Genomic DNA, 72089 nt, shown 5'->3' with positions numbered 1-72089 from the left:
ATTTGCATACTGTACAATTAACTTTCTGAGAGTACAGTTCATTGAGTTTCAACACATACATCAATTCAACTATGACCACCATTAGCATCCAGACCAGTCCCCTCGCTTCCAAAATCCTCTCCTGCTACTCCTTTGTAGTCAAACCCTCCCCCAGTCGTGAGTCCGTTCAGCCACTGATCTCCATCCTTGTAGCTCTGTCCTTTCCAGAATGTAATAGAAAGGGAGCAATATAACATGTAGCCCCGAGCCCGACTTCTTTTACTCAGCACGATGCATTTGTGATTCATCTGCATAGCTGGTATCTTTTTATGGTGAATAGTAATCCGCTGTTTGGATCACCTGTTTTATGAATCCATTCACCACCGAAGGACACTGAGGTTGTTGCCTGCCTGGAGTGATTATGAAGAAAGCTTCCGTAAACATTCATTGACAGGCTTTTGTGAGAACCTGTGTTTTCATTTATCTAGGTTAAGTACTTTGGAGCGGGATTGCTGGGTCAGACTATAAGGGTACGTTTTGTTGTTTAAAAAACCATCAAACCCTTTCCTGAAATGATTGGCCATTTCCCACCAGCAATGCCTGGAAGTTTTAGTTGCTTTGCTTCCTAACCATCACTTGGAATTGCAAGCTTTATATATTTATTTTTGTTTTAGTCATTTTTGTAGACATGTCGTGGTAGCCCATCAGGGCTTCAATTTGCCTTTCCTTGAGGAGTAATGGGGCTGAACATCTTTTCATGCACTTGGTTGATATGACTACACTTTAGAGAAGTATCTAGTCAGATGCCATCTTTAAACTGGGTTATTTGTGGGGCTCCTGGGTGGTACAGTTGGTTGAGTGACCCACCCTTGGTTTTAGCTCAGGTCGTGATCTCAGGATCGTGAGATCAAGCTCCACATTGGGGCTCAGTGCTCCATGCAGAGTCTCCTGAAGACTCTCTCTCCCTCTGCCCCCCTTTTCTAAAATAAATAAAAATAAATCTCAATAAAAAATAAAATAAATTGGGTTATTTGTTAAGCTTTGAGTGTTCTTAATAAATCTTGGATCCACGTCCTTTGATGAATATGAGATTTGAAGATATTTGACCTGGTTTGATGGTTTGTGTTTTCATTCTCTTGCCATTGTCCTTCAGAGAGAAAAATGTTTTCATTTTTAAATCTTGATAGTTTCCGCATGATCTTTTCACTTTTATGGATTATGTTTTCTGTTGTTATATCAAAGAACTCTGCCTGACTAAGATTTTACATAAAAACTTTTCCTTTGTTTTCTTCTAAAAGCTTATAATTAAAAAAATAGTCTTAAATATAAAGTCTAAGTGAAATTTTGTATAAGATGTGAGGTTTAGAGATGACCAATTGCTTTAGGGCCATTTGTTAAGAAGACTATCCTTTCTCTGTTGAATTATCTTTGTACCTCTGTCAAAAATAAGTTGACCATATGTGTGTGGGTCTATTTCTGAATTGCATTTTCTATTTCATTGAACTATACGTACATCCTTATGTAAAAATCACACTACCTTGATAACTATATGTCATAAAATCTGATAATGTGTGTTCTTTTGTTCTTCTACAAAATAGTTTTGGCAATTGTCGTTCCTTTGATGTTTCATGCAAATTTTAGGTTAAGTTTGCCTGTTTCCACACACACACGCAAATCTGCTAGGATTTTTTTTTTTTTATTGGAATCACATTGAGTGTATAGATCAATTGATGATTATTGGCATCTTGACTCTATTGAATTTTCCAGTACATTAACAAAGTAAGGCCATTTATTTGGAAATATTTCCCTTCTGGACCTGTGATTGATCCCTTAATGTAGGGAGCTAGGGGTGGGGTGGGGGAGGTGATGGCAGGGCAGTCTTATTTGACTGAGCCCTTAACCTGTGGAGTCTGACAGTAGCTCCTGGTAGACAGTGTCAGAATCGAGTTGAGTTGTTGTACACCCAGCTGGTATCCAAGAATTTCCTGGTGGTGCGGGGAACACCCCCAGTCTCCCCCCTCCAAACACACACCCACATGCTGGAAATAGTACTACCATTGTTTTAATTAGCTATAGTCTTTGGACACTTGGAACAAAGTAGTCTTCCTAGGTAAAATGTACTGCCTTATGATCCCAGATAGGACTGGTCTTGTTTGGATGTAGTTCGCAATTGGGATCAATTATGTCCATATGAAGTGCTGGACATTTTGTCTGCCCCATTACATCTCTCACCAGACTGACTCAGTGTCTAGAATCTCCCCCATGACCCTGCCAAGAATAACTAAGGTAGCAAGGATATAGCTGGGACTGGAATCCAAATCGTTCTCACTCTGATGACAAAACCTTCAGCATTCTGCTCTACCCAGTGTTTCCACATAGTTGTAGGCACACATCAGAACTGTAGTATCTGGACAGGGCATGTCTTTCCAGCCTATCTTGGAGAAAAACCACACATTTGTTCCAAGTACTTTGCCTTCGGTTCCTGTTACCGATCTTAACAGTCAGTTCTAGTGGTGCTTGACTTTGCAACAACATGTACGCTCTTAGCGTGAGCTATATTAAACCTGTAGGAATCAATCCCACAGATTCCAGCAAGCTTCTGCCTGTGTTTCCACTTTTGCCTTCATCCTATCCTGCTGCTTTGCTCCAACACAAAGAGCCCTCTTGAACATTTTCTTTGCCAGGTTGGCTGGACTACAAAGAATGTTACCCAGCATTCCGTCGCCAGGCAGCATTGTTTGGTGCTATGGTCTAGTGTTTACTTAGAACAAAGGTGGGGACGTAAAAGGTCACTGACCATGGGAAAAAGGTGTTTGGAGGCTACGTAAGTAAAAAACAGATAACTATAGAATTAAGGCTCAGCCACTTTGCATGTAAAAAATTGTTAACAGGAAAACAAGTTAGAAGAAAACAGATAAAAATGATTAAGTCTTGGGGCACCTGGCTGGCTCAGTTGGTAGAGCCTGCAACTCTTGGTCCCCGGGTCATGAGTTCCAGCCCCGTGTTGGGTGTGGAGCCTACTAGGGAAAAAAACTGATTAAGTCTCACATTGTGGCTCTATTTAAAGGAGAGATTAGGAGACAAGTGGAAGAAAGAAAGAAAATAGTTGAAAATTTTTAAAAAAGAGGTGATGCATGGAGTAAAAACCAAAGACTTAAGGAGAGCAACTGAATATATATACACACACACACATAAATGCATATACATATAGAGGTATACACATGCATATATATAAACATATGTATACAATTGAATAATGTGGTATTAATATTTTTTCTATTATGTGCTGCTTCTAAGAAACATTCAAGGCATGAGGATCCAGACATACTGAAAGGATTGGAGGCTTTAATATCGAAAAAAAATTCGGTAGAATTATTGACTGTGTTGGTCTCTACGGTGTATAAGAAATTGCTGGAAACTAAAAGGCTTAAAGAATTTCAAGATTTCTTTGGGTCGGGAGTCCAGGAAGAGCTGGAGGGGTCCACTAAGGCTGCATTCAAGATGTTGGTCAGGGCTGCCATCTGGAGGCTTGACTGGGGAAGGACCTGCTTCCAAGCTGCTTAAGTGGTCGGCAGAATATATTTCCTTGTGACTGTTGGGTTCATGGCAGCTTCCTTCTTCAAGAGCCAGCAAAACAGAGAGACAGATAGACAGACACAGACAGACTAGAACGAGTCTGCTAGGAACATGGAATCATATAATGGAACAAAACCACAGGACTGACATCACATGTGAGGGTTAATTTTCTGTATCAACCTGACCAGGCTAAGGGACATCCAGATAGCTGATAAACCATTATTTCTGGGGGTGTCTGGGAAGGTGTCTCCAGAAGACATCAGCATGTGTATCAGTGGACTGATCGAAGAAGATCATCCTTACCAGAGCAGGTGGGTATCATCCCGTCAGTTGAGATTAGAACAAAAGATGGAGGAAGGATGAATTTGCTCTCTCTGCTCGAGCTGAGACATCCATCATCTCCTGCCCTTGGACACCAGCATCGCCGGTTCTTGGGCCTTCAGACTCAGACAGGAACTCGCACCATTGTCCCCCCCGAAACTGTCAGGCTTTCAGACTCGGACTGAATGCCACTACTGGCTTTCCTGGATCTCCAGTCTGCAGATGGCAGATTGTGGGAGTTTGGACCTTCACCACTGCATGAGCCAATTCCTATAAAAAAAAAGTCTCTCTCTCTCTCTCTTTCTGTCTCTCTCTCTATATATACACGGTTCTGTTGTTTCTGTTCCCTGGAGAACCCTGACTAATATAAGTACACATATTCGATTGTATATATTCCATACCTATATTCAAATATATACTCAATTGACTGTGATAGTCAATATTATATACATACTATATATTCACATATGTACCTGCATATGGTTGTGTATATATAGATATGTGGGGGTTGGGGGAGGTGTCAGAGTGGCCACACATATTCCTCCGGCCCACTTGCTTTCTCTGTGTCTCCCCTCTCCAGGTCTTTCAGCTCTCTACAGACTTATAGGCTCCTTTTGGCCCAGTTCCTGAGCCAGTAGTGAAAGGGCAGACAGGACACCCACAACCTCTGTGCTGTGAGCTAGTGGAGCTTGGAAGTGAATCTCAGGGCTCAGACATGGGCTCCAGTTGCGTAACTTCATCTGCTTGGCAACCCTAGAGGCTCAGCAAGTCTGACACCCCAGGAAAGGCTGGGAGGGGGGGAGGCACAAGTTCTGGGTCTCTGTGGCACACCTGAGTTGAGGTTCTCTTCTCCACCCAGTTATTGTGAGACTATTATTTGACCAAGGCCAGAGTATGTTCCTCTGGGTGGTGTGGTGTGGGTTTTCTCCTACAAGAACCACACTAGGTAGAGTTAATCATGTAGGAGGAAAAGTGGACTCAGAGGCAGGTCTTAAATTGGAGTGAGGGAAAGTGCCCTCCTCTCTGGGGCCTGGAGTGGTTTGGGCTTGAACTCTGAGACCTGGAGCAGGCTGGAGTTCTTTTTGTAAGGACCTGCACAGGCACCTGGGGGGATGGCTCAGCACTTGGGCTGTGTTGGTAAATTTCTGTCTGAATTCTGCTTCCCATACATTATTTCCGAACTTCCAACAAACTATGATTAGGGCAAAGGCAGGTGTCTGCCCTGTGGTGGACAATTAAGAGAAAGGACCTATTCCAAGGTGGGGACAAGACTGACAAGGGAAAGCAAGGTGTTCTCCCTTGGGGACCAAGTGGCCCAAGATTATCGATAACAGCAGAGGGGAGATGGCCCACATGGTAAGCTTTCTCTGGGGAAGCACAGGGAGCAGAAGCAGTTCAGAATGTCAAGAGGAGGATGCTGGGGGGATAAGAATTGAGGGCACTCCACTTACTCACTGGTGAACATTTTGGAAGGGATGATATAAATAATACAATGTATAATGTCAACACAGTTGGGTTACCATGATAACATCAACCACTGTTTATTGTGTCCACAACGATTTCCATAAACTATACCCCTTCATCATCCAACGACCCTAGAAATTTAGTATCTTTATTGCTGTGTTGCTGATAAGGAAGGCTTCACCAAAGCCCAGGGACAGCAAAGGGCCCTGGAGACTTTGAACCTGGTCTGCAGTTCTAAAGCCAGTGCACTTTCCCACCTCACCCTACTCCCTCTTCACTTGGCCATTTGGGAAGTCTTGTGAGGACAGGGACAGTATTGCATTAGGTAAATACAAAGTTGCAAAGTGTATGAGCTGGGCTCAAGCCCCATTCTCTATCTCGTGGCTTTTAAAGAAGTTGCTGACGGTCACGATGGTCAGTGATGGTCAATCACTTATGATTCTTTTGTTCTGGGGTAACCGTAGGGTAAGTGGAAATAAAGCCTCTGGCTGTTTGTCTGGTGCTTAGGACAGAATTTAAGTTGAAGAATGGATTTGGCTTCAAGTCCACGTTCCCCTATCTGGTCCAAAATCATTTCCTCTCTTAATTCCATTTATAGACACTTGGCCTCAGCATAACCTGAGCAAGCAGTGTGTTCTGCTCTATTTTATCCCTTTGCTTGCTGCCTTCCAGATCGTTATCACAGCCCTGCCACAGTCTCTGCTCCAAGTAAAGATCAGTGACTAAAGGAAATTAATATGCCACGGAGGCCTCCTTCGACAACAGAGAATGTATTCTGGTCACCAAGCAGCACAAGGAGGCCTGTAATTCAGATACACGATATCTCGACCGTCTTTAAAGGTGGACCTTGAAGAGCTTTTTTCTTCGAGAAGATACCGTAACACAAAAAGATAGGTTTTAAAGTATACAACTAAGGTTCAATATAGACCATTCTTTTCCTTGGTTTTACATTTATTTCTGAGCCATTTGTGTCATTTTGATTTGCAATGATTTCATGAGATTCTAGCAGAAGGATACATTTACAGCACTTACGGCAGCAGCAAGGGTAAGGGGATTTAACAGCAATAAATTGGGACAATATTTTACATGGATTAAGCAGCTTTAGAACAAGAAGAAAAGCACTCCAATAGCCTGTATTGTAGCCCTATTCTCTGCACACGATTCAGGGTATAATCTGGCCATTTGTCCGTGTGCAGTGGGTTTTCTGAGGTTTAAGTTCATATAGTATTTGTGTGGCTATCACCTCTCATAGGTCTCGACTGCTTATGTAATGATCCTCTCACACTTAAATGAAAAAAAAGAATCAAATCAAATTAAAATCAGCCAGGCCCTCAATATGAGAACACGTCTTCCCTCTTCATCTGGTTGCTCATGGGAGTGAGCCCACGCTCAGGAGAGGTGATGGGGTTGTGGACTAACATAAAAAATGGACTTTTTGCCACAGGAACAAACTTAAAAATAGTCTGCTAAACTGGCGTATAGGAATTTTCCTCCCGAAATTATATTCCCATGGTGAAGGTCTCCCCGGTTACAGTTTTTATCGGTTGGCTTGTTTTTATCCTCCCTGTCCTAGGAAGAACTTCGGACAGCAGGACGCTGGGGTCAGCCTGATAGGCCATCCCATGTATTATTAATAAAAATCTTTCCAGTGCCCACTCTGATGGTTAGAGGATGGGGACGGGGCACGCATTTTGGAGTTTTCTTAGCATACCATTAAGACATCAGCAAAACCTCATTCTGACCCTAGCTGTCGCATCTAATATTTTAACCCATGACATATGGATCTTGAAATATACATGCTACTGTTTTTATTACTTCGGTGGCCAGGAGGTTTTTGACATTTGCAAGTAATGCAAAGCAAGATGAAAAAGCCTGGTAGTCACCTGAAAATGGATAAATATTGACGGAGGCATTCTAGGTAATTTTGTCCCTTGGGTTGACTCACCCCGGGAGCCTGAGTAAGCCTAGAAATAAAGGAACCTTATTTACCCAATTAACCAAGGCCAGAAAGTGGTGACTTATATTGCATGTACTTTTGAGATAAAAGTAGCAGCTTCTGGGATGCCTGGATGGCTCAGTTGGTTAAGCATCTGACTCTTTTTTTTTTTTTTAAAGATTTTATTTATTTATTTGACAGAGAGAGATCACAAGTAGACAGAGAGGCAGGCAGAGAGAGAGAGAGAGAGAGGGAAGCAGACTCCCTGCCGAGCAGCGAGCCCGATGCGGGACTCGATCCCAGGACCCTGAGATCATGACCTGAGCCGAAGGCAGCGGCTTAACCCACTGAGCCACCCAGGCGCCCCAGCATCTGACTCTTGATGTCAGGGTCGTGAGTTAAAGCCCTGCATTGGGCTCCACCCTGGCCATAGAGCCTACTTTAAAAAAAAAAAAAAAAAAAAGGCAGCTCCCATTGATTCATTACATACTGCATACCAGGCACAGTAATAGGCAGTGTCTGCCCATACATTTGCCCTTTATGGTGATCTCCAACTTAGCGAAGCTGAGGGCCCCGTTCAAGCTGGTTCAGCAATGTCAGGCTTCAAAACCAGGTCAGCATGGCTCCAGAACTTTCCTTTCACCAGACAATTCCACTTCCCATCTGATGTTACCGGTAACTCACAGCTGGCATTGCAAAGTCCCTGTAGCTTTGTCACCCTCACACCCACCCATAGCTGATTAGACCTCCACTTGGGGATACATCTGGAGGAACTGCAACCTTCTACACTCCCCTAGTTTCCACTGGAATTGTCAAATAGTTCAAGCTTCCTTAGATGAAGTGACGGGATCACAGGTCTTATGGTGCAGGACGTAGTTGATAAATACTTCCCTCGTAGTTCTCACACATGAACAGAATTAGCAGGATTAAGATCGAAAGAGTTGGCACTTGGAATATTTGGTAGAGAAGAGATTTCACAAAAAGGACCAGAACAAAAGCAACAAAAGCTTCTGCCTTATGCTACAGCCCACCCCTTTGGCTAACCAATATTTCTGTACACCTGCAGTACACATTCATCCCATCTCCATGAAGGTGACCCCCAAAAAGGAGGCGGTGATGGTATGGGCTCTGGATTGGTTGTTTAGTATATCCAAGCCACATTCCACAAGATGTTTACTGTCCCTAGGAACTAGCTCACTTTTGGAGGCCCAGTCCCTCTCAGGTCAGCGAGGCCCCGGATGTCAGAATATCAAGAATACAGAAAATAAAAGAACATAGTCCATACATATTCCAATGGATATAGTTATTTCCAAATTTTGAGTTTTAAAGGGGACATGAAAACTTTATGTATAAAAAAAGAATGATTTCTATTGCACTATTTAAAGGAAGTAGAAGAGATTATTTTGTTTTATCCAAAATTATCTGTTCGTTTTTCCTTAAATCCTTTCATATAGATAGCCATATGTTCTGCCTATGCTTGAACCTTTGGCAAACCAAAGAAAATCAAACATACAATGGCTTCACCAAAAGTCATCTTCTGTCTTTTTAGATCAGCTATCACAAAAGTAGGAGTCAAAAGCCCGAAGGGCAGCTCCACGGTGATACCTTTCTTCTCAGATGTCCTTAAAATGTGACTTCCGGCCTCATGCTCACTGCTCCATGGTCACGCGAGGCTGGCTCATCTCCTACATAGCGTTTGCGTTCCAGCCCAAAAGAAAGGAAGAGGTATCTGTGTTGCGAGTCTTTCTCCATTTAGATTAACAGATTAACTTCATAAAACCTAGATTTTTGTATTTTTAGAAAAACAGCTACCACATAGATAAGATCCTTATGAATATGAGGGGCACAGATTGGATTTGTCCTGCAAAAATAGCATTTTACATGTGATTCTAATGGCTGAGAAAATATCAGTGATATAGCAGAGAAATGATTCCCCCTTTCCCCAGGCCAATTTCGTCTCCTTCTTTCCTAGTGTTGGTCTCAGCTACTTTAAGATGCAGAGCCAAATTATTTAATAATAACAACGATAATTATAACAATGATAGAAACTAGCCTATGCCGATCACACATGATGGGTCGGGCAACGTTCTAACCACTTTCGTGTATTAACTCATTTATTCCTTACAGCAGTCTCAAGACAGAGGGATACTATTTTTAATTTTGTTATGTCATCCTCAAGTCTTGGTAAATTGAACTGGGCTCAGAACCCCCTTTGTCAAAGATTTGTTTTGGGAGAAGGAGATGAAGTGATGTTAGCTATAGAAACTGAGGAGGTTTGGAGAGAGGTAAGGACCGGTAGAATAATTACAGTTGATGGGGAAGACACACACCTGTGCTTCCCAGCTCCCCTCCCTCCCTCGGGCCCCTAGTTTGTTACTTCTAGTCTACATAATTAATTATAAATATCACTAACATTTGTGATGCCTGAACTCAAAGCTATAAAAACCTGAGTGTGGGAGTCGATAGCTTGCTTAAGTAGTAAGATGGAGAGTCGCTGTGAAATGTGTGGCAAGATGGCAGAAAGCCTCTGCTCTCCTCTTCCAGGGGATTTCTTGTGAAAAGTGGACTTAGACTTAGGAAGAGAAATTATTTATTAGAAAACGTTTGAATGTAGTGATGAGAAGGGGCACCGGCACCCCCATGTTTATAGCAGCAATGTCCACAATAGCCAAACTATGGAAAGAGCCTAGATGTCCATCAGCAGATGAATGGATAAAGAAGATGTGGTGTATATATACAATGGAATACTATGCAGCCATCAAAAATTAAATCTTGCCATTTGCCATGATGTGGATGAAACTAGAGGATATTATGCTAAGTAAAATAAGTCAACCAGAGAAAGACAATTATCATATGATCTCAATGATATGAGGAATTTGAGAAACGAGACAGAGGATCATAGGGGAAGGGAGGGAAAAATGAAACCAGAGAGGGAGACAAACCGTAAGAGACTCTTAACCTCAGGAAACAAACTGAGGGTTGCTGGAGTGGAGGAGGGTAGGAGGAATGGGGTGGCTGGGTAATGGACACTGGGGAGGGTATGTGCCATGGTGAGTGCTGTGAATTGTGTACTGATGAATCACAGACCTGTACCCTTGAAATAAATAATATGTTATATGTTAATAAAAGAAATCTGGAAAATATCCTGGCAGGGATTTCCAGGTCACATTTGACGCAAGAAGAATGAGAAAAGAGAGTCTTAAAATGACAACAGATGCACAAAATTCTATCAGTAATTCTACCTATGTAATATGCATATATATAATATGATATGTATTGACAAAATGGAGGGGAGGGATAAAATATCATATTATATGTGATTAAAAAATAGCCATCATCAATAATCCTCCTATAAGGTAGCTGGAGAAAATGAAAAACTAATTAGCATAAAATGTAACTGATTCAATAGCTGGTCATAAGACCCAGGTTGATATTCATAGGTTCTTTCTTCCACATCCGTAGCACATTTCCCTAACCCTCTATCAGCATACCAGACGTTAGAGTTAGAGTTTCTTATGTGCTGGGATGACTCACACCTTTACTCCTGTAGGGTTGGAGTCCTTGGTGGTCCTGTCTTTACTTGGTTGCTTCAGCTTTCCACTGAGCGGGACTAGGAGACAATGAAACACTAAGGGGCATCCCAGCAAACCTCCTGGGTTCTAGATAGTCTTCCCCACCCATTTTATATAGCAACAATCCAATCTCCCTTTAGGAATCAATATTGACAATTCTAGAAAATACAGTTCTCCCTTCTGTATCTGTTATTTTGGTGACCCACTGAGCCCCAAATGGTCAGGGAACAATTTCAGCATCCAGTTTAATGGAAACATTACTCTGTTCCCTGGAGGAAGGATTTTTCCATTGGGTATCAGGAGACTCCTGAGCAAACCCACTGAGCCCAAGATTGTAGGGATGGGAAATCAAAAGAATTAATCACCAGCACAGCTATGCTACAAGAAATATTAAAAGAAGTACATCAAGGAGAAGGAAAATGGTACCAGATGGGAATATGGATCTACACAAAGGGATGTAGAAAACCAGAAATGGCAGGTAAATGCATCAATAGGAAACAATTTTTCTTATGTTCAATCTCTTAGAAAGATCATTGTTTAAAGAAAAAGTAATAATGATGCACAAAATGCTTGACAACAGTAGTACAAAGGCCAAGAGGAAGGAAATGGGAGGGATGACTATCAGGTTCTTCTGCTATACACGAAGGTATAATATTGCTTAATATCAACTACGATAATTTAAAGATGTAAAATATCAACCCTACAGTAACCACTAAAACACACACACAGATACACACACATAGACATGTACAGTATAGCAGTTAACTAGTGAAGAAAATAGAATAATAAAAAGCAGAGCAGTAAATCTGAAAGAAAACAGAAATGAAGAATAAGCCCAATTCTTATGGGCTTCAAATGACAAGCCCAATAGAAATATGATAGATCAAAGCCTATCCATATCAATAACCCCTCTTAGTCTGTTTGGACCGCTATAACAAAATGCCATGAACAACAGAAATTTCATTCTCATACTTCTGGGGACTGGGAGTCTAAGACCAAACCACCAGCATTTGGGTGAAACTCTTCTTCCTGGTCCATAACAGGGGACTTCTAACTGTGTTCTCATATGGTGGGAGGGGGCCAGAGAGCTCTCTCAGGCAGAATTAAGGAAATATTCAGGGTGCCTGGTTGGTTCAGTCAGTTAAGCATCTGACTCTCAATTTCTGCTCAGGTCCTGATCTTAGGGTTGTGAGATCAAGCCGAATGTCGGGCTCCGAACTGGGTGTTGAGTCTGCTTGGGATTCTCTCTCTCCCTCCCCTGCTAGTTCTCTCTTTCTGTCTCATAATTAATTAATTAATTAATTAATTAATTAAATCTTCTTAAGAAAGAATTAGGAGGAGGTACCTGGATGACTCAGTCAGTTAAGTGTCCGCTTTCTGCTTGGGTCATGATCTCAGAGTTCTGGGATCAAGGCCCACATTGGGCTCCCTGCTCGGTGGGGAGCCTGCTTCTCCCTCCCACTCCTCCTGCCTGTGCTCTCTCTCTCTCTTTCTGTCAAATAAAGAAATGGAATCTTTAAAAAGAATAATAAATTTAATTTGTTAAATTTAAAAAGAATTAGGAAATACCAGAATAGACTCTAAACAGGTGAATTTTATAGTATATTAATTTTATTTCAATGAAACTGTTTCTAAAGTATAAATAATTCCTGAAATATTTATGAATAAATAATATGCTATCAGGAATCTGTCACAAGATAATTCAGAAGCAGTGAGAAGAAGGAGTGGGTCAAGGTGAGATAAGGTTAGACATAAACTAATAATTGTTCTTGAAGCTAAATGATAAGGCCATGACTTCCTCAACTTTCATTTATGTTTGAAATTTCTCGTAATAAAAAGTTAAAAAATATATATATTTAAGAAGTCTCAAGGCGTACACAAAAACCTGCACACAAATGTTCACAATTCCCCAAAAATGGAGACAATCCGAACATCCATCAACTGATGGAACAGGAAAATAAAACGTGGCAGAGTCATGTAATAGAACAGTATTCAACCAGAAAGAGAAATGGAATTTTAATAAATCCCACCAACATGGATGGCTCTTGACGATATTATGCCAAGTGAAAGAAGCCAGACTCAAGGGAAAAGGCAAATCCATGGAGACAAAAAGTAGACCAGCAGTTCCCAGGGTCTGGAGCAAGAGGAAATGGGGAGTCACTGACTATGCAAACAGGGTTTCCTTCAGGATGATGTAAATGTCCCAGAACCAGGTAGTGGTTCACATGCTAAAAACCATTGAATTGCACACTTTAGAAGGGAAAACTTTATGGCATGAGAATGACATCTTGATAAGCAGTTATTAATAGGAAAGGATTACAGCAGAAAAGTAAGTCTGACTAGATCTTTTAAGAGGCTTGACATGAATATGGATCGGATAGTGATCAAAAAAGAAACAACAAAAACAAAAACAAAAGCATGGGAAGTAGACTATAAATACAGAAGAAATAGTCCAATTCTGGACCCAGCAGGATAATGCTTGATACAGGGTTTTTGCCTGCTTCTCCTTCAGATTTGCCGTGGGATGTAATCTCTACTCCATACTCAGCACATTAGTAATCCAGCCTCTACACTCCCTAAATTGCTACTTGACTGTTGGAAGCTTAAATGTGGTTTTTCATTCACTCATTAAATATTTGAGGATCGAGTTCAGGAGTTCCTAAACTATGCTGAGGAACTCTGCTTCCTCTGATAAATTCTGGGGGGCTCCCTGGAGGAGTAGGGTAGGGACAGTGGTCGCTGCAGCAGCAAAGAGGCAGGACTTCCTGAATGAGGCAGGAGTAGGATGTGGATGACTAAACAACCCCAGGAAGCCTTCCACATGTCTACCATCCAGAAGGAGAAAGTCTAGAATCGCTTGAGATTGCAGGAGGCATACGTTGGTTACAAAGGGAGCTGATACTAAGTCAAGGTCAGGAACGGTGTAACTGCATTAACACGTTCAGAGCATACTGAGGAAGTGGACACAGGGCATGTTGAGGCGATTACAATTCCTCCCTTTGACACAAATGTAAACTCTTGGTCTGTCTCAGGTATGGTGTTAAGGGTTGGAAATATGTTAATCCTTTTCATCCTCCCCATGACCCTGTAAGGGAAATATTATTACATTTTCACAGAGGAGGCAAATGAAGTTTAAAGGGGGGGATGAAGCATTTGTTCAAAGGCATATAGGAGTAGAGCCATGATCTGAATCCAGGGTCAAACACCTGAAATTTCATTCTTGCCCCCTTCATTCCGTGACCTCAGGGCAAAGTGAAGACCAGAGGTTGTTAAATATAGAAATATCTGTTCTAAAAATGTGACATTCATATGGGAAGGGAAAGTTGAAGTGAGAGTCAACAAGGCAAAATGAGTTATGAAAAAGGGAAGTTGAACGTGAATATATAATAGGCTTAAGTTCACTGTGACCTAGGTGAGAAAGGAAATTTACCAAGAAATTTGACTTCCATCACAAAACAAGCCCAAGCCGCCATCGGATGTAGTAAAGGCAAAGAATCACTGTAATGAGCCAAGTAAACAGTACACTGCATGAGAATACAGACTTTTATGAATCATTGGTGGGCATGAGAAGATAAGGGCTCCTGTTGCCGGGCAAATCAGAAGTTAGGAAAGAGAATATGCTAAGCATTGCTTGCAGGCATGTCCATTTCCCACTGCACTGAAAACTCATTGGGTTGACCTAATAATTTTGGAATATAATGGTGCAAACTTTTTTTTTAAGATTTAGTTTCACTTTTATTGAGCCAAGGTGATCTAGAGCCATAAGGCATTTTTTTTTAGCATGGATCACTAAAAATTTCTTAGAAGGAAAAAGCAGGGGTGCCTGAGTGTCTCAGTGGGTTGAGCCACTGCCTTTGGCTCAGGTCATGATCCCGGAGTCATGGGATCGAGTCCTGCATCCGGCTTCCAGCTCTGCAGGAAGTCTGGTTCTCCCTCTGATCTTCTCCCCCTCATGCGCTCTCTCTCTCTCTCTCGCTCTCTCTCTCTAAAAAAAAGAAAGAAAAGAAAAAGAAGGAAAAAGCAGATTTCCATTGGCCACAGGCTGGCATTATGAGGACCAGGAGTAAAGGACAGACCTGCCTGATCTGCGGGGAGTTGTGTATGTCTTGCTGGGATCACTATTAACTTCCATGCTGAAACTTACCAGCACCCAGATAGGTTGAAGTCAAGTATGTTCAGTTGATAACACAACCAAGGAAAAGCCACCTCCCTACAGACACACAGGCACTCCCATTATCCTGGAGATGGGCAGGCAACACTTGTCCTGTCTTACAGTGAAAGGGATAATTGCCAAGATCCTCGAAATGAAGGTGTCAGGATGCAGAGATACTTGAAGGAAGGTTGTCATCATCTTTTTGTAAAAAAAAGATTTTATTTATGTATTTATTTGAGAGGGGGGGGAGAGGAGCATAGAAGGAGGGAGAGAGACGGGGGAATGAATCCAAGCAGACTGGGCTGAGTGCAGAGCCTGATATGGGACTTGATCTCTCGACCCTGAGATCAGGACTGGAGTGGAAACCAAGAGTCTGACGCTTAACGGACTGCACCACCCAGCACCCCCAGGATGTCATCATCTTAACCAAATAGAAAAGGCAAGAAAGTCAGGGATAGACATCAAAACCCACACAACTGCATCCTTGAACATAACCTGTAACCAATGGCACAATATCGAATGTTTCCTGTGTAATGTTTCTCTAGCATTGTCTTGGCTGGAATTTAGCATGTGTATCTCTTTTCACACATTTCTTATTATTTGGCAAACTTTGGAGTCTCCAACAAGAGCAAGTCTTAAAGTGCCAGGGACTATTTCAAGAGCGTCAGAGACATCCATACACTCAATCCTCTGGAAACAGTTCTATGTGATAAGTGCTATTGTTACCACCCTGTGTTACTGATAAAGAACCAGAAGCACAGAGAAAAAGCTTGCCCACAGAGAAATAACACAGCCAGTGAATGAAAGCTGTGCATTTGAGTCAACATCCCATGCCCTTAATGTCTTAAGTTTTAAGGCAATCCCCCAGCACACCCTTATGAGGCTTTGAAACTGGTCAGTGTGGCCAAAGGAAGAGCCAATAGAAAATTCTCCTAGACAGAAGTGCTGCGAGAGATAGTGGACAGAGGGAGTTCACAGATTGCAATGTCCCTGGTGATGCAGGGAGGGTAAAGAGGTCACCTTTACCAACCACCTATGCCTATCAGTGATTCAAAACACAGCCAGCTCGGAGGCCACGGCTGGAGAGGGCCGGGCAAAAGAGAAACAGAGGACAATGGTGGGAGGAGGAATGTGGCCGTGGGACAGCAGGAATGGATGCAAAGTGAGCTAAGAGCCTGGAAAGGGTTGGAATGCTCATTGTGTTTCGCTGCAATAAAATTTCCTGGCAACAGATTATCTCAGTACCTCTTTTGTCTGTGTTGAAATGTTAGTGAGTGCAATGAGTATGATTTTAAAATGGCGGGGCCACAGCAGCACGAACTGGGAAACGTTGGTTTATCTAAACGTCAATGACAATGAGATTTGCCCAGAGTGAGTTTGTGATCCTTGGCACCTTCACAAAGGTATGGGTGGTCCGGGTATCTTTCTTCTACAGTCTTTATCCACTTGGTAGATACTAATACTGTAAATACTTTGGGGGCACCTGAGTGGTTCAGTTGGTTGAGCGGCTGACTCTTGGTTTTGGCTGGGGTGGTGACCTCAGGGTTCGGGGATCCAGCCCCACATCCCACCCTGAGCCAGGCTCAATGCAGTCTCCCCCCCTGCCCGGACCTCCCCCTCTGCCCCCCCCTTCCTCACTCTCTCTCTCATTCAAATAAATCAATGAAATCTTTAAAAAAATATATTGTAAAAAATATTGCAAGAAGAACTGGGAGTCTGCCAGATGGAAGGGGACAAAGAAGGTCAGTCCTGGGCAGAAGGCAGAGCTGGGCAGAAGTGTGGAAGGCTGAGAGAGCGTAATGAATTCGTGCTCTCATAAGAGGATATTCTCCCTCTCCCAGCTGTTGTCTTTGTTGTTTCCAGCTTAAACCCACATCTGTAATCTTGTGGTTTTGGTTTTCTATGCCATGAGCCTGGGCATCATTTAACTGGATTCTCTGTGTTGGGGTCTCTGACAGGACTGCAGCCAAGGTGGGTCTAATTTAAGGATTGAGATGGAGAAGGATCCACTTCTAGGCTCATAGGTTAAATGTGGAAGGAGCTTGCATCATCTTGCTGGATTGCACTGGTTAGAGATCGATTACTAAACCAGCCCACACTCAAGGAGAGATTACACCAAGACATTTATACTAGAAGGTGGGGATTTGGGGGTGGGAATTCTTAGAGTCTACCTGCCATGGAAAGACAGCTCTGTGTAGGGTCTAAGATGACCTTTGGCTGATCTTATTCCTTATATTCCCCTATTTTCCTTATATTCCCCCCTTGGGGATGGTCAGTAGTACGTCAGTTGTAAGTGGTGGGGAAGGCAGGAGATAGGTAATTTGGGGCCCAATGCCCTGCCTTGTAAAATACGCTCTCACTTGAAAAATCACCACGGAAAATTCTGGCCATATCTACAACATTCTCCTAATTTGCTTTTCTCCCTGCATCTTCTCAGTCATTGCAAGGAATGGGTGCACCCCTCTAGTATCCATGAAACTGAGCCCCTTCCTGGGATGACAACGGCACCAGATCCCTGTCTCTCCTTTCCTGTCCATGGAGAATCTCTCCCTAATCTGATTACTCCTATATTATTAGACTCCATTATCATATTATCCTTTTTAGTATATAGATAGAATTTTTAGTTTCCCTAAATACTTAAAAAAATGTTACCCCTTTAAATGCTATTTAAATGCTTTTTCAATGCCTGTTACTCAATATTGGTGAGATTTATTCACCTCTGGCTCTTTTCAAAGGGCATAGCATTAAGGAGATAACAGGTTTTGACAAGTTATTAAGGAAGGGTTAAGTCTACAGATTCCATTGTAATTCCCGGCACAGAATTTGAGGTGATATATTTATTTTGCAACAAGGGCTTTATCATAGAATCCCCCACCAGGCACCACCACCCAAGGACCTTACTGCGTGAGAGCTGCAGTGACAAAGCATGGCCTGTGAGTTGCCTGAAAGAGATCGAAGGGTATCTTAGGAACAAAGTAGAATTTGTGTGTCTCTCTCTCTCTCTCTCTCTCTCTCTCTGATCACGATAACCAGAAATGGAAAAGAACACTGAACCAAAAATAGTTGCACCATTTACTCTGACAGAATAGGAAACGAGCAGCTTCTGCTTGTGAGTTTCAGGATCTCGAGCAAGCAACACCTCTGTGACTCCTTTTCCTCATCTGTCAAACAGCAAGGATGATAGAGATGCAAATGTATTTCCCTAAACAGAGGCCCAAATTAGTACAATGTTGAGCCCAATTTGTACAGCTCTGAATTCTACCCAAAGAAAGGCCCAAAATAGCCAAGGAGTCCACCAGCCAAGTGACAGGCAGAGATTGCCATGGGTTTTACTAAAATTCCATTGACAGCCGGAATTCTGGAGACACATTTACAATTGTCTGTTAGGTAAAAAAGATACAAGATTATTGTATGCATCATTTAGAATGCAATTCAACAGAACATTCTAACAGAGAAATGAACAATCTTGAAGAATAATCTTTAGATGCTATGTGGGAAGGTAGAAAAATCCCATGCTTTTGAGTCCAAGAATATGGTTCCTAATCTCCACTTGGTTTCTGTATGACTCCCAAACCCACTAAAGCCTAAGTCATTAGTAGTCAAACCTCTCGCCCAGGTACCCTTGCCTGCAAAAGGGAGCAAAGAAGTCACTTACCCAGGATTTGAGGAAGAGCCACCTCTTGTAATCATAACATCTCATTTAAAATATTCTGATTCACTGTAAAAATCTATTTGAACTTTGTGTTCTAATCATTTTTAATGTGTTCTTGGATTTTAAATAAAATGTTCTAAATTAATTATTATCATATAAAATTTACCTTCCAGAAATGGTGCCATGCTTATCCCTTGGCCTTGAGTGACCATTGGCACATCACCATTTATCTCAGCATGGGGCGAGGAGGAACAGATTCCCTGATTTTAGTACTGGCCAAAGTGATTATATATGAGAGAATTGATATCACTATAAACTCATGATTCTCATCTTCATGAGGACATCCAACATGGCCCCACTGGACAATGACAGATCCATCCTGGCCCCATTGTCAAGGTCTGACCCTTCCTCTATAACCATCCTTCTGAGCAAATGATCCTTTCTCACTCAAAAAAAGGGAAGTGAGTCCATCAGACAGGAACTTTCTCATGTTCCCTCCATACAGCTCACCCAGCTACCTGTATCTATCTCAGTCTCTCCTTTCTCCTCCTTGTTATCACGTACAAAGTGTCTGTCCTCTTATTAAAATGGTGTGGACCCGACTTCCTCTTGCCTTCTCAGGGACTATACTCTGGCTTATTATCTCCCTAATCTTCTGCATCTTTGACCTTCCCATCTTGAACACATTCTTCCCACTGGTACTGCAGGGAAGGAAAAACTCTTCCTCTACCCTTCAAAGTCTTCCAGTTGAACTAAGAATTCGATTTACCAGAGACAAGTTAACAGTATAAAAATCATATTTGGGGGGGGAGGGCCTCCTGGGTGGCTCAGTGGGTTAAGCCTCTGCCTTCGGCTCAGGTCATGATCTCAGGGTCCTGGGATCGAGCCCTGCATCGGGCTCTCTGCTCAGTGGGGATCCTGCTTCCCTCTCTCTCTCTGCCTACTTGTGATCTCTGTCTGTCAAATAAATAAAATAAAAATATTTTTTAAAACATCAAATTTTTACTACATATGTATGGAGGCCCGGAAATTGAGACCTAAAGAAATGGCAAAGGCAAGCAGTTGTTGTTATACATTTTAGACAAAGAAGATACATTTGTGAGGAATTGACAGGATAAAGAAAACAAATGTTTAGGAGCTTTAGTATGGGATTCTAAGCAGAATTTGAGTTGAGGTAGTAGATTAGGAAAAAAGCAACGAGGCTTCTTTCTACAGCTTTCTCTGCTTTAAAGTTCCTAACTCGGGTGGTAAGGATATCTTTTTACTTCTTAGTACAGGGAGGGTATCATATGGGAGATTCATTTCCTGTTTTCAAGGGGACAGAGAAGGGTCTGAGTGTCCATTTTCCTTCGTTATGTCTTAAGTAACTTATATTTGAAATAATAAATATGCCAAAGTGACACATTTGGGGGTGGCCTGCCCTTGGCCCCTACAATATCAAATATATTTCATCTAAAAAAAGCAGTCAAAATAAACAACCCCTCTTTGATCCCATCTCCTGTGTCAGCCAACTATTCTTTCTATATCTCCCTTCAGATCCAAAGTTGTTCAGAGCTGTCCCTCATAGAGACCCCATTTCCTCACCTCTCCTTTACTTTTAAAATTACTTTTGGGGTACCTGAGTGGCTCAGTAGGTTAAGCATCTGACTTTGGCTCAGGTCATGATCTCAAGGTCCTGGGATCAAGTCCCCCCACTGGCGGGGGGGTCCCTGCCCAGCGGAGAGTCTGCTTATCCCTCTTCCTCTGTCCCACCCCCAACCCGTGCTTTCTCCCTCTCTCTCTCTCAGCTAAATAATTACCTAAAAAAGAATACTTTTACATTCTTAATTAAAATAATACATGTACATAGTTCTAAAAATGCAAATATTAGCAAGTATATTGAAAACATAATCTTCTGCACTATTCTCTATACTCAAGTATGCTGAGAAAAGGCAAATATTTTCCATTCTTTTTGCTTTTTCTTTGGATACTGAGCTTCATATTTCTAAATAATATTCTTAAACTTTGTCTAACTGGACCCAACACAGAATCTTCTGCACACTGAATGTTTGGCTCAATGTTACATGTGTGAGAGAGACCCATGTAGTTCAACGACTTTCATTCTAGCTGTGATGTGTGACATCCTGTTCAATAAATATACTACAAGTTTATATACCATTTCTTTTGAGAAATGGTATATAAACAGTCATCTGTTTATGGTATAAACAGTCATCTGAACTGTTTCTGGGTTTGTACTCTTACGGACAATGTTACCATGCACATTCTTACACACATCTCTGGGTGTGTGGGCAAGATTTTCTTCACATTCCTAAATATGGAACAGGAGGATCGTGGGATTTGCAAGTTGATTTTTTTTTACATTCTTTATGAAGCAGAGTTCTTAATATTCAATGAACATTAAAGTAGTCAAATGTATAAGTTGTACCTTTTATGATTTGTGCTTTTTTGTGTGTATCATTTGAGAAATTGTTTCTTATTCTAAAATCATGAAAATGTTCTCCCACATTCTCTTCTCAAAGTTTTTAGTTACCTTTTTCACACTGAAGTCCCTCAACCATCTGTGATTTATTTTGGAGTACTATGTGCCCATTTTCTTGTCCAATACTCTGATCTGGCTTCCATTTCCCTCACTTAACTGACAACTGCTCTAGGGAAGGCAACCAATGTCTTCCATATTGCTTAATCCAATTCTCCTCCACAGGTCTTACCTTACTTAGTAATCACTCAGTAACATTTGACCCAGTGGATTTCTCCCTCCTTGAAAGATCCTGTCTTGGTTCCCATGATACCACATTCTCCTCATTTTTCTGGAACATATCAGCTCCCTCATAGTCACTTTTGCATGCATTCATTTCCTTCCTGACGTCTAAATGTTGGCATCCTCCCGGGACCAGTTTCTGGCCCTTCTCTCTTTCTTTCTTTCTTTCTTTTTTTTTTTTTTTTTTTTTTTTTGAGAGAATCTGTATTTCTGTAAGACTCTAGGACAAAAATATGAAGTATTCTTAATGGAAGAAGTAACAATAAGATGGGAAAGCAGAAGGGGTCTTTAGATCCTGCAGCAACACAAATGACAATGTCTTGTCATTTGATAGCCCAAGAGAAGAGAAAGAAAAACGACTTCTAAGAGTGCTCACAGTATTTCTTAAGGAGTCCTAGGAAAAAGATGGAGTGTTATTCATTGGAATTTTCCCCATTGTTCTCTCTCATTAAAACAGTCCTGTTTTGTCTCCCTCTGAGACTGTTTGAATGATAGATTCTGATCTCCTTTGAACTTTGTTCTTTGATAAACGTTGGGCAAAAAACACATGCCACACACAACTGTGGACCTGAGATGTGGGACAGATGATAGTTCTGGAGAGACCTACCTGCTTGTTGCTGAAAAAGGAAGACAACTGTTCAAACTGATCAGGAGGCAAAAAATTTCCATGGTTAGTCATTAGTATTTACTAAGAGGCATCAATGAACTACAAGCTTCTTAGATTCAAGGAATATTTTGAAAGATCTGTTTCCCATTCCCATCAGGCTGACAGGGTCAAAGGACATGGCTCCCGGGATTGATCTCCATCAGGACAGTTCACCAATTTGGTTTCTGGAAAGAAGGCAGTTTTTCTCTGTTTGTCCTTAAGTGATAGGGCTTTTGACTGGGTTAAAAGTAATCATATGACAAATTAGAGAGAATATGGTGGAGTTTCATTTTCTTCACTCTATATTTCCCTCTATGACTTTTTTCTTCCTTCTTGCAAATGTCAAACTATAAATCTAGGCATTTATGATTCAGAGTTCTCTTTGATTTGAACACGTTCATAAAGGGGAGAGTTTTTTTAAATTTAAATTCAATTAATTAACATTTAATGTATTGTTAGTTTCATAGGCCAGTGATTCATCAGTCTTATATAACACCCAGTACTTATTACATCACATGCCCTCCTTAATGTCCATCACCCAGTTACCCCATCCCCCACCCCTCCCCTCTAGCAACCCTCAGTTTGTTTCTTAGGATTAAGAGTCTCTTAGGGTTTGCCTCCCTCTCTGATTTTGTCTTGTTTTATTTTTTCCTCTCTTCCCTTATTATCCTCTGTCTTGTTTCTTAAATTCCACATATCAGTGAGATCATAGGATAATTGTCTTTCTCTGATTGACTTATTTCACTTAGCATAATACCCTCTATTACATCCGTGTCATTGCAAATGGTAAGATTTCATTTTTGATGTCTGCATAATATTCCATTGTGTATATATACCACATCTTCTTTATCCATTCATCTGTTGATGGACATCTAGGTTCTTTCCATGGTTTGGCTATTATGGACATTGCTTCTATAAACACTGGGGTGCGTGTGCCCCTTCAGATCACTACATTTGTATCCTTGGGGTAAATACCCAGTAGTGCAATTGCTGGGTCATAGGGTAGTTCTATTTTTAACTTTTTGAGGAACCTCCATACTGTTTCCCAAAGTGGCTGCACCAGCTTGCATTCCCACCAACAGTGTAGGAGGGCTCCCCTTTCTCTGCATCCTTCCTAACATCTGTCATTTCCTGACTTGTTAATTATAGCCATTCTGACTGGTATGAGGTGGTATCTCATTGTGGTTTTGATTAGTATTTCCCTGATGCCGAGTGATGTTGAGCACTTTTTCATGCATCTGTTGGCCATTTTGTTGTCTTCTTTGGAGAAATATTTGTTCATGTCTTCTGCCCATTTCTTGACTGGATTATTTGTTCTTTGTGTGTTGAGCTTGATAAGTTCTTTATAGATTTTGGCTACTAGCCCTTTATCTGATAAGACATTTGCAAATATGTTCTTCCATTCTGTAGGTTTTCTTTTGGTCTTGTTGACTGTTTCCTTTGCTGTGCAAAATTTTTTATCTTGATGAAATCCCAGTAGTTCATCTTTGTCTTTGTTTCCCTTGCCTTTGTCTCTTTCTATCCTGTTTTTCTTTGCGGTCTCATCTACTCCCAGGGCTTTATGCTAATGATCCCTAAAATTGAATCTCTAGTCTACATCTTCCTCCTGAACTCCAGCCTTATATCCCCATTTGAATGCCTCCCTGATGTTTCAAATTATCATGTCTAAAACTGAACATTTGGTCTTCTGTTCCTTATCCTGCCTTCCCCAATTCAATAAATGTCACCTGTCATATATTCTTTCATATGCCCATGCTCTGGGGGGTCATTCTCAATCCCTCCTTCTCCTTTAACCCTAACAGTTAAGACAACAGCAGCTTTTGCCAAATCTCACTCAGAATACATCTGGAATCTATTTAGTTCTCTCCATCATCACTATTAAGCATCCATTGTTTGTCATCTCATGACTATAATGGCTCCCTAATAATTACCTACTCTCTCATTCGTTTAGTTTTTTCCAAATGGAAGGTAGACTGGTCTTACAAAATTTAATTGGATCCATGTCAATCCTCTATACAAAACCCTTCAACACTTATTGCCTTTAGGATGAAATCCCAGACCCTGGACATGGCCTACAGGGTACTTGGCATGAAATGGTCCCAGCCTATTTCTTAGAGTATACCTTAGAGTCAGCCTGGAATACTCTTTTCCAGGCTTTTTGTTTGCTTCTTCCCTTGAGCCTCAAGTTAAATGTCAATTTTGGACATCTCTTCCCATTGTATGATCTCCCACTAACTTATACTTTCCTTTATATCATCTAAATACAGTTTGTGATTAGAGGTTTATTTGAGCATCAACCCATTATCTATGTCCCCAATAGATCCTGAGTTCCTGGGAGCAGGGACCATTTATGTATTATTGTTGTTGGTGTTAATTATTCTCCCCAGGACAGCCCAGGCTAATCCAATGCTTTTCCCATAGTAGGAACCAAATAAGTCCATGTTAAATGCTGAGGAACATGGAGGAGATCATCATCCTCCTAGAAATAGGATTAGAAACCAGAGATCCTGAGTCACATCTACAGGGAACCTCACTGAGAAGGCTGCATAGTCTTGTGGGGTTCCCAGTAGATGTGACTCAGGACCTCTGGGCTCTGATCCTGTTTCTAGGAGGATGATGGGGGAGTCATGCCTCATGTCTCTGGGACTCATTTTCATTTTCTGGAAGCTTCCCTGCTTTTGTCCATTACAACACCCCTCCCCACCCCATGACTCCCATCAGAATCCCTTTTAAGGCTATAATTTCCTTCTAAGGGGAAAGGTAACAGAGGGGAATAAAAGCTTTCCCCACAAAGCCTGCCCAACTATACAGGCTGTAAAGGTAGATTATTGTTATTCTTACTTTAAAGCAAAAATGTAGGGGCACCTGGGTGGCTCAGTGGGTTAAAGCCTCTGCCTACGGCTCAGGTCATGATTCCAGGGTCCTGGGATCAAGCCCCACATTGGGCTCTCTGCTCAGCGGGGAGCCTGCTTTCTCCTCTCTCTCTGTCTGTCAAATAAATAAATAAAATCTTAAAAATAAATAAATAAATAAATAAAGCAAAAATGTAATTAGTATATCAGTACTTAATTGTATCAAAGACCACGAGTAACACATAATCCATTCACCTAAGATTATTCTTATAGTTGATCTGAAGACAGTAAAGGCAAGCTTATTACTATCCCAGCAAGGCTGTGGTGTTATTGCCCCCTGGTGGTGATGTTAATTACACCGCCCTGTATGTTGAAGACGCTATTGTCTAAGAGGGGTCCACAGATTCTCCTCAAGATTGCGGCATTGACTTCTCTCCAAGTTACACTAGAGACAAAAGCATGAGAGTATGTTCTTGATAAAAAATTCTGTGACTCCATCTGCATTTCTTCCTTACGGGTTACCAATCTACCCGTTTGGCTCCCCTTTGCCTAGAAGACATTTTGTCCCCTCTTAGGGAGACCGCTGCCAGAGCCATGAAGCCATTTGGTCTCCAAGAACAACTGGCTGGGACCCCCATTTTAGAGAACATCTGTGCAATATTCAGTCTGATAGGAGCTAGCATTTCTATGGGACTCAGAGTCTCAGGAACAAAAATTTTTCAAATGTTTAAAATATTAGCTCTGCCAATCATCAGATATGAAGTTACACGTATTAATTGCATTTACTAATTACATGCTAAGGCAGTGTCACCTGTGGAGTTTTCATGTCTTTATGCATTTTCACTCTTCAAATTAGAAACTTACTCATGAAACACAATTCAATGGCTCACAACCATACAGCCTTGTTCTAACCTTTAAGACAAAGTAGGGGAGAGGTACTTATGGGGAACAATGTTTCTACCTAGAAAATGCTTTGGCAGAGTTGGAATGTGTATGTGTGTGTGTGTGTGTGTGTGTGTGTGTGTTTACACACTGGTCTTTGTTATATGTTCTTTCCAACAGAGAGAGCATTTCCCAAAAGCTGAAGATGGCTGCATTCATCTTTAATGGAAACAATTCAATAAGAAATGACAAGCTGTTCAAAAACCAGAACTAGTAGTGGAAACACAGATTTTCCTGATATCTGCCTTCCCATTTTTTTCTCCACGGCACTAGATTTAGAATCAGACAGTTCTGGGTCTGAATCTTGACTCCAAATCTCGACTCCTCCCTTACTCGTCGTGTTACTTTTGGCAAGTTACTTGATTTCTAAACTTTAGGATCTCCTCTTTAGCTATGGGATGGGTAAAATAATACCTACCTCATATGCTTGTTGTGAAGATCTGATGTGATATTATATGTAAGATACTGTGCCAAATATCGGGCTTAAGTATCCATGAAATGGTAGCTTTTATTGTTACTACAATTATTCTTAAGGTTATTCAAAACCTTCTGAATGGTCTCGAGGAAGAAAAATAATATAAAGCCGATCAAAGCTAATTGTTTGCCTCCAGAACAATATTCAGTCACTTACAAGAGATTATGAGTAACAGATAATATCCTTTCCTATACTTATTCCTTTCTCTTTTGGTGGTGCAACAGAAGTCTAAGATGGCCCCTAAAATCCCAGGACCCTGACAGATAATCCTCATAAATCCCTTCTCCTTGATTGTGGTGGGCCCTATGATTATCATGGGGTGTCACAATCATGACTGGGTTACATAATATGGCAAAGGTGAAGGCATTTACAGATATAATGAAGGTTCCACAGCAGCTGATTTTGCGAAGGGAGATTATCCTGGGTGGGCGTGGCCAAATCAGGTGAGCCCTTTAAAGGAGGGTCTGCAGGTCAGAGACAGAAGCAGCAGCAGAGTCTCTCCTGAAATGGGTTCCATAGCTGCCAAGAAATGAATCCTGCAATAACCACATGAGGTTGGAAGAGGATCCTGGTCCCGGGTGAGACCCAGCTAATACCTTGTTTGCACTTGTGGGATCCTTAACAGAAGACCTAGCTAAGCCATTCATGGACTCTTGATCCATGGAGACTATGAGATAATAAATGTATATTATTTAAAACTGCTAAATTTGTAGAGATTTGTTACAGAGCTATGGAAAACTAATACACTTCCCAATTACTATCCCTAGTAATTACTATTACTAATTACTAACCCAAAATATTATCATGATACTCTCTGGTATTTTAATTTCCCAAAGAACCGGGAAAAGGAATCATGTCAAGACTCTTTCTTTCTCTCTGTTGGTTGCTTCTTCGACTCAGAGATTACTTAGAAGGTCATTTGGCTTCCAAATATCTGGGGGTTTATCCAGAGAGCATGTTATTGTTTTTTCCTATATGTTTCCAGTATATTTCCATTTCTCCCCTCCTGGCCTTTGTGCTAGTTGCTGTCATACATTTAACTTTCACACACATTATAAACCCCACATTGCATTGTTATTATTTTTGTTTAACAATCAATGCTCTCCTAAAGAAAATTTAAGTAGTAATAAAATCTCATCTACTCATGCATATAGTTACCATTTTCAGTTCTTTTCATTGTTTTGTGTAGATCCATATTTCCACTGGGTATCATTTTCCTTCTTCCTGCAGGACTTTCTGTAACATTTCTATATAAGGGTCTGCTGGTGATGAATTATGTCACCTTTTATATATCTGAAAAGTCTTTGCTTTTTTCTTTGTTTTTGGTAGATATTTTTGCAGGGTATAAAATGATAGGTCACCACTTTGCCTGCAGTATTTTCAGATACTTTAACAGTACTTTAAATGTGCTTTAAAAGTTCCTCTGCACCTAGTAGGTTTTCTTTCTCCATTTGCTATTAAGATTTTCTCTTTATCACTAGTTTGTTTTTTAAAGATTTTATTTTTTAAGTGATCTCCACACCCAACATGGGGCTCAAACCCACAACACTGAGATCAAGAGGCAAATTCTCCACCCACTGAGCCAGCTAGGTGCCCCCTCTTGATCACTAGTTTGGATCAATGGATGATAGCGTACTTTAGCATAGTTTCATGCTTCTCATACCAGTTTCCTTGAGTATCTTGGATCTGTGAGTTTACAGTTTCAAGCTAATTTGGAGTTTTTTCTGTCATTATTTTTTCAAATATCTTTCCTAGCCTCCCTACTCCCTTCCTGTCTCCTTTGGAAACTGCAATTACAGGTATTTTAGATTATGGGGAGTTGTCCCTGATGCTCTGTTCACTTTCCAGTCTTTTTTCTCTCTGTATGCTTCATTTGGGACAGTTTCTACTGCTATGTTTCCAAGTTCACTAGTCTTTTCTTCTGGAATATCTACTTGCTCATTGCAAGACTGAGTGTTTGTGTCCCATTCCCCACCCTCAGTTTCATACATTGAAGTCCTAAAACCCTAATAACATAGTCTGAGGAGGTGGGGCTTGGGAGGTGTAGGTCGTGAGGGTGGAGCCCTCGTGAATGGGATTAAGGCCCTTATAAAAAGGACCCAGAGAACCCTCTGTCCCTCTTTCCACCATAAGGAGATACAGGGAGAAGGCTACAACCTGCAAAAGTGCTCTCACCAGAACCCAACTATGGTGGACCCTGAACTTGAACTTCCAGCCTCCAGAGCAGTGAGGAACAAGCTTCTGTTCTTAACTCATCCAGCCCGTGGTGCTTTGTTACAGCAGCCTGAACAGACTAGGCTTGGCAGTGATCCCATTCAGGGCATTTTTTTTTAAGAGCACAGACATTATACTCTCATTTCCATAAGTTCAATTTGGGTCTTTTTAATAACTTTTGTGTCTCCCCTTTCACACGCTTAGTCTTCTCTCTGGTTCTCTGAACACACAGAATAAAGCAATCCTAAGTTTTGATGTCTTTGTTAATTCTAACATCTGTGTTCATTTCAGGTCAGTGTGGGCTGACTAACTTTTTTCCTAATTATGGATCATACTTTCATGTTTCTTTGCATGCCTGCTAAGTTTTTTATTATTGTTATTAGATGAATGACATTATCCATTTTGCCTTGTTGGGCCCCGGGTGGTTTTGTGTTCCCATAAATATTCATTTTGACCAGAAGCAGAAGTCTACCGGGTCCATGCTACAGGAGGGAAAAGGGAAGACGGTGGGAGGTATCATTCTCCAGAATTTCATGAAGCTGTCTAGGTATAAAATAATCATAGCTTTCCTGCTTCTCACTTTGTTTCTTTTTATAGAACAGACTGAGGAAAGAGGACAGGTGAGATGCCTCCTTTTTTTTTTCTTTTGTGGGAACTTTGAAACATCCTTTGCTTTCTTTTCCCCTCACAGAACAGAAAATCAAGGAATTCTTAAACTGTTGCTGAATTTAATTCAACCGAAGCCAAAAGGATAAGAGAAGAGGAAGCTGAGTATTTCCTTCTAGCAGTCTTCAGCCGTAACACATCTCCTCTGAACCATCGAGAGTACAATTTAGCTACATTGCTTGGTGTCCCTTAAAAGTAAGATTCTCCCCGCTCAGGGAGTCTCACTGCCAGTATCAAGGCAAATACCCATCTCACAGCTGCCTGTTCAGCCCTTAGCTGGTAAATACTCAGTCTAATTCAGAATCATTTGGGATTAACTCTTGAGGGGAACAAGACTAAGCTCATCAGGAAGTTTTTAGGCCTGCCCACTCTGGAGAGTTGTTCAATCTCCTTTTGAGTCTTCAGACTCTGCCCTGAAAGGGACTGACGATGCTCTTAGCCATAGGGCCTGTCAGGGGAAAAGAATGTTCCCTGCTCCTGTGGCTGCTGGAGCACATCACGGTCTGAGAGACATCCTGGGTGCCCCCTGGCCAGGAACACCACCTGTTTGCAAGGTAAAACACATTTGGTGGGGTAGAGGGGGAGCAGATATGGAGGCACTTTGCCCTGAAGTACACTATTATTCTCCGCTGAGTGCCAGAGAAACTCTACAGAGGGAAGAGACAGCAAGTCCCAGGCAGGTGAAGTGGACTTAGAAGTACTGGGGGACACCCATCCTGGGTCTGTCACTTGATAAATTATTCCCCATTCTCATCAAGCCTCATATGATGCTTGGAATAAATACGACATGACCACCTCGAGAACAAGACCTAGGGGGTCTTGGGAGGGGGGGATTTTGGGGGGGGGTCCCACCAAGTCCAAAGAGCAGTGGTGCTGACATCATGTACCTCTCCGAGCTCGTCCCTCCCTCCTCCTGTCCCCTCTGCGGCCACACCAGCCCCCATGTTCTCCTTCACATGTCCCAGGCATGTTCCTACCCAAAGCATTTTTTTTTAAGATTTTATTTATTTATTTGACAAACAGAGATCACAAGTAGGCAGAGGCAGGCAGAGAGAGAGAAGGCTCCCTGCTGAGCAGAGAGCCCAATGCGGGGCTCGATCCCAGGACGCTGGGATCATGACCCGAGCCAAAGGCAGAGGCTTTAAACCACTGAGCCACGCAGGCGCCCCTACCCAGAGCATTTTTGTTTACTCTTCCCTCTCTACCCACCTCCAGCCCTAAGCGTCTCATCTGCTCTACCCTTCCCATCACTTTCTATCTCTTTCCAAGTCTGTTTTCTCCCTGCATAGCACTCTCCAACACCGCCTATGGTACATGTCTACTTATCTCCTTTCTCTGTTGCCCCTCCGTATGTTCCGTAAAGGCAGGAGCTGTGTTTCCCTCTCTCCTATATCCCTACCACGTGGGACAGTGCCAGATGCCCACTAAATATTTGTCAAGTGAATAAATCAGCAAACACGCGGAACAAACGGCAGGCTGACTGGTGTGCTGGATCATAAGAAAATTGGCTCGACTAGACCAAAGCCACAGATGATGTTTCCTCACCAGTGAGAATGAAACACGTCTGGGGCACCTGGGTGACACAGTCAGTTAAACGTCTGGCTCTTGGTTCCAGCTCAGGTCATGATCTCGGGGTCCTGGGATCGAGCCCCGCGTCGGGCTCCATGCTCAGTGGGGAGTCTGCTTGAGATTCTCTCTCTCCCCCACCTCTCCCACTCAAGCTCTCTCTCAAATAAGTAAATAAAATCTTTTTTCTTAAATGGAATCCCTCAGGTCACTGGAGATATTATAGGAGTCTGTCGGTATAAGCGGGCCCAGCTGGGGAGCAGTCTAGTGTGGCGGGGAGGAAGGATGTGTAAGAGTGGGGCCAATGGCCTGAAAACCTCCCTCAGGAAAGAACTAGAAACAAGAGGTGCTGGAAGGACAGAGCCCCAACCCCAGAGCCAGTGCAGCGTGAAGCCGCGGGCTGATGGAGGCTGTATGGAGCAGGGAGCAGCGCAGGCTTTCTGTGCCCCACGCAGTTAGGCGGTAGTAGTACTGGAAAGCCCGGGGCCCAGTTACCTAAGTGTAACTGGAAGCTGCGGGCAGCTGCGCAGGACGGTTTACAGAACTGAGCTAGAGTTTGGGATTAGTGCATTCCCCTTCCGCACTGGCAGAAGACTAACACAGACTTTTTAAAGAATGCCCATTTTCTCATTTTAAGTCCACAGCATCTGCCTGACTCTTCTCCTCACGGTGTCACCGTGAGAATTCCACCCGCAATAGGGGGGCCTCATGCAGACATTACCGTGGGCCAACGATGGGCCCCGTGGAGCACCTGACCCTTAGTAGGAAGGTCCCCAAGCCGTGTTTGCAGAATTCAATGGAATCAAGCCATTTCTGCAACCAACGACACAGGTGCCCCCCGCCCCCGACCCCCGGAGTGTGGACGAAACCCAGTCAGGCATAGGGAAGTTGAGGAACCGAGTTTCTCTTTCCCAGTGGAGGTTGGCCCATACCCAGCCCCTCACCTGTCTGAGAAAGTTGTCCCTTTATCAACCATCTCAATGTCTCTCTCTCTCTGTTTCTCTCTCTGTCTCTGTCTCCCTCCCTCCCTCCCCCATCCCTAACCCCCCAACAGCGTGGGCCTGTGCCTGAGTTTCAAGTCTTCACACAGAGAGAGAGAAATCCAGAGCAGCCTCCCTGTGATGGTTTTCCCGGCGAGACTCAACAGACTTCTTGGGGAGCAGAGCTATAATTTCACTCCAACTAATTCTGACTCTGAGGCCCTCATGTGTGGGTCGTTCTAAAGAGAACAGAGCAGGCAGCTGTAATTACAGAGCCCTATCAAAGGAAGACAGAGGGCGGGAAGGCAAAGCCCAGAATCATGGGGTTCACGTGAACCCTGTCTGTCTGTGCTGGGAAGGGGCTTCTCCACAAGAAAGAGCGTGAGTCCCATCCATGCTTGAGTCAGGCTGGTGGTAGGTGACACATGATACTTGCACTCTTTTCTTAATTTTTCTAGAGCATTTATGGCCTGACATGATACAACAGGCCAAGGGCAGATGAACTGTCCTCACTGCTGTGGAAATGAGATGCGATCAAACTCGTGGTTAGAAAAATAAATAAATAAAACATTCAACCCTGTTTAAAAATCTGATTATTCAGGGCGCCTGGGTGGCTCAGTGGGTTAAGCCTCTGCCTTCAGCTCAGGTCATGATCTCAGGGTCCTGGGATCGAGCCGAGCTCCACATTGGGCTCTCTGTTCAGCAGGGAGCCTGCTTCTCCCTCTCTCTCTGCCTACTTGTGATCTCTCTCTCTGTCACATAAGTAAATAAAATATTTTTTAAAAAATCTGATTATTCAACAACAACAACAAAAAAAAAATTGTTTTCTTCCTTTGCAGTGATGTTAATTTGGCAAAGTTGTGCACTTCTGGTCAGAATTTAGAATTTTATCAAGAACTTCATGCCTATCCCTATGGGGATTCCCCATCCGTACTCCTATTAAATTTATTTTCTCCTGTTTAAAAAAAAAAGGGAGGGAATTTAGAATTTTATCTCCTTTACCATAAAAAATAGGTCTACCTTAAATGTCAAAATGTAGACTCGGTCATCTTAGCTGACCTATACTGCATAGTCCCTCAGAGTCAACGATGTCCTTTCTATGCCTTATTTTTTTCAAAATTACTTTTCCCCATAACCTTGGGAGGTAGGTACTATTGCTATCTCCTATTTTAAGGCCTTTTTTTTTTAAGATTTTATTTATTTATTTGACAAACAGAGATCACAAGTAGGTAGAGGCAGGCAGAGAGAGAGGAGGGGAAGCAGGCTCCCTGCCGAGCAGAGTTCCCAATGCAGGGCTCCATCCCAGGATCCTGGGATCATGACCTGAGCCAAAGGCAGAGGTTTTAACCCACTGAGCCACCCAGGCATGCCTGCTATTTCCTATTTTAAAGATTAGTAAACTGAGGACGCCTGGCGGCTCAGTCGGTTAAGCTTTGGCCTTCAGCTCAAGTCATGATCCCAGTGTCCTGGGATCGAGTCCCACATGGAGCTCCCTGCTCAGCCGGGAGCCTGTTTCTCCCTCTGTCCCTCCTCCCACTTGTGCTTTCTCTCTCTCTTTCTCAAATAAATAAATAAAATATTTTAAAAAATAAAGAGGCATAAACTGAGACTCAAGTTGGTCTCTCTCCAAAGCCCCAGTTCTTCCTGGTCTCTTTGCCGTGGGAGAAGCCTGCCTGTGCTCATGAACCACCCAAGAAGATAGCTGAAAGTACACCCTCCTCGGAGAGTCGGACACAGTAGGTGGGCCCTTGTTGCTGGGAGTCTGTGGTGATGATGAGCCGCTGCGGGCGGTCCGAAACCCAGGCTACCAGCTCAATTTGCGAACCAGGCAGGCCGTCCAGGTCACCATTCAGCATCTTCTAGCCCAGCTCCTCCACCAGAAGAGGGAGGGGCCGACCCCCAGAAATCAAATTACTTCCTGGAGGGTGGTCCACTAGCCCAGAGTAAGACCTGGGTCAGAATGGAGCCAGCTGGCCCAGCATTCTTTCCACCACATTCCAGTAAAGAGGGGAAAAAAAAAAATCATCCAAGTCTCTTAAGGACCTTTATTCTCCCCATATCATTCAGTTCAAGGCCGGCTTGATAAAAATCACACCAGCAATTCGAGAAGTCTCAGTGCTGTGGGCCCACGTACTGCCAAAATTGGAAGCAGCGAAAATCATTTAAATATTACTTTTCTTTAATTGTGAGAATATCGGTGTGTGAAAATTGCCATGTGCTTTCTCAAAAGCGAGCTCGCCTTTCCAACTGCCGCTCGCTCGGGGAGCATTGTCTCTCCCTTTACACATCCCCCATTCCGCTCGCAGCCGGAGTTAGACCCACATAATCCCTAAATGTGCTCCAGAACTGGTTCAGAAGGTGCATGTAAAGGGAAGTCTTTTTCATTCTCTGAGACGATTATTGCTAAATTTATGGTCAAGCTGCCCGTTCCCTGAGCCCTGACCCTGAGATGGGGGTTTTCTCTCCGTATGGACCCAGTCTGTGTTGAATGAGCAGAGCTCAAGATGGTTGGCTTGATGCCAAAGTTCAGCGAACGACTCTTGCCCTGTTTGCAGGCTGACTTCTTTGTTTTTGGATGTTCTCTGCAAGAAGCTGTCCTGTCTGGTCCTTGAAAGCGAGGCCTGGGACGTGCCTGCCCTCTGCATTTTGAGGCAAGTCCAATAATTCAATGCTCGTGTTCACGCAAGCATTTGGACACGGATGGCAAAGACCTTCATGAGACAACGGAGTCGTTGTGTCTTTTTTGCGACACTCTTCTGGTACCGTTGTTCCTCCTTTATTAGTGGTAGTTCATAGAGAGATTCGGGAGGTTTCTAAACATGCTAGGTCTGGCGCAGAGGCAAACTTCAGGGACCCTCCCATCCGAGCGCCGCGATGTGTGTGAACAAAGGAGAGGACTGTTCTCCAGATACACAGGGTTTGGGCTGAAGTGTCTGACAAAGGAACATGAAGAACCGGAACGAGATGGGGCTTTTTAATTAGGTCTTTAAATCTGAGAAGACACTCAAAATGCCACTCGTTTCTGACAATCTGGTGCTCTCTTTTCCTTTTCCAGAAGCTACGGTGTTGCCTGCACTACCTCCCAGACTGCAGAACAGCCTTTCCACATAGCGAGGTGGTGGTCCCCACTCCAACACCTTCCTGTTGAACTGGGTGCCTCAGCAAAGGCTGGGGGTGGGGGGTGCGGAGTGAGGCAGGTTGGTTAGCCCCTGAATGAAGCCACTTAACAAAATTGTTTACAGGCCCGGGAGTTCAGTTAGTTTGATGCGATAAATCCCCCCTGTGTGGCATCTATTACCCAGGAGGTTTTCGTCCTTCTGGAAGGAGGACAAACTCTTCCCAGCCATTAAGGTTCCACACAGTTATTTAATACGCTTGTGGGAACTGCTTTATCATTTTAAATCATAGATCAGCAAACACTTTCCGTAAAAGGCAAGATAATAAACGTTCTCAGCTCTGCAGGCCATATGGTCTCTGTCAGAGCTACTGAACTCTGCCCCCACGGCCCAAAAGCCACCCTAGATAATATGTAAACAAAATGAAACGGATTGTGTTCCAATAAAACTTTATTTATGGACACTGAAATTGGATCTTCGTCTAATTGTCCCAAATGACTAATTAATGGTCTTCGTTTTTCAGGTTTTTTTCAATATTTTTTTTTCCCAACCATTTAAAAATATAAAAACCTTTCTTGGCTCACGTGTCAGATGAAGACAGGCAGTGGGCCTCCAGTTTGACCCCGGGGGGACCTAGATTTCCAGTGCACACTTTAAACCAATAATTGACTAGTAAAATAGAAATACCAACATAGACATCAGCTTCCCTCTCTCAGTTAATCTTTAGCAAGCATGCAAGATGTCAGCCATCCCTGTGGCGATTAGTCATTTGGGACACATTTGGGAATGAAGATCAGCATAGAATTGTTCTAGTCAGTGCAACCGGAAACTGCCTATCTTTTCTCCCTCGCCATGACCCAGGTACTCACAAAGACCCATCCTATACCAGAGAGGAGGGATAAGTAACTGGTGCGGCTCTGGGGCTCCTTGTAATTTTATGCCTAAAGGTACTTCTTAGACAGAAGTAAAATGAAGTATGGACTTCATGTTCATTCTTGCCTCTCGTTTTCCTCCTCAATCCTTTCTCCTTCCTCCCATCTTTCCTTTCTGTCTTTTGAAGTCATGATTTACTATTCAGATGGGTTCTAGACCCTTCCTACCCCAAGTGTGGTACTCTACCGACAGTAACACTGGAAAGTGGTTAGGAATGTGGTCTTTGGCCCTGCTCCAAACCTACCAGTGGGAATCTGCATTTTAATGAGGTCTCGGGGTGCCTGGGTGGCTCAGTGGGTTAAAGCCTCAGGTTGTGATCTCAGGGTCCTGGGATCGAGCCCCGCATCAGGCTCTCTGCTCAGTGGGGAGCCTGCTTCCCCCTCTTTCTTTGCTTGCCTGTCTGCCTGCTTGTGATCTCTCTCTCTGTCAAATAAATAATAATGAGGTCTCTGGGAGTCCTTATAATATCCTCATCATCCCAGAGAAAAAAGAGCTCAGATCAAAGCCCAGGCTTAAATCCGGTAGGGGAGTAGAGAGTTGATTGATAAAGAGATTATTCAAAGCTGACAAGAAAAACCGAGGATAGTAGTCAAACCTTAAAATGGGCAAGTGATGGGGCGCCTGGCTGTCTCAGTCCATGGAGCCTGTGGCTCTTGATCTCACTCAAAGTGGTGAGTTCGAGTCCCACCTTGTACACAGAGCTTACCTAAAAAAAAAAAAAATAGAAAGAAAGAAAGAAAGAAAGAAAAGGGAGGGGGCGTGAGTGATGGCCCTGTTTTGATGAAAATCAAAGGCTTTTTCACAGTGGCAGCCTTCAACGTGGAAACGAATTATCCAAGACCACAGCACGATCATTGGGGGTTGACAGTACAGAGCCTCAGTACAACACTCCAGGATGAAGGGAGAAGGAGAAATGATACACACACTCTCCATGGCTGGGCGTAGGGTGCCTGCGGAAATCAGAGAAAGGTAAGCAGGGCAGAGCAATTCCTGTGTGCTCCAGAATATGAGAAATGGCAGTGATATGCTGGTAAATGTTTAATAACCAGCTCCAGGGCTGGGGGTGGGGGGAGAAAGCCCTGATTGTTACCTGTTATCAATTTTCATGGCGGCCATATTGCCACTTTGGCTGTGATGTCACTGAAGGCAGAGTTAGAGATCCACAGCAGCACACCATGCAGACGCAGGAAACACGTGCAACCTCGAAAGGTAACAACAGTAAATCGCAGTAAAATAATTAGGAACTGATGAGTTGTATTTATGACCTTGATTTTAATATAACTAATGTAATCGTAATGTATAGAACTTGATTTTTAATGATGACTGTGTTTAGCAGTTAGGTCCAAATATTCCTGACGATCAGCCCTCCTGAGGCAATACAAGCAGGCTCTAGAAAAAGAGCATTTTAGAAAATTAGAAAAAGGACATTTTCACAACTTTGGAAGTTACAGGATGCTTCCTGACATGCCCGAACAACACATCTGGCTTCCACCCCCTTGATTCATACTCATGTCCTAGCAAATCTCTGTTCACAGATTGCAAGGAAAAGGAAGGGAAGAGAAGGGGAGGGGAGGAGAGGGGAAGGGGGGGGAGGGGAGGGAAAAAAGAGAAGGGGAAGGAAAGGAAGGGGAAAGGAAGGGAAAGGGGAAGGGAAGGGGAAAGGGGAAGGGAAGGGAAAGGAAGGGAAGGGAAAGGAAAGAAAAGAGGGAAAGAAAAGAGGGAAAGGGAACGGATGGGAAGGAAACCCCTCTCACAGTTCATCCTGCACACTTTCATTAACCTTTCTCAAGAACATTTCATTGGTGTCTGTTGTGTCAGATTATTTTAGTCAAGAATTTTTCAGTTCCCAGTTGGACTATTTCATGGGACTTATTACAACCACAAGTTAATACTTTCAGATATGTTCCCCAAACACCATCTGAGCCTTGTTCCAACTTCACTCACAAATCCTTCAAGCTCCTTGCTCAATAACGATAATGCTTGGACTTGAGTTTTATCCCCTTTTCCCTCTCTCCTCAATTTTAGTGAAATGAAAACTGACAGGTAACTCCATCTAAGCAGTAAGGAGAGGCAATGGAATGAACTTAAATGCTATAATGTAAATGATCAGCTTCTTCTAACAGAGCTGACCGGTAATTTCCCCGCAAGGATTCAGAATTTTCACATTTCCAAGAATCCTTAGGAGAATCTTCCTGGTGGTGTGGATTCACGGACCCACTGAGTCAGGCCACCCTGTTCTTCATTCCAGATCCCACATTAACTAGCCTCCCCACCGTAGTGTGAATCAGTCAACCTCTCCCATCCCAGGTTTACAGCCTGTAAAACAAGGGGTTGGTAAACGGTGTCTACAATCCCTTTCAGCTTTTTGTTTTTAATTCTTGAAAGTAAAAATTAATTAAATTAGGACACCCCCCCCCAAAAAAAAGTAAAGAAAAGAAATCTAGCAAAGAACTTGTTGCTTAGCTGGGCGATCTTCCTGGTCTCCCCTTTTTAGTGGACAACACCATTTTACTTAATTCTCTGAAAACACCATGCCTCGCCGGGCACTCTCCTTACCACGTAACAGCTCATAAAACGCAGTCTCCATAAAAATGATTTGCATGACCCATTTCTCGGCTGCTGAGCTGTTCTGATCCTAATGCCTGGTTTTCTTCATGGTGTGCGTTTCTGTCTGCGTGACCGTCCGCCCCAGCTCTGCCTGGGACCCCGCCGTCGGGGGCTGTCGGGCTGTCTGCACTGCCCGCCCGACGGCTCGGGAGCTGCTCCTGCGGCCGGACTCCGCCGCGGCCTTGTGCGCGGTCCCCAGCGTCCCGGCCGGGAAAGGCTCCCACGGGGCCTCAGAAAGGAACAAATCGGAGGTCCCCGCAGGATGCCTTCACCCAGGGTATTTGAAAAACGAACTCATCCAGGCAGCAGGCTCCTCCCACCTCTCCCGTCCCTCTGCAGAGGGTTGCGATTTGCACCGTCTCTGTGGTTTAGACGCCTCGGATCTTGTTTCCAGTTACAAACACCCCACGGCCGCCCAGGTCCCAGGTCCGCGTGATGCGGTTTATTGTGGCAACAGTTCCGGGCAACTGCCCGGCTGCCGAGCGCCTCCAGCCCCGGCTCTCCGTGTGCAGGGGCGGGGGTGCAGGGCGAAGGGCGCAGGGGTGGGGTGCGGGGCGCTGGGGTGGGGCGCTGGGGTGGGACGCAGGGGCGCAGCAGGGAGCACCCCTCGGGGCGCACTGCCGGTCCGAGCGGAGGGGAAGCGCGCGGCGCACGGCATGGGCTGCGGACCTTCCCAGACTGCTGAGGACCAGAGACGCGTGCCCGCGCCCAGGAAGGGCTGGGAAGAGGGATTTAAGGTAAAACAAGCAAACCCAACAACAAGCGGACACGAAGCCCTTTGCCACGCCTGGGGGCGAGGGGCGACTGGAGTAGGCTGGGGCTGGGTCCGCCGGGGCCTCGCAGCCCTCCCGGGTGGGAGCCGCTGTGTTCACCGTGTTCACCTGCTGTCTTATCCAGGTCTCATCCAGCCTCAAGACTAGCTTTGAGAGCCTTTTGTGGTTCAAGAACTTGAGATGGTGATCACCCCCCAGGGCAGAGGACGGAGTAGAAGGTAGAGCTGTGCGTTCTGCCCAGAGCTGGGGTTGCTGAGGACTCTCAGGGGAGGGTTGGGGTGCGGGGGAGCTACCCTACTTTATTGGCTTCCGGAAAGTGGGCCTTTGAGAATTACTTAGAGCTCAAAGAGATCCTGGAGGCCTTCTCTCTGGCTGAGCCCTCCGGCTTACCTAACCCTGAGGACCCTGAGGCTGCACAGCTTGGTTGGGGGCAGAGCTGGAGATAGACTCTGATTTTCAAGAGTCTCATTCCAGTACTCTCTGCGCGCTCTCTCTCCTTCTCAAGGTTGCAAACCCCGTAATTCTTCTGGAGACATGAAGGGGATTTTTTCCCAGGGTGCGGCATGGAGGGATGAGGTCCAGGATTTCTTCCCATCCTCACCGCCGTCCGTATTGCACCAATGAAACTGGGAACCCGCAGAGCTATACCTTGGGGGGGGTCACCCAAAGATAATATTACCATATACTCTATCATCAAAAGCAGGACACTTTTAAGAGTGAAAAGGAACACTTAACAAATTTGCCATGTCCTGTTGGAGCCCATACAGTCTGCGGGAAACCAGGACTTAGGGTCACGCCTGCAAAAGGGCATTTTTGGAGCAGCTGTCTAAAGTACACACCTGTTTTTTAGCAGACAATGTACAAGATGCCATTTGGTGCCACTCGCAGCAGGTACTGTGTGTGGTACACAGGCCAGGCTCTTGGGGCACATCATTAGACAAACCAGAGACTCGGGCTTAGGACCTGGTGCCCACCCATCCTGACACGGTTTCTATTCCTTGACACTGTTCCTTTCTACCCCAGCTGTCTCTGTCTGAGTTTAGGGCCCTCTTACCTCTTATGGGCTCTTCCTGCCTCTCCCATTGGCGTCCTCCCTACCCCATCTGCCTCCCACCCACACTGCTACCTCTATTTCTAAGGAAAAATTCCCCAGAGTGTGCAAAACCCCCTACACATGGTCCCACTGGTCTTTCTAACATCATCTTGTCTAGTCCCACACACTTGTGGACTCCCGGGTATGCCGCAGGAACCTGCAGTGCTCCCTTCTGCCACTCATCAACACCGTCCATGCTGTTCCCCATGCCATTCCCCCTTCCTGGAATGCCCTTCCCAAGCTCCCATTTCCAGTTCACCTGAGGAATTCCTACTTACCTTCAGCACTGGGCCCAAACACTACTGCTGTGACACTCCTCACGTGGTAAATGTTTATTTAAAGCTCCTTCTGCCTCATAGATTAATTAACTTCTTGGAAACAATTTGGTCATCTTTATTACTCATTACTGCTTTGTGTTAATATACAGGAATACATTTCCCCCCCTCTCTCCAAAAACTGTATTAATGTGGGGTACATGGCTCAGTCGGTTAAGTGTCTGCCTTCAGATCAGGTCATAATCCTGGGGTCCTGGGATCGAGTCCCACATCAGACTTCCTGCTCAGCGGGGATCCTGCTTCTCCCTCTCCCTCTATCCCTCCCCACCACTTACGTGCTCACACCCTCTCTCAAAAAAATAAATACAATCTTTAAAAAAAAAACTATATTAACATGATTTAAAATATTAACCCATTGTGCTTTTATCTTTTTTGTATGAAAAATCTTTTTTTTTTTTTTTTTACTCTACTGGCATGATTACGAATAAGACTTCCATAGAAGGAAATTTCCGCTCCCTGTGTTTCTTATCTGGCCATTACCCTTTGTTTCATTTTGTGGTTATTACTGAAAATGATTTTGTTGAGCAGGGGGAGGATAGAGCAGGTGGAAGTGAAAAAAAAGCAATCCTTTCTGCATGTGAGATACACCGGGTTCTTCTAAGCCAAGCTTTCTCAGGCTTAGGAGGGTTTCTGTATTTCTCCCTGAATTCCCTGGGTATGAAAGTCATTGCGTCTCCACTGGATTTTTGTTCGGTTCTCCCAACTGGTTTCCCTGGGTCCTCCCTGCCCACCCCCACCTTCCTTCCAGTTCTTCCTCTTCATGACCTCCGGGGCAATCCTTCTAAAGCAAAACCTGATTATGTCGTCCTCTGGGGACAAAACAGTGACCAAGCCATCAGGTAGGCACACAAGTCAGTGGTCAAGAATGTCACCACCTCGGGTTGATTTCTGGGTTCACGGTGTGTTAGCAGTGTGACTTTGGTCAAGTTATTGAGCATCTCTGTGCTTGAGTATCCTTCTCTGCAACATGAGGGTACTACTGATACTAGTTATTTCATAGAGTTATTGACGAAGGTGAAATTCATGTGAAATGATCCTACCAACGCCTGGCACGGACTAAGTGCTTAATAGGAAGTAGTACAATTGTCGTTATCATGAGATAATTTATGGGAGATAAATTCCCAAATCCTTAGCACGTCTTACCAGCCATCCTTGAGCTGCCTCGGGTCACGTTCTCCAGCTTCGTCTCCTCCCACACTCAGTCATGGTCAAACCTCGCTCCTCGTTGCTCCCCAAACTCCTTCTGTCTCTATCTCCATGCTTTTGCACCTGCTGTTTATCCTGCTGTTTATCCTCCCTTCAAATCTTTCCTCTCCTCCTTGTTGGGCCACATAGCAAATATGTACCCATTTTTCACAACAACGTAAGACCCCTCTTCCTGCCCCTGCCCCTCCCCGCTACTGCCACCATGCTGGCAGAGTTGACCTTAGACCTTCTCCTACCATGTTTCAAAACATCTTACTGCATTTATTCATGTTCACGTTTGCCTCCATCCTGAGTTACTACCTTCTTTGTCTTTGCATCTCATGTGCTCACTACAGCACCCAATGCAGACAAGCACTAACGAACTTTTCTTGAGTGACTTTCATGTCCCTCCTGGCTCTTCCAACTCCTTGGTATCTTCTTGTGTCCTAGTCGCATAACTAGACTAACGACAGTCAGCAGGGAAGAAGTTCAGTATTAAAATAGCCGGAAAATTGACTCAGAGTCGACTCACGCCTGTACCTCCTTCCCCCCCCCCACCCAAGTACTTGACTTTGGAAATCTGATCCAGCAAAGGTGTGATTATTAATTAAACACTCTCTAGCTATCGGAGCAGTGCTGCTTTTGCTAACTTCCTAAATGCACGGGCTGAGGGTTCTGTAGTTCAGCGGTGTCCTTAAAATGAGATGAACGTGTTTGCTTGCATGAAATTTTTATGTTTCTTAATGGCACAACTTGAAAATATTCTGAATTGAACTTCCCAAGACCTGCCTACTGGCTTTCTCCTCATTTTTACCTTAGTCTAAAGGGGTAAAAAGACATGATAATAAAATAATGCCTGATAAGAAAAGCATGCGAAACTTTTCTCAGTTGGAGAAACATTCTTCTGTATAATGAACTCCGAGTTTCTGGCTTATTATGAAAAGGAACAGATTAGATTGGAATAGACAATCTCTATAGACCCTTCACAGTTTTTCCCTAGGCTTTGACCAGAAAGGTCTTGTTTATCATCAAAATAAAAGGGACCAAGTGGCTTCTTCCACTTCAGATTCTTTTTTTTTAAAGATTATTTATTTATTTATTTGCAGACAGAGATCACAAGTAGGCAGAGAGGCAGGCAGAGAGAGGAGGAAGCAGGCTCCCCTCTGAGCAGAGAGCCCAACGTGTGGGACTTGATCCCAGAACCCTGGGATCATGACCTGAGCCGAAGGCAGAGGCTTTAACCCACTGAGCCACCCAGGCGCCCCACCACTGCAGATTCTTACAAGATGATATTTCTGAGTGGTTTTTAGTGGGTTGCTATTTGTTTTTCTATTCATTAGATGTAAACTAGAAAAATCAAATTTTGAAGAATGCATTTTCCCTATATGTCTGCAAGACAAATATATTTATAAAATGCATCTGCCAATCACGTGATTTAAGGTTTCAGCTCAGTGGAGACTTGACAAGTGACTCCTTCCAAAATGTTTGACAGATGCATTTCCCAAAAGCTTTAGAACACAACCTATGGTACCTCCAGACCCAAAACAAACAAAACACAAAAACCAACTCTGTCTGTAGTTAAAAGTGATATCCTTGGGGCGCCTGGGTGGCTCAGTGGGTTAAGCTGCTGCCTTCAGCTCAGGTCATGATCTCAGGGTCCTGGGATCGAGCCCTGCATCGGGCTCACTGCTCAGCAGGGAGCCTGCTTCCCTTTCTCTCTCTCTGCCTGCCTCTCTGCCTGCTTGTGATCTCTCTCTGTCAAATAAATAAATAAAATCTTTAAAAAAAAAAGTGATATCCTTTTTGGAATACTGATGATTCTCATGCATCCCATTAGCTTAGAATTCTCGGCTTTTCAATTCTGTCTATAATGATAAGATTTTATCCCTAGGACAATGCAGTATAAAATAGAATTGATACAAAATATAGAAACATATTGATTCCATACTTCTACCACAACTTCATCTCAAGGAAAGGATAAAACCTTCCACCCACCTCCCCACCCCCTCCCCAGTACCACGGCAGATAGCCTTCTCATTGGTGTGAAAATATAAACCTTGCATGCATTATAAAGAACAAGAAATCTGTTTCACCATATCCCCGAGGGGCATAGACAGAATTAATTTGTAAATATCATTGGTCTTTGAACTCTGTCTATTCTCAAGTCTAGATTATGAAATTGGGTTAGAATTTCCAGAATGTGTTGCATATAGATAAGATATTTGAAAGGCAGTCCCAGCTTTCCGAAGAGAAAAACCTTACATTTCTGCCCCGGAAACTGAAGGCTGGTATATGTTATTTTATGTCAAAAGATTGTGTTTCTTCTATTACCATTTAAGCTTTGGTTACTAACAGAGCTTAAAGGCAGACTGGAAGTAAGCATAAATGGATGAAGATCCTTGCTAAGGTCTGGGTTCGTGGCTTTGATGAAGCCATTGGGAGATCATGAGGGGTTAAATATACTTAAATATACTTAAATATACTCTGATTTGTTGACAGCAAAATATCTTTGTGAAAAGCCACCTTAGAGACTGAGAAATTCAAATTTGCTCTCAGCCCCAATATGGGCATTTTGTTTGTTGTGTTTAAATTTGTCAGGGTCTCTGATGGGAAACGTTCGATGGCAGAATTCATCCCAGTGTTTCACTCGGTGCCTTCCTAGCTTCAAAAAATGGAAGGGTCTGAAAAACAACACAAAGTTGTAAAATCACCTGTCTTACCATCACTGCAGATAATTGGTTTTTCATAGTTTATTTGGAAAGAGGGACAAGAATACCTAATACGATCTTTGCTTTACCTTCAGCATGAATTGTGAGCCCCTGAAAAAGCATCAGATTTTCCTTTTCCTTTGTTATATGTAACAATATGTGTTTATATATATGTGAGAAATATGGGTGCATAAATGTGTGTGTGTGCATGTGAGAGAGAGAGACCCTGTCTGATATCATAAGATTATTATTATATGATAAAATAACAGTATGTCCTATCTATAAAGACTTTTCCTGGGTCAGCTTACTGTACAGGGACTGCACAACAGTAACTGTGTCTGTGCAGAAAGACAAATGGAGAGAGAAAGAATAAGCATATAGTTGCTCTCGTGCTTTCTGTGTCTGCCATTTGTATTTTAGATCGATTGACTTTTTGTTCGCTTACTCTTTTGTTTATTTGGTTGGTCACTTTTCATACTTTCCGGTGTTGTCTTGAAGCACAGAACTAATTAACTCTCGGCACGATGAAGTGATGTTGATTTAGCTGGAGTGATCATACTATGTTAGGATGGGGATGAGAAGCTATGTGAGTCTCCCTATGAACATAGAAGAATCCCTAATTGAATGACAAGAACCTGGTGCGGGTTGGAGCTGCCGTGACCTACCGACTATGATTTCTACTTAGCCTCTGAGGGATTTCAAAGCACTTTGGAGAGATTCCAGAAAGTGAACAAATGTGCTTAAGTTTTTTTTTTTTATTTGTATGATTTTTATTGTGAGAGTACCAGGAGTTTCATGCTGATGTCCTATTTTTCTAAATTGAATTTTCCCAAAGGAAATGCTTTCTCTTGAGTCCCTGAAGTTGTAACTTTGAACCAGAGAGACCTCCCTCTTTTAAATGGAAGTTCTGAGAAGTGTGCTGTCTTCCTTTCTAATGTTTCTGGGCCCATCTCTTTCCCCCAGGTTCATCGCCACCGTCCTAGTTCATGTTCAATCAGATCTCACTTGGGCAACCGCGATCATGTTCACCGACCGCCCTGCTCTGTCCCTTCCTTGCTTCCTTCCACTCCTCTAGTTTGCACTAACCCCAGTGACTTTTCTAAAAACACACTCCTGATCATTTTATTTTACTTCCATGTACAGAAATCCTATGAAGGATTCCTGGTCGCATTTAAAATAAAATCCCTTTCCCACCTCAACACCTACCCCTCTCTACCTCCACCTGTTTCTGCGTCCCTGAAAAAATTCAAGTTCATACGCTCACAGTGTTGTTTCATACCCCTTTTCCGTGTGTGCTTTGTCTCTGTCTAGAGTGACCTTTTCTTCTTGCCCACTGAAAGCTCATTAATCAAGACCCAATTCAAGAATCTTCTCTTCTTCAACATCTTCTGCTGCCCCAGCAAAATACAACATGGTGCTAGTGTTGCAGGGCATTGCTGGAAATAGTGGGGTTTAGAGGTAGGATCCTGGGGACCTCTGAATACTCAGGGGAGAAGAAGAGCACCCCGTGGGCCAACAATGTGAAATCAGTAGACATGAGAAGAAGACCCAGAGGACAATACTCAGAGAAGATGCTTATGTTCTTAGGTCTTCTGGGGACACCGAGGAGGCTTCCTCTGGTATGTGTGTCTTAGATGCAGAAGAGGTTGGCCAGTCAACCCAAGCAAGGAAAGAAGAGCCAGTGCTGAGAGGGAGGGGGCAGAGGAGTTTAGAAGGGATTGGAGAAAAAGTCTTCCTGAACAGACCGATATAAGAACACATTGCCTCTCCAAATAAATGACAGTTCTTTAAATTGAATTAATTTACCTTTTAGAAAAACTCACTACATTTTTTTTCTTACTTTTCTTCTTTCTCTGTGGGACTAAGATTTGACATAGACCAGCATTTTGGAGTCACTGGTTTATTAAATCACATATGGGCCCCTTTGTACCATGTCTTGACCTATTTGCAAGTGATGGAATTGTAGTATGGAGAAATCGATATTCTTAAAAGGAAAAGGTGAAGTTGTAAGCCAGTGCAGGATTTATGGACGACACTCTGGAGACCCATATTCATAAAAAATGTGTACATCTTTGGACCCAGCATGTCCACATCTAGGGACGTGTTCTCTTGGAGTGATTGGGTGAGTTCACACTAATGTCTATGCACAGATATATGCCGGCACTGTTCCTTATATTGAAAACATATATAGAATCACATATATAAACAGATGTAGAAACACCTAGATGGCCATTGGTAGAAATTGATTAAACAAGTTGTGACATATTACATAAAAGACCACACTCTGGTCGTCAACTAAACGACCGCTCCCCAACATTAAGTAGAATAAGGTAAATCGAAAAAGAAAAAAAAAAAGAATGAGGTAAATCTGTAATCTGTATACACTGACCTACATACACTGATATATAGTATATACATTGGGTACACTAATGTCTCTGATACATTGTTAATGAAAAAAACAGGTTACAGAAATATAATACAATATTATTTAATGTATAACCTAATTTATTTTATTCACAAGTAGCTTTATTAAAATACAATCCACATGTCATACAACTTGCCCATTTAAAATGCACAATCCATAGTCATCACCACAATCTAATTTTAGCGCATTTTTATACTCCCCACAAAAGAAACCACTATCCATTAGAGGCCAGTGTCCACGTCCTAAGCAACCACAAAATCTCTACTCCATTTCTATTAATTTGCCTACTCCGAATGTTCGGTAAGTGGACCGCTCTTTGCGTCTGGCTTCCTTCAGTCAGCATAACGTTTCAAATGTCACCTACATAGCAGTGTACTTGAGGACTTTATTTCTTTTTATTGCTCTATAGTATTCTTTGGTCTGGATGGACCACATTTTATTTATCCATTCATCAGTTGATGGATATTTGGGTTGTTTTTACTTTTTTAGATATTACGAATATGAATTTTGAACATTAGTGTGCAAGGTTTTGTGCGGATATATGTTTTCATTTTGCTTGGGTATATATACCTAGAAGAGGAATTTTTGGATCAAATGCTAACTCTCTGTTTGGCTTTTTTTTTTTTAAGATTTTATTTATTTGAGAGAGAGAGATACCTCGTGCACAAGCAGGGGAAGGGGCAGAGGGAGAGGGAGAAGCAGGCTCCCTGCTGAGTAGGGAGCGCAATGTGGAATCATGAACTGAGCTGAAGGGAGATGCTGAAACACCTGAGCCCCCCAGGGACCCCTCTGTTTGAGTTTTTGAGAAACCCTCAAACCGTTTTCCAAAGTGGCTGCACCATTTACATTTCCAGGGCACTGTACAAAATCTCCAAATTTCCCCACATCCCTGCTCACACTTATCATGGGGTTTTTTCCTTATAAGTCATCCTGGTGGATGGGCGGTGGTATCTCCTTCTGGTCTGGATTTGCATCTCCTTAATGACTAATGATACTGAACATCTTTTCATGTGCTAATTAGCCAATTCCAATTTGTCTTTAAAGATTCTATTTCTTTCAACAAACACATCTGTGACATTAAATACTGAGATGTTAATAGTGCTTTTGTCTAGGGATTGGTGCTTACTTTCTACTGTGTTTCTGTATCATTCAGGTTCTACCAAAAGAACAGAACCAGGATTATGGCTGGCTGTTTGGCTGGCTGGTGAGATAGATAGATTACAAGGAATTGGCTTTTGCAATTGGGGTCTGGCTAGGTTAGTCCAAAATCCACACAATGGCATAAGTGGTCAGAAAGGACAGGTTGGGGTTGAAAGTTCAGTCCACAGAATGAACTCCTCCTTCCTCAGGAAAACCTCAGTTCTACTCTTAAGGCCTTCAACTGATTGGATGAGGCCCACCCAGATTATCAAGGATACCCTCTTTTACGTACTGATTGGAGGCATTAACTACATTTACCAAACACCTTCACAACAATGCCTAGGTTCTGTTTGATGGAATAACCATGCTATAGACTAGCTTAGTTAACTCATAAAACCGATCATCACCAATTTCCCGCTGTATTATTTATTTTTACATAAGTCTGTATTACATTTTTAATCAGCAAAAACAATAAAGATACTTTCATTTTTTAAAAAAAAAGACTTTTTTACACTGCAGTATCTTTACTTTTCACACTGGATGGATGTGTTCATCTTGGCGTCGCGCGGGTGCCCAGCATGGTAGCGTGTCCCTGACAGATTGCTAGCAGATACTGTATCCATTTCTATCGCTGCTATGACAAATTATCATACCCTTGGTGACTCGCTACAGCACAATTTCACTCTCTTCCCATTCTGGAGGTCTGAAGTCCAAAATCAGTTCCACGGGGCTCAAGTCAACGGGTTGGCGGGCTGGTTCCTTTCAGGGACTGCAGGAAAGAATCCTCTTCCTTGTGTGTCCCAGCTTCTAGAGCTGAATTCCTCCCATTCCTCGGCTGGTGGCCTTTCCTCTGTCCGCAGCTGATAGCATCTTCAATGCTTCTCGGCTTTCCGGGTGCATCCCCTTCTCCACTTCTGTAGCCTCCTCTCCCTCCGCCTCCGTCTCATAGGGACCCTCGTGGTTACGCCTGGGTACTCCAGGATCACTGAGCCCACTCAGGGTCCTTAAACGCATCACACCCACATGCAAGCTAATATCTCCAGGGAGCTGTGGCCAGTCAGCCTCCACTACAGGTACCAGTCGGCTGAATATTCGCAAAGCAGACCTTGTGATGTTGTTTCCGTCTTCCAAGAGACCATCTTCCAAGAAATCTTGACTCTCACACGGAACCATTCCCTTTTTACAGGCTGATGTCGGAGGGACTCATTCCAGGGAGGACGGCAGGCCCCAGAAGGAATCTGTGGTACCCGAGGACACTGGGAGCAGCCCCAACAGCCCGGAAAAACAGACTCCGTTGGGAAGCTTACCTGGAACCATACCAGAAACCTCCCCAGCTCTTAGTGAAAAAAACAGAAGAATAAATTCAGGTAATGGCCCTCGTTTATATGAATCTCCACAAAATACTGTCTCTCTAAATATGTTGTATAACATATGTTAGCAACCCTTTTATCAGTTTTCTGGACTAGGCAGTGTTCCACATGGCAAAGACCCCATCTCTGAGACACGAGGATGGAGCCTCAGGCCTTCATTCTGTGAATAAATAATGCTAACCATTAATTTTCTTGTAGATGAAGTGATTAAAACCATCTTGATTTTTTCCTTCTTTTTTTTTTTTTTTTTTTTTCAAGCAAGGAGCCCTTGCTCGTGGTGAGAAACAGACCTTAGGCTTTGGTTACATTCCTGTAGACTTCTGCCATGTTCCCACCTTTCCAAGAGAAAGTTCTCATTTGTAAAAATATATGCAGCCTCCATCAAACTGTTCCCCTGGTGTCTTCCATCCAAAGGATCAGCAAATATACAAAACAGTCATCTTTCAAAAACACAGAAGAAGTCATTATGACCTGGTGTGCTCCTTAGAAACTATTTTGACTTTTCCCGTGGTTGGTCTTGCTTTCCTTGAGTTACCTACACCCCCCCCCCCGCCCCCACCAACTCCCAGGGTTGATTTAAGAATGCCTAGTTACACTTTATCAGCCTCTGAAACAAATTGAACTCAATAGAACTCAAGGAAAAGTGCTCTGTTTTATTGGAGGGAAAGGCTTTCGTGTCATTCCTGACTGCTGTCCTTTTTTCCCAAGGCACATGTTAGAGCTAGAAGATAGATGGGTTAGTAAATGAGATTCTTCTCCTTGGACTTTGGGGGCACACTCTCTTTATAATAGATTTCATATTAACCTTCACCTTGTGGGTCTGATGTGAGGTAGGAGATGGGGGATACAGCTGGGAGGCCTCCCCTCTCTCTCTCTGTGTCTGGCCAACACGTACATTTTTTTTCTCGATGATAATTCTGTTGATGGGAATCCCTCCTAGACTGCGACACGGATTTTCAATGTCTATGGTGCTACAGACGGCAGACCGTCAGGGGCACGGGGACGCAGGGGTACCCTCAGTCAGTCTGTCCAGCGGGGTAATGCTGACAGACACACCAGCCTGGGGAGGGAGTGAATTATTAAAGCAGGTGTTCCAAGATGTGGTGTAAATTAGTTTCCAGGAAAGCCATTCCCACTGAATGAGTAAGAACCAGTGCCCTACGCTTTGTATCTGTTCTCTGCCCAGTTTCTCCTCTGTCTCTTTTCTGGATCCCTGATCTGCCCATCTTTAGAGTATATTTGTTAAAAATTTCAAGCTTCACACTAACATTTCCTGTCTTTCCTTAAAAAAAAAAAAAAAACTTCCTTTAGTTGGGGGAAATCAGAGGGGGAGACAAACCATGAGAGACTTCGGACTCTGAGAAACAAATTGAGGGTTTTGGAGAGGAGAGGGGTGGGGGGTTGGGTGAGCCTGGTGGTGGGTATTAAGGAGGGCACAGATTGCATGGAGCAATGGGTGTGGTGCATAAACAACGAATTCTGGAACACTGAAAAGAAATAAAATAAAATGAAAAAAAAACTTATTATTTTGAATAATTTCAGATTTGAGTAAAGTTGCATAAAACAAAGGATACCTGTATTCTTTCCCCTAGATTCCCCAAATGCTAACATTATACCACATTTGAATGTGATATAATTACAGGAATCACAGTCCCTCTCTCTCCCCCCCTTCCCTCTCGCTCACTCTCTCTTTCTCCCTCTCTCTCTCTCTCTCTCTCTCACACACACACACACACACACAGGTTTTTTCTGAGAGCAAATTGCAGACATAATGACACTTTATTCTGAAGTACACCAGTATATGTTTCCTGAAACAAGGGTATTCTCTGCATAATCACAGGACAAGGATCACAATCAGCAAATTATCCCTTATGCAGTACATATCCCATTTGCATATTCAAATTTTATCCATTGTCTCACAAATGTCCTTTATAAATAAATTTCAGGTTCAAGATCTAATCCAGGATCACATGGTTAATGTCGACATCATGCAGTGTTTTTCTCCTTTAATTTGGAGCCAGTCCCTCAGCTTTTCTTTGTCTTTTATCAGATTGAGGTGTTTGGAGACATAAGCCATTACTTTACAGAAACTTCCTCAGTTTGTGTCTGGCTGATATTTCCTAATGATTAGCTTTGGGTTATCCATTTTTAGCAAAAATACCAAAAATGATATTATACCCTGCTTAGTACATCAAATCAAGGGTCATGCGATACCTGTATTTGACCTTTATTGCTTTTTCTTTGCCTTACAAACGTTTTTTAATGTAAAATTTATCAATTTTCTTCTCTAAATCTGGAATTTGAGTCATAGTTAGAAAGGCTTTCCCTACGTCAGAGTTAAACACGAATTCACCTACATTTTCTTGTACAACTTTACTTTTGACACTTACAAAGAATTTCTAGCCTTGTGAGAAAACACTAATCTGTACCTTAACTGCATAGGAAACAGACCCATATGTTTAGTATGAGGTCAAATTTGTAAAAGTAAAATTGGACATATCAATAACGGTAATCTCTGAATGATAAGAGGATGGGCATTTTTCTTTTCTTTTTTCTTCTTTTCTATACTTTCCAAGTTTACTCTGATAACCATGTGTGACTTTCATAACCAGAAAGAGGGGTCATGTCACTTTCCAACATCCCCCCAATTGTCTTCAGCATCCTAAGAAATCACGAGGATTAGTTGCAAGACCTCCATAGTGCAGGGGTTTCTTTGTAGGCTGATCACTGTCAATGTCAAGCCAGTATTTTGGACCCAGAAAAATAATTAATTGAGACAGTTCATTAATTTTATTTCATAATCATTTTAATAATTGAATAATTGTATCATGTTAGTGACAGTCATCAACTATGATGTTCTCTTTAGACACATCCTGAGACAGAAATGGACCACACAGTGGTCCTTGGGGAAGGAGGGCACCGAGGTGGCAGAGAACTTGGGGATTGAAGTCAGACATTCTTGGATTCAGACCCTAGTTGGTTCTCTTCCTAGCCATGTCTCCTTCAGCAAGTAAATTCGCCACTCTCATAGAGTTTATACAATAGGGATGATAATACCTCTCTCACAGAATTCACAACATTACAAGGGACATCTGGGTGGTTCAGTCCATTAAGCATTTGCCTTTGGCTCAGGTCATGATCCCAGGGTCCTGGGATCAAGTGCTGAGTCAGACTCCCTGCTCAGTGGGGAGCCTGCTTCCCCCTCTCCCTCTGCCCCTCCCCACCGCTCATCAGCTCACTCTCTCTCTCTCTCTCTGACAAATAAATAAATAAAATCTTTTTTAAAAATTCCCAATGTTACAAAGTATATAAAGGACATAAGATGGTACCAGGTACCTAAGTGCTCAGTAAATAGTGACTACTCTATTGACCCTTCCAGATAAGATCACCTTCTAAAAGAAAAAAAAATCCCCTTAATTCTTTGAAGAGGTTTTACCTCTAACTTTTTATTAAATTTTTCTCTATCATTTCAAGCTTTAGTTTACTAGTTTACCTACTTGAAAGACATGCTTTACCGCTCTGTACCGAAAGCTGTATACAGCTCTTTAAAGTGAAAATTGAGTCTATTTCAAACACACGGAAGGTTAGAAGGCACAGCACTGGATGAGAAATGAGATTATCAACAATTTGCTGAAGTTACTTGCAGCGGTCTTATAACAACAAGGTGAATATTCTGATGGGAGAAACATCTCACTGGCAGGTGTGTGTGCCTGTGCGTTTTTTCACCTCTTCCCACTGCAAATCCATGAAAACTGTCTTTGTTAACCAGTGAGGGTAGAAATTTTCATAAAAAGACTCTGTCCACTAGATGGAATGATTCATGTTACCATCAGGACTTCCCGATGATTGCAAAACAGAAGAGAGCCCATTCCTGAGGACTCCTCCCCGCACCTTTGTTTAATAATGGGAATCCATAAGGACAGATGTTTGCTTGCGTATTTGTAGAAATGGGTGATTTCGAATGGGGGGGGTCTCTCTCATCAGTGCGGTTTATAAAGGCTCCCCGAGAAACTGTTTCGGTGCCATTTTCGGAATCGATCGTAAAAATGTAGCTGATACCGCTTGACTTCAATTGTGATTTAGTTCAAAGTCTCTTTTCAAAAAGGCATACTCTTACTTACATAGCTTTAGCAGATGGCGTCACTGGAAACTCAAGGTTGCAGAACTAGAAGTCTCTTGGCAACATCCCACTGTTTATCCTTTGTATACAAAGCATAGAAACCAAACTGCAACTCAGAGGAGTCACTGAAAGGATATCTCCTTCTTAACTGTGCTTCGTAATTAGCATAGAGAACCCATGTAGTCATACTCAAGTGTATAAGTGTTGTTACAACAAAAAAGTAGTACATAGCAGCACATGAAAGACTTTTTGTTATGTTAATACAGGGCTTGCTAAGTAAACTGTATATTCTGCTGATGTGTATCCTCTGTAAGGACATTCAGAATTTGAACTTCAAATGATTCAAAGATTTATGTAATTGACACAGATACGTAGGTTAGAGTGTTGAGACTAAGATTTAGTTAAGTGATGTCATTTGTAAGCATCCACTTAGCATCTGATTGATAAAATGTTCATGTTTACATTTCTATTCCTTCTTTCTTTCCCTATAGATCTAGTGATGGATGGATTAATCCATAAACCCCAACCCCTAAAGACCCAAGAGCGACAGAAGTCATCGGATATTCTGGAGGAATTAATTGTCCAAGGAATAATACAGAGCCACAGCAAAGTATTTAAAAATGGAGAATCCTATGATGTCATGGCAAGTAACTCCATAATTAACATTAGCTTATAGTTTAAAATAGCTATAGAATAGGATCGATCACGAATTACAGTCTCCAAACTCTTCAAGGCACCACGCAGATTGTAGCATTTAGCTAAGCCAGTTTTTTCTCCCATAACTTATCTCTCCTGTCTACACATCACCCTTCTCTCAGGAAGTGCCTAAATCATTTTTTCAAGCTCATATATTTATTATCAGGTCCAATGATATTATCTACGTCCAATGTGAGGCTTGAAACACGACCCCAGGACCAAGAGCTTCATGGTCCACTGACTGAGCCGTCATGGTACCCCAAGAATGCCCTAATCATCAATGATTAATGAAGCCAGTAAAACATCTTGGATTTTACTGAATTTGAGAGACAGTTATCCCTGTTGAATAACCTGCCTTCATTCTTTGAATAATTTTTGTTAAGCCTTAGCTATGTACTAGGTATTATGACTATAAACTGGAATCCAATTTCTATAGTAGGAAAATACACCTAAATGCCAAAGCTAGAATACATAAGCTTCCATACACACTAAGGTCCAACATGAGGAAATAAATACAATGATAAAAATCTTCATACTTTTTTTTTTCTTTATTGATTCATCTTGACAAACTGATCATCGTTTTTCCTTAGTGTGGGCAGTATTTTTACTTAGATTTTAACTGGTTGTGAGCCAAGTCTTGAGTCCTTCATTTTTTAATAAGTTCTAGCTAAGCCCCTGAAGAGGATGGCAGGTGGTGTTGTTGTGGTTTTCGTCTGTTTTCTTGTTTGTTTGTTAACCAAAGCTCCCAGGCAGCCCTCCATCGTCCTAGAAAAGATGAAAAGAAGAATTGAGAAAGAAAAGAAGCTTAAGGAGAAATGAGTAAAAAAGAAAAGAAAGACATAAAAATGATGGAAATAGGGACCAGAAGGAACATTTTTTTAAAGAGTTTATTTATTTATTTATTTGACAGAGAGGGAACACAAGCAGGTGAGTGGGAGAGGGAGAAGCAGGCTTCCTGCTGAGCAGGGAGCCTGATCCCAGGACCCCCAGATCATGACCCAAGTGGAAGGCAGACACTTAAGGACCGAGTCACCCAGGCGCCCCACCAGAAGGAACATTAAGGGCTCTGGATGGCTGCCCATCTTGGTCTTGTAGGGAAAACAACCAACTGGGAGTAAAAAAGATGCATTATTTAAATTAAGTTTGCCACCTCGACCAAGTCACTTAAGTGTTTGAATAAAGATAATTTCCTTCTCTGCGTGTAGGAAATGCTGAGAACTCATGAATAAAAGCCAAAGTGGCATTCTCTTTTGAAGAAGGAAAATACGAAGGTATTTGGGGAAAAGAGAAGAGATTGCTAAACCTCATGAATGATATTATCAGGTTGCCAGGAGTAAGAAGGTGTAGGGGGCAGGGGAAGGTAAAAATACATTATATAATGGAAAAGATAATGTCAGTGTAATGACAGTTTACATCTGGGCGACAGTATTGTGATACGAGGCACTTTAGGATACTGTATCTGATATGAAAGTACTAGAAGATGGGTCTTTAACATGGAAAAGCAGGGGGGAGAGATTCTTTTCTAGCTGTAAGTGAGTCTCTGGAGGTCAGAAAAAAGGAAGGTGTGTCAAAAGGAAAAAGACAGGAGAGCGATCTGGAGAAGGATGGATTGTGGAAACTTTGAGTAGCGAAGCGATGCCTTCTTTAGGGAAATGCTGTAGAACCCTGATGCTAACAGCAGTGGGAACAGCATTAAAATGTTGGTCAGAGATGAATGAGTTCAAACTGAGACCTTACAAGGGCACCAGCAGGGTTAAGTAATATCAACTAAATCATGAAAGAAATGTATCTATTGAAGAATGAAAACTATGGGCTTGACCTTCAATAGCATCATTAGGTGAGCCCCAGATGAAGACTGCGTTTATATTATAGAGAAATTGAATGATTATCAGGAACCTAGCTGGACTGTTCTCAAAAAAGATCTGAAGTTGACGGGACCACAGAGGTAGGCAAGAATAACACATTTCGTTTCTTTTGTTTTTTGCTTTGTACAATGTCCCGGTATAATCCAGACTTGCAACAACACAGCTGTGTGTTTTATTGCCTAGGGCTGTGGTCCTAAACTTGGCTGCACATTCGAGTCACCTAGAAAGCTTTCAAAAAATCCCAGTGCCCAGGTCCCTCCTGGGACTAGTGGCTGGTGGGGGAGCCCTGGCTATAGTGTCCCTAGGTGATTCTGGTGGGCAGCCCAGGCAAAGAACCACTGCCCTGGGGTTTCTACCAATGTGGACACAAAGCCTTCAAATTCATCATAAAGCTGGAGAGGGTTAAAGCTTTTGAAATTGAATTCCCCCATTCATTATGAAAAAGAATTCTAAAGTATTCCTGAAAATATGTTATAATATTATGTATATATTAACAGTATAAAAATACAATAAATATATAATATATTAATATTATAATTATTCAATATTGTATTAAAATAATAAATTACAATGTTATATAAATATATTATTATAACTATAATATGTAAAGGTATTTTATGTATTATATTATAACTATGATTATTATTATATGTTATATGTAATTATATGATTATTATTATAATGCCATAACACATTTTCAGGTAGAGAACTAAGGGTATACCCAGGAACATATGGAAATGAAGGAGAGATACAATTTGTCAGTATCTCAGGTAAAGTCTCTCAATTCAGGCGTAGCTGAGAACATATCAGACACCAGGGGTCTTAATATTTTAGGAAAAGTTAGGAGCCAATGTAAAAAGATGAGTGAATACTGAAAGGGGAACATACTAAGAACGGAAATATTGTTAGACAGTTCATATTTTTAACTATCCAATATCTAATAATAGTTAATTGGATCATACTTTTATTTATACTATCATACTTAATTAGATAGTTAATTGAATCATACTTTTAACTCTCCAATATTTAATAATATTTGTTGAGGGGAAAAAAAAAGAACAGATGATAAAATTAGCTAAAAAAAAAAAAAAAACCAAAAGGGATGTTAATATCAGCAGTTACTAGGATGTGATGAAGCCAATGAGAAATTGTAATACAATTTCTTCATCGATCCCAAAGATATCATTTAAATCAAATATTAGGGGGAATGGAATAATAAACGTGAGAATACTGGGGCACCAGGGTGGCTCAGTGGGTTAAGCCTTTGCCTTCGGCTCAGGTCATAATCTCAGGGTGCTGGGATCAAGCCCCGCAGCAGGGAGCCTGCCGTCCCCCTCTCTCTGCCTGCCTCTCTGCTTACTTGTGATTTCTGTCAAATAAATAAAAATAAAATCTTAAAAATAAATAAATAAATAAATAAATAAATGTGAGAATACTTTAAAAACAAGACTTCTCATGTAGACCAAGTGTATAAATATAAGGGAACGTTAGATCTGACCCCTTCTGCAATTCGGTTCTCATGTAGAGGGAAATATAAGAAAAGGTTGTGTAAAGTGAGGGTCTTCCACTCATCTGCTGAATTGGGGACCCCCTCTCCATGGGCCAGTCTCTCTCTGGAGGTCCACAGCAGTATCTGTCCCCCAGAGGGCCCCATTCATCTTTTTTTTTTTTCTTAATTTTTTTCATTTTCTTGTTGGCAAATACTACAGCAGTTTCATAGTGACCCCCTCTCCCAGATAACATGCTTTCCAGCAGATTCATACAAATAGAATTTTACCCTCACTCAGAAGGAATTACAATGATATGTAAGGTAAATACCAGACTAAGTGAATCTTTCAGTATACTTTAAAACATTCTAAAGAGCCTTAAGTGGCTTATTATAAATATGTACGGACTTTATATACACATGAAACTATGTGTCTGGTTGGTATGGATCTCTACAAGAGTTGTAATGGGCTCTCATTTATCCACCTCGGCATTATCCACTTGAGATGTTTTTTCTCCCAAACTCCTTTCCCCCCATCCCTTAGGCCACCCACGGTCTCCAAACACAAGATGATTTCTCCATTGACTCCTTCTTCTGTGGCCAAAGTTGACTCCCTCCTCCGGGTCACTTCTGCCCTTGGTATCCTTCAGAAGAGTGAGGGAGTTGGTTATCTTGCCTCAGAGTCTCTAATGTTATTTGTTGAACCTCACGGGGAGTTTTTTTAAGGAGGAGGATGCGGACTGATAAGATAAATGTCAGCCAACGCTGTGGCCTGGCTGGGCTGTCTCACAGGGAGGGAGTGGGACTGCGGGAAGCTCCGACCCATTCTGTGCACACAACTCTGGTGACAGAACTTAGCCAGGGTAGTTCATCTGTGGGTCAACAGTTACTTTGGGAGGCTCTGAGGAATGCACAGTGGCTGCAGGAAGAATTATATATATACAAGCAAGGAGGGCTGAAAAGATCCAAACCTTATCACACCGTCTTTGGGTGGGGCAGTCCTCTGCTGGTGTTCTTCTTTTTTTTTTTTTAAGATTTTATTTATTTATTTGACAGACAGAGATCACAAGTAGGCAGAGAGGCAGGCAGAGAGAGAGGAAGGGAGCAGGCTCCCTGCTGAGCAGAGAGCCGGATGCCGGGCTCGATCCCAGGACCCTGGAATCATGACCTGAGCTGAAGGCAGAGGCTTAACCCACTGAGCCACCCAGGCGCCCCCTCTGCTGGTATTCTGAAAGAAAATCATTGACCTAGCAACTTCTATTGGTTTTAAAGTTGATTTTTTTTTTTTTTTAGTTTCTATGACTCACTCCTCTCTGAGTGTATCACTGTTATTTTCAAGCGCCGAGAGTTGGTAAATCCTGGTTTCAGGAAATCCAGTGGGAAAGAATACAGATACTTTCCCTTTCAAGTAGTCTTTCAAGGCTTTTATTTCAATCGTCAGACTCGGGAAAGGATGAGGGCTGCACAGGGAGTTTCACTTCCGGAAGCAGGAGGAAGTATTTGATTTTGTACGTATGGTCTGGGATAAAGCCACAGGAAGAATCCACCCAGACCAGAAATCCCAAGTATCTCAGAACTACTGTCTACGACTTTAGTCAAGATGCCGACTCCCGTGGGAAGCCTCAGAGAGTCTTTCTTCACTGAATCTGGGATTACTATTGCATGTTCTTTTAGCCCTCTGTGAGTGAACTTCCCAAAAAAACTGTTTTCATACTAATTTCACAGTATCTTTAGCTGAACCACTACAGCAAGAACGTCCCTCTTCACAGAAAATGGCTTTTGCCAGCAGGGAGCCTGAGAGCCAATTGTCATAAAAATAATATAGTGATGGGGGAGGGGGAGCTTGCTTTGACAGACATCCCACGGTTTTCATGTAGTGAAAAACTTCTCACCACATAAAACTGTCTGATGGCTGTAACTGTGCCAAAACTTCAACAAATGTTTCCTTCTAAAAGGCTTTCCGAGAATCATGGTTTTTAAAGCTGGAAGGAACTCTAGTGGTCCTCAGCATCCTCACTATTTTTACGTGAGAGAAAACAAGAATCCAAAGAGGTGACTTGTCTCGGGTGATACTATGGGTATCAGTGGTCTACAGGTTAAAGCCCAGGCCTCCAGCTGGCCTCCGGGATTCAGGTTCCCATTCCCACCCTTCAAGACAAATACTGTAACTTGGTGATGATTCTGTGGGCTGTCACTGAAAAAAGTCACCGCTTGAAGACAAGAACAGACATCTCTCCAAAGACATCCAGATGGCCAACAGACACATGAAGAGATGGTCAACATCACTCATCATCAGGGAAATACAAATCAAAACCACAATGAGGTATCACCTCAGACCTGTCAGAATGGCTAAAATCAAAAACACAAGAAACCACAGGTGTTGGTGAGGATGTGGATGAAAAGGAACCTTCGGGTACTGTTGGCGAGAATGCAAACCAGTACAGCCAATGTGGAAAATAATATGGAGGTTCTTCAAAAAGTTAAAAATAGAACCACCCTAGGATCCAGTAATCGTACTACTGGGTATTTACTCAAAAAAATACAAAAACACTAATTCAGAGGGATACATGCTTCCCAGTGTTTATAGCAGCATTATTTACAGTAGCCAAACTATGGAAATGGCCCAAGTGCCCATTGACTGATGAATGGATAAAGAAGACGTGGTGTAAATACACAATGAAATATTCCTCAGCCATCAAAAAGAATGAAATCTTCCCATTGGCGACGGCATGGATGGAGCTAGAGAGTATAGTACTAAGCGAAATAACTCTGAGAAAGACAGATACCATATGATTTCACTCATATGTGGAACGTAAGAAACAAAACAAATGGGCAAAGGGAAAAAAAAAGGAGAGAGAAATAATCCAAGAGACACTCTGAACTATAGAGAATAGACTGATAGTTATTAGAGGGGAAGTGAGTAGGGGTGGGGGATGGAGATAGGGGAAGGGGATTAAGGAGGGATTAAGTTGTGACGAGCACTGGGTGTTGTATGGAAGTGTTGAATCACTCTATTGTACATCTGAAACTAATATTACACTGTATTTTTACTGTACTGGAATTAACATTTTTAAAAACTTCATTTAAAAAGTCACTCCTTTCACTGAATGAAATGTAATTACCGTTTCCTGAGTGATTACTGATACCTCCTTCAAAGAGAAAATCCTGTGAAATAAGTATTATTAAACCCATTTTTAAAGAGATGAAAGCAAGGTTTACAGAACTGAAGAACTCAGGCAAAAACACACTATGGCCAAGCCAGGTCTTAAACCTAGGTCTGTCTGAGTCTTGGTTTGGTATCTTTTTCTATTGTGTTAGACCTCTTCTCTGTTGGACGTATTTTCAGCATGGGCAGTCTTATAGTATAAAGAGACAGTCTTTTAGATATTACAATGTATATCACTAGTTCCCTTTCTTTAAAAGTCTTTAGAGATGGGGCACCTGGGTGGCTCAGTTGGTTAAGTGTCTGCCTTCGGCTCAGGTCATGATCTCAGGGTCCTGGGATCAAGCCCCACATCAGGCTCTCTGCTCAGCAAAGAGCCTGCTTTCCTCTCTCTCTCTCTCTCTCTCTCTGCCTGCTGCTCTGCCTACTTGTGATCTCTCTTTCTTGGTCAAATAAATTTTAAAAATCTTTAAAAATAAAAAATAAAAAAATAGAAGTCTTTAGAGAAATTACCTAGGACAAATCAGTTTATTTATAATGAAACCCCAGAGTTCACTGGGACCTTCCCCAGTTGTCATAAATCTATATATTCTGACCTAGAAGGATGTCCATCGTAAATTAAGAGAAGAAGGCAAATTGCAGAGCCTGGTGAGGGTTTAATCTTATTTACGTTTGGTTTAACATTACAGATGTACTACACATACATATGTATATAAATATATGCACATAGAGAATTCTGGCAGGACACATACCAAACTCTTTAAAATAGTTCATGCTGACGAATACAACTGGGGACCAGGTGGTTTAAACAGAAGCCTGGGAAACTATTTCTGTATTGCTTTACTTTATCATGACCAATGTATGTTATAAAAAATTATTTTTAGGGGCACCTGGGTGGCTCAGTCAGTTAAGCTTCTGCTTTCAGCTCAGGTCATGATCTCAGGGTCCTGGGACTCAACCTTGCATGGGTGTCTACACAGTGGGGAGTCTGTCTCTCCCTCTCCCTCTCCCTCTGCCCCTACCCCTGCTGTGCTCTCTCTCACTCCCTCAAATAAATAAATACAATAATTTTTTTAAAGATTTTATTTATTTATTTGAGAGAGAGTGAGAGAGAGCATGAGCGAGGAGAAGGTCAGAGAGAGAAGCAGACTCCCTGTCGAGCTGGGAGCCTGATGCGGGACTCGATCCCGGGACTCCAGGATCATGACCTGAGCCGAAGGCAGTCGTCCAACCAACTGAGCCACCCAGGCGTCCCATAAATACAATAATTTTAAAAATTAATTTTTGGGGCGCCTGGGTGGCTCAGTGGGTTAAAGCCTCTGCCTTCGGCTCAGGTCATGATCCCAGGGTCCTGGGATTGAGCCCTGCATCGGGCTCTCTGCTTGGCTGGGAGCCTGCTTCCCTTTCTCTCTCTCTGCCTGTCTCTCTGCCTGTCTCTCTGCCTACTTGTGATCTCTGTCTGTCAAATAAATAAATAAAATCTTTAAAAAAGAAAACCCTTTACAATCTTACTTTTTTATAAGTAAAAATTAATCAGAAAGTCATTATCCCATCACTTTAAACTCCAGAAAGGGTAGTCAGTGACATGAACTAGTCAGGGATTTTTCCTAACGTCATGAAAACATTCTCGAAGTCTTCTGACAGCAAAGGCCAGCCCAGGGTCGCTGCTCAGTAATTGTTAATTCTCTCCTCTGTGAGACCCAGAGTACTAAAACCCTATCTCGATCCGAAATGAAAGGCATTTGTAACCTGCGGCATTTACAAAATTATCAGATTTAACTTTTTATTTTTACCTTGAACTACACATTCATCACTCGTCTGCCTCCTTTCTCTGCCTTAGGTTTCTTCTCCAGAATATTTTCTTCTCCTGAATCCTCTTGCAGCTCCCGAACATCCTTGCATTCTTTGATGGGTTTCAGGAAGAGCCTGTTTTTGTCATTGGTTTGGTTTTTTTTTTCCTAGACATCTAATAGACCTTTTTTTTTTTTTTAAGATTTTATTCATTTGACAGACAGAGATCACAAGTAGGCAGAGAGGCAGGCAGAGAGAGAGGAGGAAGCAGGCTCCATGCTGAGCAGAGAGCCCAATGTGGGGCTCGATCGCAGGACCCTGAGACCATGACCTGAGCCGAAGGCAGAGGCTTAACCACTGAGCCACCCAGGCGCCCTAGACCTTTTTTTTTTAATTATTATTTTTTAGGACTTAGTTCTGTTGTTCCCAGCATTCACATGGTGGTCTTTAACTCTGCCAACATACCTGTTTAGATTTTTAGGACTAACCTTTTACACCGTGTGCATGCCACCTCTCCTGGATCTCCCCTCCACCCCCTGAGTAATGTCTGTTTCTCCCTTTTGAAAACTGTCTTCCTCCAGGTGAACACGACGCCACTGAGAAAGCCGCCAGCCAGGCTGAAGAAGCTTAAGATCAAACAGGAAGCAAAGGCTTTCACAATGAATGAGCTGGAGGAGAAGATGCGGGCAGTGGAGAGGCGCAGGAAGGTCCCCCAGCTCACCCCTGAGCAGGGCTGCCTGCTGACAGTGCACCCACATAGGCGTTTCCTAACCACTGATTTAGGGTTCAGATCAAGTACTGTAGTGATCTGTAGGCTTTCTGGGCTGTCTGTGTCATTTTCCTTTCATTCTCTTTGTGGGGTGCAGGAGTAAAGTATCCTGAAGCTGGCTGAATGCTGGCTCCATCCAGGTAGCCTCAGGAAACACTGTTCACTTCTGAGTATGGGGTCTGCTTCATAGGGAAAAAGAAAACCTCAGCTGGAGTGGGGGTGGGAGGAGGCGTCGGGGGCAGGGGAAGAGGGCAGGAGATAAGGGGAGGCCTTGCAGAGGACACCGGGTCTCCATCACCCTGTGTCCCGCATCCTGCTGGAAGCAGCTTTCACAGCTGTGGGCTGCCAACCTCTGCCTCCATCTCCCTACCTGGCCGACCTCTCCTTCCCCTACCTGGGAGAACAAAGGCCACCCAGAAGCTCCAGGAGGGGAGGGACTGTGTCTGTCCTCAGCAGTGCCTCAGCCTGTGTTTGTGGAGTGACTGAATGATGGCACAGCCCAGCCATGCAGGTTCATGTCAGGAATAGGCACAAGGAAGTTATCTGGGCTCATTTTGCTTCTTTAATACTGCTTTTCAGACTAAAGAAGAAGACATAAGAAAAAGGCTAAGGAGTGACCGACTTCTGTCCCCGGCCAGTCACCCGGGTGTCGCGGAACCGGGTGGGGCTGAGGTTCCCTTTGCCAAAGGACCCCACGAGGCGACTTCTGCCCCCTTGGAGCCAGCACACCTTCAGGGAGCAAAGCCCTTGAAGAGGAAGAACAGCGATGCAGCCTCCTGTGGAAGGAGCTTCAGTTGTGAAAGCCTCGGGGTGGTGGAGTCAGACCGGTCCTACAACCAAGCAGAAGATGCCTTTGAATGAAGCCATCTTCCGTGAAGTGCGTGAAAAGGCGAAATTCCCCCCAGCTGGGACCATCCTCGTCGGTCGCTGTTGTGCTTTCTGGCGGCCTGACCTCACCCCGCTGGGACGCGCCGTGGGCGGAGGGATGGTTGTGTAACCTGCAGGGGCTGAGCCGAGCGGAGGAAATGAAATGCCGACGCTAGCAAAAGGGATAGCTTCCATATGATGCAGTTGGCATCCTCCTCCAGGGTGGCTTCGAACATCGTGAAGATGTCTTGATGAATACTTTCCAGCCTACATCACCCTGCCTGTGCCAGATGAAACCCTTCTCTTTGGCTCTGGGTCCTTGGCTATGCCCATCCTCTGAGGGTCCCTTCAGACCAAATGCGAGGATGTGTATTCTGTATTTTCATGATCTGTAGGCTTCTTATCTGTAGAGTTTAGTTATTTCGTTTTTAACTCTCTTTGTGTGGTGAGGGATTAAAGCCATACCTTGAAGCTGGTTAAATAATAGTTTCATGCATATTAGCTTAAGCTAGCAATATCCAATTCTTGAGAATTAAGTATGAAAAAAGAAAAAACTTCTCTTGGGTGTAGGGGCTGGGAGGATGTCCAGGTGGCGGGGGTGGGGGGGATGGGGGGAGGGGCTCTGGGAGGACACCTTCATGTCAGTGCCTTACTTCCCTGTGGGCTCTCTGAACTGAGTTTGCTGGCCCTTATCTTACTGGAATTAGGCTCGGTTCTTCCCTCCGCTTTACCATCCACATCCAATCACTGACCAGGTCAGATGCATCTCCATTCTGAAGATCTCCCCTCCCTTGTCACCACTCAACTATCATTTAACTGAATCACAACTTTTGTTGCTCTTCCAACCACAGTCCTCTGGTTAAAACCCTCTCTTGGCCTGCGTTCACTGTCATGATAGAGTCCAGACTCTTTTCCATGGCTGGTAAGGATCTCTGCTCTCCCACGCACCTGCACTGAACTTTCAGTTCCTAAACTCAGCACACCCTGCCTAGCCTCGGGGTCTCTGCACGTGTAGATCCCCCCTTTCCCTCTCTCCCTCCTGCTACTTGAGCTGATTGATGCCCTCTTGTTGTTCATGTCTCCACTCAGACTGCTTCCTCCAAAGCTCCTGGTCTGGGTTGGTGCCCTTCCCCCATAGTTGCCTCTTGGCACACTGGGCGACTTGTCTGTGCACTTGCCACCCTGGGTTGCAACTGTTCGAGTCAATGTATCCATACATCTTCCAGAAGCAGGATAGATCCAGAAGAGGGGAACCGCTGGCTGGGGGCAGTGCCAATGACCAGAGGACAACATGTCACCTCCTGCTTATGCTCTCCCTTTGGGATATTATGTTCCTATAGTCTACATGACTGAGAACTCTTGCAGCTCATGAGGCATGATGGGGGGTGGGGTTTCTTTCAAAACTCATTCCAGAACAAAACCCATCAGAACCTTTAAGAGCATCCTTCAACATTTGCAAATGACATATCAGATAAAGGGCTAGTGTCCAAAATCTATAAAGAACTTAGCAAACTCAACACCCAAAGAACAAATAATCCAATCAAGAAATGGGCAGAAGACATAAACAGACATTTCTGCAAAGAAGACGTCCAGATGGCCAACAGACACATGAAAAAGTGCTCCACATCACTCTGCATCAGGGAAATACAAATCAAAACCACAATGAGATATCACCTCACACCAGTCAGAATGGCTAAAATTAACAAGTCAGGACATGACAGATGCTGGCGAGGATGCGGAGAAAGGGGAACCCTCCTACACTGTTGGTGGGAATGCAAGTTGGTGCAACCACTCTGGAAAACAGCATGGAGGTTCCTCAAAAAGTTGAAAATAGAGCTACCCTATGACCCAGCAATTGCACTACTGGGTATTTACCCTAAAGATACAAATGTAGTGATCCGAAGGGGCACATGCACCCGAATGTTTATAGCAGCAATGTCTACAATAGCCAAACTATGGAAAGAACGTAGATGTCCATCAACAGGTGAATGGATAAAGAAGATGTGGTATATGTACACAATGGAATACTATGCAGCCATCAAAAGAAATGAAATCTTGCCATTTGCGACGATGTGGATGGAACTAGAGGGTATCATGCTTAGCGAAATAAGTCAATCGGAGAAAGACAACTATCATATGATCTCCCTGATATGAGGAAGTGGAGAGGCAGCATGGGGGGTTAAGGGGGTAGGAGAAAAATAAATGAAACAAGATGGGATTGGGAGGGAGACAAACCATAAGTGACTCTTAATCTCACAAAACAAACTGAGGGTTGCTGGGGGGAGGGGGGTTGGGAGAGAGGGGTGGGATTATGGACATTGGGGAGGGTATGTGCTATGGTGAGTGCTGTGTAGTGTGTAAACCTGGCGATTCACAGACCTGTACCCCTGGGGATAAAAATATATGTTTATAAAAAATTATATTAAATTATATAAAAATTTATATTAAAAATATAAAAATTATATAAAAATATATAAAAATTATATAAAATTACAAATTATAATATGTTTATAAAAAATTAAAAATTAAAAAAAAGAGCATCCTTCATACAGTGTGACATGGGGAGCCCTGGTCCAGGACTCTCTGTGTTTCCATGACCTTATATGTTAATTCGGGATAACCACCTTTATGAAATCATACCAAATGAAATAATGAGTTTAAAAGTACTCCTTTTAATCCTCTGTGACCCAAAAAGAATTTTTTAAAAACACCAAACATACAGATAAGAAGCATATAGATCATTAAAATGGCATCTGGAATATGCCATAACGTTATAGAATATTATTTATATAAAATGCCTTGCCAGCAACATGATGTTTTCCAAATCCAGTGTCTTGAGATTTTCCTCTGGAGATTATCTTGTGGTGACATTGTGCTGATCTTAGAAAATATCAGAGTAGCTAAAATGACTGCACTAGGCCACTTAGGAAAGGATTTGGGTATCATTCAGATGTCTGTAAATAATCAAATTTAAACGACCAAAGCATGCCTCAAATGCAAATGGCTAGTAACTATTGGGAATTAAATCCCCCAATTTGATAAATAGTCCAGTGGATATTTTCTCTTGAACTTTTATGCTATTGCCTGTGCGAAATATTTATAGTGACTCAGGGGACATGTCTGCTGGGTTAAAACTAGGCAGAGTACATGCAGACATTATCGCTGAGACCCTGGCTTGGAAACCCCTCTACTTACAGAGATTCAAATATGCCCGAGTCACACTCCCCTGGGTATTTCCTTAGTGAGAAACACGTGAAAGGGTGGAAAGAGAGACAAAGTGGAAACAGATTATCTTGACCCAGGAAACGGCTCTGAAGCTCTAAGGATATTACTATTCCCCAAAGCAAGGCTTTAGGGATGGCTCAGCGTCTCTAAGCTCCTCCCCCTTCCCAGAGCGCTGGCATCCACTGAGGTGCCCCCTGGCATTTGAACCCACGCCCGCTGCCCCAGAGCTTTCAACCCCTCCCTGCAATGCAGTTTTTAAACTTCAAATGTAAATGGGACTTTTTTCCATGATTTTTTTTAAAAGGATGATTTAGACTGAAGAGTAATAGGAAAGAAAGAGATTTCTAAAATGCAGCAAGGGGACATGTTAACTTTACGTGTTGAAATAACATAATTGGCTTTCTCATTCTTAAAACATAAAGTTTTAGTAGGGTGTGGTACACAAACAATGCATCTTGGAACATGGAAAAAATAAAATTAAAATTTTTTTTAAAATTACATTTTAAACAACCACTAGGGTATTTCGACCCAAATCCAGTCACAACCTTCAGGAAGTCATGAGTCAGGAAGACAAGATTAGGTAAATGTCCCTCAAATCATTTTAACAGGCAATGGAAAAATGGTCATATAGATTTTCTTGTGAGAGATGATCCAGTCCGGTCTAAAAGAAGGTTACTTTGATATTTAGTAAATCCTCCATTTTGGGGGGGTGGGAATACTTATGGATGACATATCTAAAATAATATTTAAAAGGTATATTTATTTTTTTTTAATATTTTATTTATTTATTTGAGAGAGAGACAGTGAGAGAGAGCATGAGCAAGGAGAAGGTCACAGAGAGAAGCAGACTCCCCGTGGAGCCGGGAGCCGATGCGGGACTCGATCCCGGGACTCCAGGATCATGACCTGAGCCGAAGGCAGTCGTCCAACCAACTGAGCCACCCAGGCGTCCCTAAAAGGTATATTTAAAGTAGTTCACATGTATGTGAAATATATGTAAAATATTCTATATGTGAAAGAGTCAGAATTGTAAAATTCTTATGTTAGATCGAAAGTAACTTTGCAATTACAGGAACAAAAATAGAATTTATCCTAGAGTGTTTCTATAGTGATTACCAGTAATTTATGACTGTGCCTATTTCCTTGTTTGTTATTCCTACCAGTAAACAGCTAGTATTTGAAGTAGTAATTATGTGCTAAATACTGCATTTTAAAGATGTGTAGTACTAAAAAGATCTGTGGATAGATCACTTTGCACTCACATAACCTGTAGACGCCCCACTTTCCTGTACAACATCTCATGTCAGGAAACCGACATTAATTATTTTAACATAAACTGTGGGAGAGGACAGTTATGTTCTCTGCGGATCACTTGTATTTGCTTTTTAAAAATAATACCTGCCTCTTTTTTTTTTAAGTTATGTAAGTAAGATGGAATAGCAAACATTGAAAAACATAAGAAGCAAAAAACACCAGGAATCCAATGTGTTTCCCTCTAGCTCACTGCTGGGAACATTTTGCTGGCTGTATTTCAACACTGTTTCCCTGCAAAAATGGACTCATGCTATTTAAACCCTTTTTGCAGCTTGCTTTTTTCGCTGGACCACATGCCGTTCTCTGCATATAAATCTACCTGAGCAGCATCCTTCTTAATGATGTAACACTGTTTCATTTTCTTATTACCTTTCTAAAGGGTCCCCTAGCAAAGATGGTCAGAACGCAGGTTCCACTGCTGTTTTTAAAAAGCTGATAAATCAAATGATTTGAACATCTTCCCGGTGAAACCAGGACCGACTGAACACCTGGGAGGGCAGAAGCCGCCTTGCCGGCTTTCTCTGCACGCCCTTTCTGTTCCGCTGCCCTTCCATGCAGGATGGCCAGTGCAAATGAACTGAGGTCTGAAGCAGCCAGCTTTGTGGACCCACCTCTAGACTCTGCTCCTGACTTCATGTCATCACAGTTCCCGTTCAGCACACGGAGACCTCAAGCATGCTTCAAAAGCCCAGGCGATAAGAGAAAACAAGAGTGACAATCACATCTTATCTCCGAGCTGGTTTTTCACGGATCTGGAATAAACACGAGCTGCATTTGCAAAGCGTTATCGACAGAAAAACATTTGCAGGGAAGGGTCTGAAACCTTTTCTCTCCTCATTGAGAAACAAGAAATTACAGTCCTAAAAATAAAGTGATTGGCTATTTTGAGCACAGAACGCAATCATTCTAAACATCAGGGACAGGAAAGTAGTAATTCAATTCCTAGTAATTTCTGGTAATTAATACATAAATTTCCTCTCTGTGTAATACAACGCAGTCCCTGAAGTAAATGCAATCTCTCATCTAAAATGTACACGACAACAATTCATGCTTTTTCCTTGCTTAAAATGAATAGCAATGCTCGCTTGTTAAGTGGGAGAAAGACGGCACAGAAGATTTTTACCCACTCCCCGAGTTGGCCTGTGCCTGTGATTCTCAAAGGATGCCCCCCACCACCAGTAGCACCAGCTGCACCTGGAAATTTGTAATAAATGCAAGTCCTTGGCCCCCCACCCAGATCTTCTGGATCAGATGGTGGCGCCCAGTGTTCTGGGTCTGCTCAAACCTGCCAGGTAGTTCTGAGGTGTTTCCCTTCCCTCGTAGGCATAGAGAGCCTTTCCACGGAAGCTGCCCCCTCGAGTCAGGAAGCCACTTTCCAGGAGACCCAAGAACCCCTGTCCCCGAAGCTTGCATTCAGTATCTACCAAGTTAGTTATGTTTCTCCTAAAGCCTATGAATGCCATTTGTACTGGCTATTATATTTAATTTTTAACAGTTTCTGTATTTTGAATGAGGGCTGTAAGGGAATAGATAAGACAGTTTAAAAAAAAATCTTCGAAGGCTCTACACTCACATCATTTGATAAAATTTACAGATTTCACCCTCCAGTTGAAACAACTAAAACTTCAGTTGCGGATAATGCATTATGGATGGGGTTTGTGTAAGAATTCCGTCCATGCTGTGGTGTTATATCAAAGTATCTTCAAATGAAAGATTATGTAAAGGTTTTAAGTTAAAGTAAACTACTTAGGGTATATAGACATTGTTTCTTAAGATTCCTGTCCAGTTAACTATTTTTTATTAACTCATTATCTCCCGGACTTGATTCTGTCCATTATATTTCAAAGGGATTTCATAACACAGACTTTAATGTACGGATCAAAATTATAAAAATATTTTCTTTTTAAAATCAATTCTCTCGGGGCACCTGAGTGGTTCAGCAGTCAGTTAAGTGTCCGACTCTTGGTTTCAGCTCAGGTCATGACCTCAGGGTTCTGAGACCGAGCCCTGTGTCCGGCTCCGATCTCAACGCAGAGTCTGCTTGAGACTCTCCCTCTCCTCCTGCCCCTCCCCCAATCACACACATGCTCCCTCTCAAATAAATACATAAAATCTCTAAAAACAAATAAATACATAAAATCCGTTCTCTCTCACATGCTACTCAAAATTGCTAAAAATATTTTTTAAACCATGTAAGGGGATTTGCATGTCTAAAAAAAGTTGGGAGTTACTGCTGTTATTTATTTAATTTATCCCTGTTACGGGAGGTTTTGGTTAGTTTCAATTTGTCAGTTTCATACATTATTGTAAATCATTCCGCAGTCAACATACAAACGCTAGCTTATCAGACTAAGTCTTCGATGTCTTCAATTTCATCCCCTTCGTTCTATGCAATGGAAATTTTTGTTTTGCCTCTTCTGTCTACCATTGCAGAGAACCTGACAATGCAGGAAATTGCCGTTTCCACAGATACCCCAGCAATGAGTGACTGCTTGATTAGCTTAGACGGCTTGGGACCATTTGTGTGATTTTCCAGGGAGGGACTGTTTCTCCCTTCATCTTTCTAAACTTGCTGAAATCCATGCCGCTCGAATGCTGGATGTCCACACTGGGAAACACAAACAAGTCCTCATCAGCCCCAGCAGGAGAAGTAGAGAAGCTCATCTGGGCTTGAGTGCTCAGCCCAAGGTGAGCAATCGCTGGCCGGCACATCAGTTGCTAGAAAGACTGACATCTCCTGGATGACATCCTGGATCGCAAGAAGGAAGTGACACCCTGGAGAGACGGCCTTGGCAAAAACATTACATTTCACTCTTTCTAATATACAACTTGGAGGTTCAATATGGTCTGTCCAGTCATCGGCAAACTCGTGTCACTCTGTCTGATAAAGGCCTGTAATTTCATAGGATCAAGGGGCATAGCGGGACCCACACAGGCAATGCTCCCAACTCAGTGGGGGACACCAGGACCTTCAGTGTGCCCTGCGGAAGCTCTGAACAGGCAGCCAGGGAGAACCCTCCCTCAGGTGGCTGCCGTTTAACCATCTCTCCAGTATATCCCAGTGACTCCAATAAGATCAATGAATACTTTTCAATATATTTTCTCTTTCTCTTTCCTCACCTGGTCTTTTTTTTTTTAGAAATAGAGCAAGTGTGTGTGTGCGTGCATGTGGGGGGGAGGGGCAGAGGGAGAGGGAGGCAGGCAGACTCCCTGCTCATCATGGAGGCTAATATGGGGCTCAGTCTTACAACCGTGAGATCACAGCCTGAGCCAAAATCAAGAGTCAGACACTCAACCCACAGAGCCACGCAGGGGTCCCCTTCTTCCCCTGGTCTTAAACTGAAAGTTTCAGAATG

The 72089-nt window shown here is 42.8% G+C and overlaps 1 protein-coding gene and 1 long non-coding RNA gene across 3 annotated transcripts; both read left to right on the top strand.

The window, feature by feature from the left end:
- The first annotated feature begins 2732 nt into the window (after positions 1-2732).
- On the top strand, positions 2733-11494 carry LOC125102509 (uncharacterized). Of its 2 annotated transcripts, XR_007128145.1 has the most exons (4): positions 2733-2803; positions 6013-6180; positions 8826-9001; positions 11374-11494. It is a non-coding gene; the product is annotated as an uncharacterized LOC125102509 (long non-coding RNA). The 2 variants fall into 2 exon arrangements; XR_007128144.1 differs by lacking the exon at positions 11374-11494 and having other exon boundaries at positions 8826-9843.
- A 27482-nt stretch (positions 11495-38976) lies between these two features.
- Positions 38977-64354, top strand: STMND1 (stathmin domain containing 1). Its single transcript, XM_047734217.1, has 5 exons — positions 38977-39145; positions 49254-49434; positions 54049-54200; positions 63140-63265; positions 63907-64354. The coding sequence occupies exons 1-5, from the start codon at positions 39065-39067 to the stop codon at positions 64186-64188; spliced, it is 822 nt and encodes a 273-aa protein (XP_047590173.1). The 5' UTR covers positions 38977-39064; the 3' UTR covers positions 64189-64354.
- Positions 64355-72089: the final 7735 nt, after the last annotated feature.

Source organism: Lutra lutra, chromosome 6 (assembly GCF_902655055.1).
Source record: "Lutra lutra chromosome 6, mLutLut1.2, whole genome shotgun sequence".
Taxonomy (NCBI): domain Eukaryota; kingdom Metazoa; phylum Chordata; class Mammalia; order Carnivora; family Mustelidae; genus Lutra; species Lutra lutra.
The sequence above is the reverse complement of the archived record's forward strand: the minus strand, read 5'-3'. Positions and strand labels throughout refer to the sequence as shown.

Bases quoted from the DNA above. Each gene is read 5' to 3' on its own strand.
- STMND1 (XM_047734217.1), top strand. From the start codon at position 39,065: ATGGGCTGCGGACCTTCCCAGACTGCTGAGGACCAGAGACGCGTGCCC. The intron at 39,146-49,253 runs GTAAAACAAGCA...CCCTTTTTACAG, and splicing joins GCTGGGAAGAGGGATTTAAG to GCTGATGTCGGAGGGACTCA. The intron at 54,201-63,139 runs GCAAGTAACTCC...GTCTTCCTCCAG, and splicing joins GAGAATCCTATGATGTCATG to GTGAACACGACGCCACTGAG.